The following is a 72,089-nucleotide window of genomic DNA, read 5'->3' as shown; positions in this document are numbered from 1 at the left end:
ACTTTCCAGTCCTTGCTTGAGGATATCTTCTTCGCAAAGCCTCTTCCTGTTTGCCCATTGAAACTGCAATCCCAGTTCTATGCCTGCTCACCTTCTAAACACTTCCCCGATTGCTGCTGCTTTTCATAATACCTCTTTTTTGTTGGATTATTCTCTTCCCTTTTTTTGTAGAATGTATGCTCTATAAGGCCAGGGGATTTCTGTCTTATCTTTTTCCTTCTCATATGCTGATCAGGTTTAACTAACACATCCTGATGTTGGTTACAGAGCTCAGTCAAGGGCTGGTGGTGGCTCTCTGATCTTAGAGTGTCAGTGATTCTCTCCTCTTTGAGTATATCTCCTTTCATCCCAGCATTCTAAATATCTATGATCCATGCATTCTCTCTCTCTCTCTCTCTCTCTCTCTCTCTCTCTCTCTCTCTCTCTCTCTGCTTTCAAAGACAGGTTTCTCTGTATAACAGCCCTAGCTGTCCTGAAACAAGCTATAGCTCTATAGACCAGGCTTGCCTGGTAGCCTAAAACTCACAGAGATCCACGTGTTTCTGCCTCTTGAGTACTGGGATTAAATCTGGGATTAAAGTCATGCACCACCACCGGCCAGCAGCTTTCCCTTTTTAACATATGTATGATGACTTCTTTTTTAATGATGTCATATAAGTTCACTGTCTGAATGCCAAGTATAGGGTTTTCCCTGATTTCCCAAGTGTAAACATATTAATAATATGACCCTCTTCTCCAAAATTAACAGATACTCAAAAACAATCTTGTAAATGAAGCAATGATAGGAACATACATGCTAACATGGAAGGGAGACATCTCCCGTGGCCTTAATGCCAGCCAGACAAAGAACTACAGATAAGTAAGGCATGCAAAGAGCAGGAGAGAGTCTTACCCAGGGACGAGAACCCCAAACTGGGCAGCCAACACTTGAGTGTGCAGCCTTGAAGTCATATACATACAAGTAATATGAAATGGAGCAGGGAGTATTTATATACTTAGGTGTGTGTGTGTGTGTGTATGCACGTGTGTGCATGCGTGCATGTGTGTGTGTGTGTGTGTGTGTGTGTGTGTGTGTGTAAGAACAACTAAAGAAATAGAGGCCATAAATCTGAGAGATAGAGAGTAAGGGGTTATATGGGAAGGGTTATAAAGAGAAAAGGGAAGGAAGAAATGATGAAATTGTATCTTAGTTTAAAAGTATACTTTTTACAAAAGAAGCAATGGTTGTGGAAATAAGTAGAAACCGATCAAATGGTAACAAGCAAAGGCTACATATTCAGAGCTTGTTAGAGCAAGGTAATTAACCACTAGGACTTCTGTTGGCAGGGACTCAAAGGCACTCTGAGAGCTGGAAAGTTTGTGAGAATAAAGACAGGCTTCAGGTGTGATTGGAGGGCTTGCCTGGGGCCGATGTAGGTGGGCTAATCAAAAGTGGCTCTCCCTTGTGATTTATTTGGACTGTATATTTGGCTTTCTCTGGCTAGTCCTCACAAGTATGGTCAACAACCAGAGAAACTGTGCTATTAATCAAATCCTGGCATTTTTAGCCAGTTGTGAAAATTATTTGAAAGATTTTGAATTGTTGGAATTCTAGCATGGCCGCTGGGATAGCTATTGCCTTGTGCGTGGCTTCTGAGACTGATTGCTGTACATTAGTGGTGAGCTTCCAGGACTGCTGGCTGCTGGCTGTGGATCAGGGCTCTGTCTTTATATATTGTTTGGTTACTATCCATTGTATATTTATCCTCCCAGGATTCATGACTTTGTGTCAACCTTACTTTGCTGCTGACCTTGAAGAATTGTTGGTCTAGGCTGTCGGACTTGACAAAGGGGGACTTTACATTGTTGGTCTTTTAAGGACTTGAGGTGAGAGGCCACACAGCACAGTGGATTCCATCAGAAGGAATTTAGGACATCAATATTGCCCAGTCGTTAAAAGTACTTGAATACAAGCTATGTTCGAGTTTGACCTATGACCACCACAATGTGTTTACCCACACATGTAACCACACATGAGTGCAAGTGCATGCACACACTTACTCGGGCGAAAGCTTTGGTATCTTACTGAATGCTAGAAACTCAGAATTACCTGATGGGTTGAGCTTCTCTAGAGGTCCAAATTCAAAAACAACAGCAACAACAACAAATCCAGTGTTAGTGGGGGAAGGAGTGAGGTGCTAAATAAAGGGAGAATTTCTTAGATAACGTCCCTCCCGGTATTCTTTGGAGAATTTACACTTTCCCCAGTATACTTTGAGCCATGCTGCTCTCCACTGGTCTATTTTCTGGTTTTGATTCAGGGGAAAAATTGTTTTCACAAGTGTCCCAAAGGCTCTGCAGCATGTGCTTTAACATTCAGGCTCATTGTGGGGGCACTGCAGGTGTTCCTGTCTGCCTTTGCTCCACATAGCTGCTCTTGAATGGGACTCAGCAGTACCTTTGGCATGACGTAGTTACAAATGAAAACACATCTGCCGCGAGTACCGGTGTTCCGTCCCCTGCAGTTGATCCTGCCTTATGTATCCTTCAGCTGAGAAATCATACTTCGTTAAGAATACAATCTCTTTCCCACTGAAATATTCATTACTTTTACAACTGATTTTCTGTTTTGTCAGAGCGGCTCCTGGTTTTCTCATGAATTCACTCAGTACTATGGACACAGAATGGGAGACAGAGAACATGACAGAGTTATTACCCAAACCCACTGGCTGGGAGGAGATGCCACCACAGCTTTTTTTCTCAGCTAATACAGCAAAGCTATCAAGTGATCACGATAGCTTCTTTTTCTTTTTCCTTTCCTATGTTTGCCTTCTGAAATGGTCTCCTAGGTCACCCTCACTTTTATGGGAAACAACCAGTTCTGAATGGAAGCTTTCTCTCCCGTTGACAAGCAGCCCCGCCTCTACCATCCTTCCAACAGGGCTGGCCACCTTTTGCAACCACCGGTTTTCTATTTTGTGGTCCCCGCTCAAGTGTTGAAGCAGTTCCCACTGTTTTCCCTCCTTGTGTGGGAAAAGAAAGGTGCCTGTCATCGGATACTCTTGAAATAGAAGTAGGATCTTCAGAAGATACCCAGGAGAGGCTGAGGGAACTCCAGTCTCCAGCTGCTCCTCCACTAATGGAAATCTATTTCACCATCCTTGGCCTGTCCAACAAAAAGCCCTGGGAGCCTGCATGTGCAGGGGGCGTGCTTTAGAGGAATGCAGTTCTTCATGCTTTCCTGGTCTGTGTAACTGATGATACAACTGTGCCATGAGTTATTTAGTCCCATGGACCCTGCAATGCTGAAACGCAGGCAGCGTACCACATCTGCAGGTGGCTCAGCGTAGCGTGGGGATGGAATTCTGGCACATTTCTCTCACCAGTCCCTTCATTCGGTGTCATTTTTGCTAACACCCAGGGGCAGGCTTGAGGACTTTTTGGTTAAGAGCCACTTTATTGGAAATTCATTCTCAGTCTATAAGGAAATGGCCTGGTACCTTCTAGTTTAATTGGTAGTAAAAACTATTTCATTTCGACTCTAACAGAATTTTTCATTCTTAATTTGGGAAAGGTAGAAAGAGCATTATTTCTGGTTTGGGCTGCTTCTGTGACCTCTATGATAATCCCTGCCCCTTCAGCTCTTTCTTTGTCTTCTTCCTGGAATAAAAAGGGATGTGACAGGATTGACAGCCAGGAGGTCAGCCCTGCTTCCAGACAATGGCACGATCTGGGCTGCCAAATTCCTAATGATCAAGGAGGCCTTGCTGAAGACCAATTTAAACAGGAAAATTCCTAAGCTTCACTGGACTATTTCAAAGTTCATGCAGCGTTAGCGCTAATCCTCTTAACGCATTGGGCCTTGTGGACTGGCATCGAACAATGAGTGCAGCATAAAGGCTTGTCCGGCTTTAGACTTTTATTTACATTGCTCTGCATGCTGGTGTGCAAGTCCCTACTCTCCCCTCTCCAGATGCCCCCCTCACCACCATCACATCCCACCCTCAGGTGTTTCAAACCGGTTGAAAGCCAAACTGTTTAGACTGGCATATTAAGAGCTTTTGCATAACACTGCGTTTCCCAAGCCGTGGAACACAAGCTGCCTGTGTGCTGGCCTAGGGATTCCTTTCCCCCACTCTCTTTCTGCAGAGGGTACCATCTTGGCTGTCACAAGGTAAGCGTTTCCAGTATGAATGTTTAATGAGGGTGAAGTCAGCGTGCAGCATGCTGTTTGTTTTGCTTTCTAATAAAGCCAAGCTCAGCAATACCCTTCCTAGGGCTGCGACTTCCTACAACACCTCTGCAGCATCTGTGATACTCACAGGACATGGCTTTCGACATCTCCCTTCTTCTGAGAAGTTAATTGCATAAAGCATGGAGAATTCAAGGTTGCAAAGAAATCAGGAGCTAAAAATAATCCCCAGGAGCTTCCATTCCTCCCCCCTCCACCACTGACTGTGTGTTCATAATGGAAACTGAGGGAGAAAAGTGTAAGCTCATGGACAGATCAGAATATATTACAGATTCCAAATAGATCTTGGAAAAAAATGCACCACACTAGGAAAAAATGCACCACTGATGGAACAATAATAATTGAGAGTGAAGAGTTAGAAACCAGGAAAACAAAGCTTTTGGAATCTGCAAATAGTATGGTGGGAAGGACTAAGCAGAGAAGAGCACAGGGCAGAGTCTGCTTGGTCTATAACTGACAATGCAGTCTTGACCTCTTTCTTGAGGGCTGAAATGACTTTCTTATAGCATGTCCAGTGTGACTAATGTCTGCTTTCAATACTCTTGAAGCCAGCTTGTCACAGGATTCTCCCAACTACCACGCCAAATGCATTGCTTACATTTTACACACTCTGTAAAATTACAATAGAGGATAATTAAAAATTCACTTAAAAACCTAAAGTACTCCATTTAACGTCATGGAACAGGGAAAGAGGAGGTTGCTGTGTGAGCCCAAAGAGCTGAACTCCACTTCTAGGACTCACAAAAGGGAAAAGGAGAGAATCCACTCCACAATTCTCTGCCTTTTGCAGGCACTGTGGCTTACATGCTTCCCATGCCCACCTCACACACGCATGTACACACACATATACACACACGAACATATGTGCACACATACATACACATGCGCACATGCACACATACACACATGTGCACACACATGCACACATACATACATACGCACATGTGCACACACATGCACACATACATACATGCACACATATGCACACAATGCACACATACATACATGCACACATGTGCACACACATACATACATACATGCGCACACACACTGAGTATAAAAAGAAAAATTACACAAAAAGCTTAGATAACTGTCAGTCCAAGCCTGTGCCATTTGTAAATGAAAGTCTGGTATGGCTAGTTTGAAAATTCTTCCCTTCTCCAATAAGCTCACCTTCTCAGGTGGCAAAAACCAATAGGTTTTGATGACTATGGAAAATTATTCGCAACTGTTATTTCTTTCTCGTTTCCCCTTCCGGTCTCACTAGGTACACTCACCATATATGCCACTCAGATTAATGCCAGGGAAATAGAGAAAGGGAGGCTGCATTTGTTTAGCTTTGGAAGGCAGAGTCTGGGAGAGATGGAAGTTGCAGTGCTAAGGTGTGTGTCTCACTGTGTTTCAAAACCTACTCATTTTAGACTAGAGGGACCATAGAAACAAGAATAAATAGAACTGCTGTCATTTTCAAACAAGTCTAATACCTTATCAGGAGAAGAAGAAAACCTCATGCATCTCTGGAAAGATTTTCAGTTTCATATCTAAGCTGGGAAAAACAGCTCAGTTGGTAAAGTGCTTGCTGTTCAAATGTGAGGACCAGATTCAAGCCCAGGATCCACATTAAAAATATCTGCCACACATTTGGAACTCCAGCATTGGGGAGGTAGAAACAGAAAGGTCCTCAGTGCTTACTGGTCAGCCAGTGGAGCTGAGGCGGTGAGTACCAGAGCAATGCTAGATGTGGTCTCAGAGAAAACAAATCAACAAAACCAGAAGCCAGGGACTGGAGAAGAGGCTCAGCCGTTAACAGTACCCAGTGCTCTGCAGAGGGCTGGAATTCAGTTCCTAGCACCCACGTGGTAGCTCACAGTCCAGGTTTGGGGAATCAAATGCCCTCCTCTGGATTTTATGGGTACCAAGTACAAACATGTAGGCAAAGCACTCATATACATAAAATGAATAGATAATTCTTAAAAATCAAAAGCCCAGGGAAGTAGACAGCTCCCAAGGAACAATACCCAAAGTTGAACTCTGGCGTCCATATGTGCCTGCCGATGCAAACATATGCATGTGGAAACACACACTCATACATACAGACACCGCCAGACAGATGTGAGAGAGACAGAGACAGAGAGAGAGAGAGAGAGAGAGAGAGAGAGAGAGAGAGAGAGAGACGAGAGAGAGAGAGAGAGAGAGAGGAGACTTGGTATGTGTGCTAAAACATAAAAGCAACAAGTCAAGATTTAAAATTCATTTTCCTAAACATTGAGAGATCATACCCGATGCCTACTGTGGTCACCATCATTCTAGAAGGGGCAGATGGGGTAATGAGGACTTCCCTAAGGAGGAATGTAGGGACAGTAGTATGTAGAAATCTAAGCACTGGAAGATCACCCTACTGTTCCCTGAGAAGATCCAGTGCAGAGGCCCCTGGGCTTGGGGTTGGATGAATTCCTTCACAGTTCCACCAGGCAGGATGCTGGTGGTGGGGCGAGACCATTCAGCTTCACTGGGTCTCAGTTATCACACCCGTAAAGCAAGCCAGCTAACACTACTTAAATGACTAAGTGGTAGAAACAGCGGTATGTGGTAGAAGCAAAGTATGGCCTCTCTTTATAATATTCTAATGACTTCTCAAATTCCTCATTTACAAAATAAACTCAACTGGTTATGAGGTCAGTCAGAGAAAAGGAGTCTTTCTATTGTCTTTGGTAGGATAATCCTACAAATGTTCTGTGGAGTACAATGTAGACTACAGTGTCTGACACTGCCTCTCTACTTCAAAACATTTTGAGAAGCTACTAGATGTTAATTTCTTTAGGAGACATTTCCTGACTCAATATAGCACTGGTTTTCAGGGATTTTAATGTATATGTCTGATAAGGATATACTTATCCTGGGACTATAAAAACTAAGAGCATTTGTTATAAAGTTAATTTGCTGGATCCAAATTAATTTTCAATATTTACAATTCCGAGGACAAAGGGAACATGCTTAACCTCCAGTGACCCAGTGTTTTCTCATTAACAAATTAGGGTAACAATAGTAGCAAATTTATTATTGTTAGCTACTAGTTTTGAAGTTCTTGGCAATAGTACATGGAAGTTAATAAGCACTCAATAAATTCTGTGCATTATTATTGTTGGCATGTTATCCATTTTAAGAATGACATCTTATAACCAGGATTTTCATAATTATCTAAACATTTTATGTATTTAATTAAGTCTTGTTTTCCTAGTTTCATCTCCAAAAATTATTTGCATGTATGCTTGTCCACGTGCAGTTAAGAAGCACATGCTTCATACTACAACTCTCTACTACACTTTCCTTTTAGGCATTTCATCATGTCCTGAGATTTACTCTGCACATATAAGTAGACTTACTTAATTTCTCTTTGAGTTCTATATATCTTTATGGGCAGGAAGCTTCTATTTTGTGTTATTTCTCCAATATCTATTTAGGATCATCAAATATTTGGCTCCCCCACCCAAGCCATGATGCGCATCTGTAATAAGGTTCTCTGGGAAGGTTTCTCATAGTAGTACCTTAGAGGCCTGGTGTGGGATCAACAGTGTTCAGCAGGTCACAATGGGTATCTCATCAGGTATGCTCTTGCAATTCTAGATTAAACTTTCAAGAGACATCTTTTTATGCAGTTTGGCTGTTTTCCACTTTTGGGACCTGTATCTGGCTTGCAGAAATCCCTGTGATCTTTGTCAGTTCTTTGCACTGAGATACAGGGTGATGTTATGAGCACCCTGTTAAGCCAAGGGTCTGCACTGGCTCCCTATTCACTGGCTTTGGAACCCTGCATTAGTTTTTTTTTTTCTGTTTCCTATCCAGAAGGTGAGTTAGTGACAGTGGCCCCCAGCACCACAGTGAACTGAGAGCAGCAAATGAGCCTTGCAATAAAGCACTCAGGATGGAGCCCAGCACTGATTGAGGGTGGGGGAATTCTAATTCTATTTCAGAAGAAAATCTGCTCAATGCTTTTACCTTTTCCTTCTTATTCCTCAACTTTACCTGTTTCTCTTTAAGATTTGTTGTTCTTGTTCTTTAGGTCTGATATCATGTCTTGGTACTGTTTTGTTTTGCTGTCAAGCACTTAGGAAGCTGCCTGCTTATAAAGGAGGTATTTGTTAAGTTTTATGGTATTAGGGAAGTATGTTCTAGACCAGGGGTAGAGTTCTTTATTAGCATGAGAAAGGCTCTGGATATAATCTCTAGCAACACCCACCCACCCACCCACCCACACATACACACACACACACACACACACAAACACATGTATGCATACATACACCCACATATTCAAACATGTACACACTCAAGTTCATAAATAGAACATGTTCCTGTCACATGACCTCAATTATTACGGTTACCACAGTCCTATTTCATTTCCTTACAGTACATGTGCTACCTTAGGCATAGGTTACAACCTATCCTTTAACTGTATCTGTTATTGTGCTCATAAAGGGACTCATTTATCATGTGGGGGATTCTCATAGTATGGCTTTAGAAACATAGCTTCTTATGCATTTTTCTTCAGTAGACTAAAATGTGCTTCATGTTTTGCAAATGTCTGCAAACTTAAAGTATAGTTTTTGTTTTCATTATGTAAGGCAGCTATTGAAGTTTAGGTGTCCCAATGGCATATGAAAATGCTGCTCATATGCTGGTAAAAATTCTCTGTGTAAGGCCCATAGGGAGGTGCTAAGAGCCTGGGAGGAAGAGCAGAAAGACATAAGATCAAACCTCCAAGCTCTGACTTAGAGGCCAGGTGCCCTCACTTGTTTGTACCTTACAATTTTGTTTTTTAAAAATATATTCAGATTATCTAAAAAAGTGACCTTGAGTTTCAAGACTCTCTGAGATCATAAGAAAAATGTCTTTCCAGCCATGTCATTTCCCTTAATCAGGCATGGAGATTCTATTTTGGTAATAGTCGATAAGGGTTATGTCATAAAAGAAAAGATGAAAGATTGACAGTATTTATTTATGCCATTTAGAAGAGCTGGGAAGCTGGAAGGAAGACTTAAAATGAACAAAAGAGAAATGACATTGAGTGTTAACACTATTAATGATGAATCAGAAATGGTGACCTTTAAAAATAACTCATATACTAACATGAGGGGTAAATTTAAAGGTGAATGTAGAAGGAAGTTCTATAAAGAGCCCTGCTACCTTTTCTTTAAATAATGCCTAATGGAAAAGATGTACAGTGAGACACATTTTCCTTGTTAGGGTGACAATGGGAATTTATAATCACTTTGTTAGTGCCTTTATTAGGTTGGATCTTGTGTATTTTCCAAAGGCTAGTACTTTAAAGGTTTGGTTCTCAGGGTGCCACTTGTCAGGAGGAGACAGAAACTTTAAGAACTAGGGTTTGGGCTGGAAAGATGCTCAGCAGTTAAGAACAAGCCTTACTTTTTCGGAAGACTCTGGTTGATTGCCAGCATCCACAATCACCTGTAACTCCAGTTCCAGATCTGATGCCTCTGGTTTCTGCTGACACTTGCACTCACATGCAAACACACTCCCCACCATACATAGACATACACGTAATTCAAAATAAAACAAGCTTCCAATAACAGCCAAAGGAGTGGGGGCTTGTGGGGGATCTTTAGGTCATTGGGAGCATGCTTACCATGGAAATCCTGGCAACTTATCCTCTTCTTCCCATTTGCTTCCTGGTGATAAGGGGAGCAATTTTCTCTACCGAGTGTCTCCACCGTGATATGCTGGGCTGTCTCAAAAGAGATGCAAAGCACTGTGGGCAAACTGTTGTGAACTGGAACCTCCAGATCTGTGAAAAATAAATACGGTCATAACTTTTATTAGTTTCTTTGTTAAGTTTCTGTCTGGTGGCACCGTCTAGTGGTGAGAATCGGGTGTTGAAATCTACCACTGTAAGTGTGTGAAGTTTTATGTGTGATTTGAGTTTTAGTAATGTTTCTTTTATGAATGTGAATGCTTTGTATTTGGGGCATAGATGTTCAGAATTGAGACTTCTCTTGATGGATTTCTCCTGGGAGGATTATGAAATGACCTTCTTTATCTCTTCACATTGTTTTTAGTTTAAAGTCTAATATTTTAGACATTATGATTGCTATACTTGCTTGTTTCTTGAGTCCATTTGATTTGAAAATTTTTTCCCAACCCTTAACTCTGAGGTAAGGTCTGTCTTTGAAGGTAAGGTGTGTTTCTTTTATGTAGCAGAAGGATGAATTCTGTCTTCATATCCATTCTGTTAGCCTGTGTCTTTTTTTAGGCAAGTTAAGACCATTAATATTAAGGGATATTAATGACCAATGATTGTTCATTCTTGTTTGTTTTGGATTTGTTGGTGGTGGTATTGTGTGTGGATTTTCACCCCTTTTTCTTTTGGCTGTTGGTAAAGTGAGATTACCTATTGCCTATATTTTTGTGGGGGTAGTTAACTTCCTTGGATTGTAGTTTTCCTTCCAAAATTTTCTGTAGGACAGGATTTGTGGATATGTATTGTTTAAATCTAGTTTTGTCATGGAATATCTTGTTTTCTCCATCTACAGTGACTGAAAGCTTTGCTTGTTACAGTAATCTAGGTTGGCATCTGTGGTCTCTTAGTGTTGGTAGACTATCTGTGTAGGAACTTCTGGCTTTCAGATTTTTCCATGGAGAAGTCAGCTGTAATTCTGATAGATTTACCTTTATATATTACTTGGCCTTTTTCCTTTGCTTCTCTTAATATTCCTTCTATATTCTGAATGTTTGGCATTTTGATTATTATGTGATGAGGGAACTTTGTTTTGTGGTTCACTGTATTTAGTGTTCTGTAAGTTTCTGTACTTTCATCAGCATGTCTTTCTTCAGATTGGAATAGTTTTCTTCTATGATTTTGTTGAATATGTTTTCTGCCCCTTTGAGGTGGTTTTCTTCACCTTCTTATATACCTATTATTCTCAGGTTTGTATTTTCATGGTGTCCCATATTTTCTGGATATTTTGTGTTAGGAATTAGTTGAACTTAAGATTTTCTTTGGTCAATGAATCTATTTCTCCTAGTGTATCTTCAACACCTGAGATTTTTCTCTTCCATCTATTGTATTCTGTTGGTTATGCTTGCATCTGTAGTTTCTGATTGTTCACTCAGAGTTCCATTTCCAGCATTCCTTCAATTTGTGTTTTCTTTATTGCCTCTATTTCAGTTTTCAGGTCTTGAACTGTTTGAATTGCTTTCTTCATCTACTTAGGTTTTTTTTTCTTAGCTTTCCTTAAGAGATTTGTTGATTTCTTGTATTTTTGGTTTGTTTTTTCTTCCATTTCTTTAAGAGATTTTCTCATATCCTCTGTAAGGACCTCTATCATTTTCATGAAGCTGTTTGTAAGGTCATTCTCTTTTGCTTCATCTGCATTGGGATATTCAGGTCTTGGTGGTGTAGAGTCCCTAGTCTTTGGTGGTATCATATTGTTTTTCTGTTGTTGAATGTGTTTTTATATTGTTTTCTTCACATCCCCTCTTCCAGTGGATGCAGGTGGGGTCTCTTCCTCTCCTGGTGGGTATGGGTCCAAGGTTCTCTTCCAGTGGGTGCAAGCAGGCCCAATATTGTGATGGGTCTCCTCTTCCTGTGCGTGGATGTGGGACTCCTGTGGGTGGAGGTAGGACTAGGATGCTAGCAGTCTCTGGAAGAGCTGGTCTACCCAGATGGGTTCCCCAGTGTATAGTCCCCAAGTCTCAGTAGGGTCCGGGTTTTCAAAAAAACAACCTTAATTTATCCAGTCACATTACAGGAACTGTTAAATGATAGGTATACCCAAGGCTGTGTAGGAGTTGACTGGATTCTTGTGGAAATGTTCTATTTGCTGGAAATTAACGAAGCAATAGTTTCATATGGCATGTATTCACCTTTTTTTGTGAGCCAGATGTTAAACTCATGGTCAACTAGTAACAGAACTATCCCACAAGATTGGAAAGATTTAGTTAAGAAAGTATTGGAGCCTGGTCTACAATTGCAGTGGAGGACCTGGTAGAAAGATGAGGTTAGGACCATTGAACAATGAAGTAGGGCTAGCGGTCTCTATATGATGTCCACACCTTGGTTTTATGCCATGCAGTAGGGTTGAATGCTTGGAACAGAACTGAAGAAGTTGGAAAGAGAAGGAGTCATTTAATAAAGTTATACAGGGCCCCAAAGCAACTTTCACTGATTTTGTTTTTAACAAAGATTGACTTCAGCTGTAAATAGAATGATACAAAATTCAGAAGCTAGACAAATAATAATTGGGTCTTTGGCTTTTGAAAATGCTAATTTACAATGCAAAAGAGTAATTGGGCTTTTAAAGGCAAGATCATCACCCACAGAGAAATAGATCCATGATACAGTCAATATTGACTGTCATAACCATGATAATGGTGGAATAGGAGAGGTGAGTTCCAGAGGCTTAAAAAAATCAAAATGTCAGGTGTTTTACAAATGGCAAAGGAGGTCACCTAAAAGGGACTGTGGATATGATATCTCTAGAAACGAAGTTTCTTCTCTTCTAAACAAAAGGCTTTTGCCTTCTGGTGTATACAGAAGATGAAGGAAAAGGTCAACATTGGACCAATGAATGCAGATCAACAAGACATGCAGGATAACCCTTTGTCTTAGGAAATGCCTTGGAGGGCCTCTTACAGGCTCCCATGTCAAATTTGGTTCGGCCTTTCTCGGTGGGGGGATTTCCTCCCCAGAGCAAGTAAACAACCTAATGCCCATTGTACAAATCCATACTTCTCTGGATGATAGAACTGCTTTAGAAGATAAAACAAAAATTTCAGGAGAAACCAGAACAAGAGAGACCTCTTAACTAGAAGAAATGAAGGTTAATCAAAGAAGGTGACCATTCAATCTAAACTAACTTATAAAATTAACAAATGTTCTTCATTTGATTAGATTTAACTTCTCCAAAGGGAACCTCCCCAAAGTTAGAGTTGGGGCAGAGTTTTGTTTTTGACTTTTTAGGAGAATGAAGGCATCCAGCTAATGAATATGAAGACCACTGGACACATGAGACATCTGAAAAAAGGACAAATCATCCAGAAAAATATGTCCCAAGAAAAAGAATAATTAGCCTATTGGTATGTCATATCTCCAACAGGGTAAAATTTTCATAAGTCTTCCTAAATGTTTGTTTCTGCTGTTCTCTACAGACACATAATGCAAATGGTCTTTTTGTAGTCCCAGTACAATTATACATTAAAGCTGGCTTTGAAGTTGGAGTGTGACTCTCTCCTTTTCTAACCTCAGAATCCTTGTTAAAGGAAAATTCAAAATCTCTTTTCATGTCAGAATAGCCACCTATTATGGAACAGAAGAAAACTAAATTTAAGGGACTATTCTATTCCCATTAATCTCAAAATTCCTTGACATTATTTTGACTCTTTAAACATTTTTCTTAAGATATAAATATCTTAAAATTTATAAGATTAATATTCATATTTTAAATTTTGTCATGATACCAATGGTCATGTAGAATACTAACTAATTCTAGACACAGGTTTCATCTAGCTTCTAGTACTTGATTTAGGGTTTGAGTCTCTAGTAATTAGAAATTAAATTTATTTTTTTCTGGATGTATATAACAAGTTATGGTCCTTTACCCTTTTGAAGATCTGCTATGTATGACATTTAAAATGTTTCCTTCAGTGAACCATGACCATGTCTAACAGAAACTTTTGAAGTCTCTAAAAGGAAAATGGGGCCCTACAACAATGATTCTACTGGGACTGTAATAAAACCAGTAAGCTGACAAACATCACTCAAATATTGGCTTTGGACTACAAACTTCTTAGGATAGTTTCAACATGGCTGGCTAAGATGAGCAAGCCTCACAGACCACTCTAGACAGGATTTGAGATAAGCCCTGCACTTTCCCATTACACATAAACGGAACAAAAAATGATATAGCTAGCTGTTCCAGGACTTCATAATTATTCCATTTTTCAGGGTTCCCTAAAGATACTGTCACCTCAACAAAAGGAAGTAATTTAAGAACACAATGTCCACATTCCCAAGAGGTAGGGAAGGTAGTTTCTGTCATTCAATGGGTTATGGATATTTGTCATCATTTAGGGTAGTTGTTTATAAGTTGTTATTGGTAATAGTCAGGGAAAAAGCTGAACAAAGTGTATTAGATTCAGAGTTCTTGTTCTGAAAAGAAAAAAAAAAGGTGGATATAGATATGATAGGACAAAAAGGTAAATTATTGAATCTACTTTTAAACCAAAAAAGCAACTACTAGTTTTAAAGATTTTACATTGATATGGATTTTTGTATATTGATACAAATTTAAGGTTTCTTTTTTTAAAGAACATACTGTATTTACGTTTTTTTGTTGTTCAAGATATTGGACCTACACAGCTCATCTAAGAATGTAATGAAATTTCTAGTCCTTGAAAGTCATTCTTGCAAACTATTTAAGATAACAAAGAAATGCAGGGTAATAGTTAGTCACCTATTACAAACAAAATTGTAGTCATGTTAGGTATATTTTCAAGGTTGAACAAAATATATTTTAGGTAGATAGGTGGTATTCAAACAGTTCAGAGATCTACAAAATATGGCATTTAGGATGTTTTACTAACATAAATTTTCTTTTTTTATGGCATTATGACATGTCTGTTCCTGGCAGCACTAATCTACACAGAGAAGATGATGGTCATTCAAGAAACTCTGTATGGAATTTACTTTCTTTGTGGCAAAAGTTACCTACTTGGCAAGAAACTGCCCTTGCCTCAAATTGAAATCACAGGACACAAAAGAAGGTGACTGTTCAACCTTACCAAGACAAGGGAGGACATTCCTTCAAATCCCTGCTTCATAGAAAATTCTGTTAGATATTCTAGACCCATAGGCCTAAGATGGATACCGCAATGTTACAGAGAAATGTTGGATGACTGTCCAGGAAGTCAGGTGTTTCTGGCATTTCTCATATTTTTTGGAACTTGCTTGCTTGTACTTCCTGCAAGGTAAATGTTATTTTCTTCTTGTTTTTCTGATAGAATTGAAGATTAGATAGTTTTATTTATAGTTTTCCTTGTTAATAAATTCAGAAGAGAAACTCACAAAAGATGCATAAGTGTATAAATTTGAAAGACATAAAAAGATAGTTTTGGGTTGGTTATGGAAGATAGGATAGAAAGTAAATTAGGTACAATATTTTGGACTATGTGATAGATATGGGATAGATACTGGAGTACTTTCTCTGAATTTTGTCAAATGCCAATGGACTAGACATTGTTAATGTAATTATTGCCTGTATATATTTGTAAATAGTTATTGTACGTACTGTATATAATTTTTCTATGTTAGTTAAAACCTTCACTATTTAGACAAAAAGGGGGGAATGTTGTGTGATATTTTGTTTGTGTTCTGACAAATAAAGCTTGCCTAGAGAACAGAAGTTGGAGGTCTGGAGGTTTGTACAGAAAGTAGACAGAAAGTGATAAGCCTGGGCAGAGAGAGGAAGTGATAAGGCCAGGTGGAGACAGGATATTGGCCCTTTTGGTCAGAGAATTCAGAGAGGTAAGAAATCTCTGGTGGCTACTTCTCCACTTCTCTGATTTTTTGTTTTATCCTGACATGTTTTTATTGATTGAGACTAATTAGGATCATGCTACAAGGAAGGCTTTTTGGTTAGGTGGGCAACCAAGGTTAAATAACTGGATCTTTCATTCTCTCCCTCTGACATTTAGGGAAGGTCAAGGGCTAAAGATTGAACTGATCACCAGTGATGGAATCAATTGTGTCTACAAAAGAAATCCAAGAGGGCAGGGTTCAGAGAGAATCTATATTGCCTATCAAATGGCAGTGCTTATTAGAGTGTGACAAGCCCAGAGGGTACTTGGAGTGCTGCTCCTTGACCTCAAACCATTTATCACATCTCTACCACCTTGCTGCACACCTGAGATAAAGAGTTTTGTGGTATGATTTTTGTAGCATTTCAGATTCTATCTCAGGTTTGAGGACAACCTTGGTTTAATGCCACAAAGTGGAGTTGACTGAATACTCATGGACTGAGTGGAGACACCTAGCACAGTCAGAAAATTTTGGTGCCATCCATGCCTTCTCTGTGTAGATTTCCTACAGGCCCTGGGATGGAAAGGAGGGTGATGAGGAGCTAATGATCAACCATCTGAAAGAAGTAAGAAAGAATTCCTTTATGACAAGTTTCAGTATCTACAGAGAAAGGGAGATTACAGTTTCTAAGACCCATTTTGAGAAAGAAAAATTCTACTAATACATAAATTATAATTATATATGGTCTATGTGATAATATTAATTCTAGAAAGGTATGCATACATATACATGTATACATATCCATACCCATTTTTCTTCCTTCCCTTGGCTTTAATGGTCATGAAAGTGAAACATGTTTGGGGATGAGGTAATAGTTATAATTTTGAGACAAGGTGCCGTGTATTTTAGACTGTCCTTCAATTCCCTATGCAGCTGAGGACAACCTTCAACTTGTGGATGTCCTGCTTTCACGTCTGAGTGTAGGATTCCTGAGTGTGCCTGTAATTGCCATATTGGAATGGGTTATAAGGCCTTGACTAATAAGAGCAAACACAGTGGCTACTAGAATCCATAGGGTGAAACAGGTGGACTGTGAATTCCAGTATAGACTGAGAAATACTTAAGACCCTATCTTAAAACAAAAACCAAACAAATCACAAAGAAAGGAAGGAAGGAGAGAAAGGATGTAAGTAGGACATTTTGGCTACAGAGAAAAATAAGAAAGCATATCCTACATAATGTGTGGAGAAAATGCCAAATTATAAATAATTCATTCAATATCATCACACCTTAACTGGTTTGATGTTCTTTGAAAAAAAGAATGAATTCAGTATGTTTACTTGGATACATTATTTGGGCACACATTCAATTGAGCACCATTATTCTTGCAAAAGAAAAATCAGCCTATCTATATGTTTTTTGTAGTTATTTAGCATCTGTATTTATGTTGCCCACACTAGCAGTTAATTCAGTTAATTTAGCCAAGCAGCAATTCATTCAAGAGAAGAACTGAGCTTTTGGAGGAGTAATATTGCAGAATGCTTGCCTCAAGTCCCAGCTGTTTGGCTGGACTTTCCACATTATATTTGTAGTATTGGCATGAATAGACATAGCTCTCCATGCCTGGAATGGCAATGGGGAAAAATGCTGCTAAAATGTGAACAGTAGCTGAGGATTATAGCAAAAAAGAGAATATTTTGTCAGTTGTGAATTTATCATGCTGTTTCTGAATCATTTGTATATCATTCATTTGCTTTCCATGAAAGTGTAGGTAGACCACAGTGTGACTCATGTTAGGGATATAAAAACTAAGGTTCAGGAAGTGGCCTGTTTCAGTCCATCCTAGGCAACATGTAATGGACTGACCCATAAACAAAGACTGTGCTTTTCAAAATTTTACTTCTAGGCTTCATCCATGGCATCCTGTTATCTCTATGTTGCAGAGAGGCAAATATTCCCATTAGCATGCACCCAGTGGGTGACCAAAGATGATTTGTTGAAGATAATAATTATGATGATGATCATCATTTGCAATGAGCAAATGGTGAATAGGCTTAGGCGACCAGATGCAAGGAAGTGTTTATGGTATCTTATTCTGAGCAATAGTGGTGCAAATGAAAAATTGGTGAGGCATCCGAAGAAAAGAGGTGTTGGAATGCAGACCCATCTCCAATTTAATAAAGCTGAGATTCTTTGTAAGACATGCAAATAAATAAAAGTGATTTCAAGCCAGTTCTTAGCAACAGCAAAGGCTCAAAACAAAACAAGGAAGTGATAGCCATTTTGACATAAAGCAACTTATAAAAATCCAAGTGGGAAATAGCCATTAAAATTAGTCAAGATATGCATATATACATAGTACCCAAGAGAAGAGGATGGAGACAAGATCCTCTGAATGGATGGGGAACAGGGCGAGGGGGGTATTGGGACCTGGGAAGAATAGAGGGGGTAAAGAGGAAGGGAGTTGGTCATGGGGGAACAGGAAGTTGAGGGGGTGGGGGTAGAATAGGGGGAAGAGGGAATCATAGGATCGAAGACAGATCAGGCACCAGAGTGACCTCGAGTGATCTAAAGGTATAACATCAATTGGCAAGCTAAGCAATAGTGGAAGGACCACCTCGAATGCCCATTCCTGATAATGAACTTGATGTCTATAACTATCCGGGAGCCTTCATCCTGGGACTGATGGAAGCAGAGGCAAACACACATCTAAGCACTGAACTGAACCCAAGGAACCCAGTGACAGAGAGAGAGGAATGATGAGCAAATTGGCAAAGAATGGGCTGGCAAAACCAGCAGAGACAGCTGATCTGAACAGGGGAGTGCTCTTGGACCCCAGACCGACAGTGGTGAGGCCAGAATGGGACTGATCTGGACCCCCCAAATGTGAGTGTCAGTGAGAAGGCCTGGACAACCTATGGGGCTCTGAGCTGTGGATCAGTGTCTATTCCTGGTATACAATCTGTCTTCATGTGCCTATAGCACAAAGAGAGATGCTCTCTCAGCCTGGACTCTTAGGGGAGTGCCTTGACCCTACCAAGAGTAAAATGATAGACTCTAGACATCCCCTATGTGGAAGTATGTGGCAATAGGGTGGGAGGGAGGGTGGAAGGGGAGTGCGGGAGGAGGGGAGGGAGAGGGAACTGGGATTGACATGTAAAACAAGCTATTTAAAATAAAAAAAAAACTAAAAAAAAATTAGTCATGTCTGATAACAACAGGCAGGTGCAAACTTCTTCACTCTGAGGCCAGAGGAAGCAAGTTAATGAAGAGACCAGCAATTTTTCTCTAACAGTAACATAAAAACAACTAGGCCTTGAGGCCATACCAGAGGAATATAGTACCCATGGCAAGTGATTCACTTTGCATTGAACAGAGGGAAGAACAGACAGAATTTTTTTTTGGTTTTTTATGAGACAGGGTTTCTCTGTATTGTTTTGGAGGCTATCGGTCCAGCCCGGCCTCGAACTCACAGAGATCCACCTGCCTCTGCCTTCTGAGTGCTGGGATTAAAGGCATGCGCCACCACTGCCCGGCCAGACACAAAATTTTTAATGCTGGATTGAAGACTTCAACTGTAGTTTCCCCCACATCATCCACAAAGTGGCATACAGCAAGGTGACTTTGGCTAGGGACTCTCCATTGAACACCATCTCTATTTTCTATTGTAGTTGACATTTTTTCTCTCCTGTTCTATTTTGAACCTAGAGTCACTCAGACTTGCAATTGACTTTCTAATTTTAGGGTAACACCATCCAGGTCAGAATCAGCACACCTCTGGCCAGAGCTTTCTATTCAATTCTGCTGCCCCATTAAATGCTTAATTGGTTGTATGGCTTTTGGTGAGGGACAGAGGTACTGGGTCTAACTTTCCTAATTTAGTAGTTATTGTCATTTGAAGGCTTAAAATGCTGCAGTTTTAAAACATGTTTGTTTCTCTAGGTAACAAATCACTCCACAAAATAAATTTACAAATCCCAGGAAGTCCAAAGATAACTGTGAGATCATTCACCGTTAAAATTGTTGCCATTTATTTAATACTCTGATTGATTGAATTTTCTGAAAATTTAATTACCTGACTTTAAACATGGATGAATCATGACCTCCTAAGTCTTTTAGATTGCATTTTCAAACTAAGAATACTGAGAAGGAAGCTAAAAAATAGAAAAGCTCAAATCAAATGACATTACCAGAAAGACAGGGTAATAAAGACATGGTCATTCAATCAAACTCTGGAGAACTGAGCATGTTTAATATTCATGACAAAGTGGGCTGGCTGTGTACTTGGACTCAGGCAGATCTGCGTTTGCATGGAGACAGGTGTGAGTCCAAGTTGCGCAATATGGGGAAGTAGTTTTCTGCACATGTCTTTACTTTTTCTGTTTAAATGAAAAAGTCAAGGGGAATGAGTGAGGATATAGACTAAAGCCTCTAGAAGATGATGGAAATAAAGTAATTATCAGTTTTAGTGCCAATGGTAGTTGATAACAATAGTTGTTAGTTGCATTTCCAGGGAGAAATTAACTCCATTAATGTGCAGAAGAGACAATACTCAAATCTCCAACCCCTTGACGAATTTAAAACAAGGGTAAGGTTGAAGAGATACAATCATAGGGCCTCTAATGACTGTGACAAGAGGCAGAATGTAGCCCTCATCAGAAGGATATTGTCAGGAAGAAGGTTTATGGTGGCAGAGCAGTGGTGCTTGCAATTTTAGAAATAGAGCTTACAAGCATTTTACACATCATGGTCTGTGGAGAGTTACTTTTCTGCTTCTCTGATAAAATAATATGAAAAAAATTGACTCAGGGAAGGAAGGGTTTATTTTGGCTTTTACTTTAAGAGAGAGAAGTAGTTCATGATGAGTTCTGAGGATGTAAACTAAGGTCATTGCTTTTGCCTGAAAAGTGCTCTGTCAACTAAGCCATTTCCCTACCTCCATTCAAGCTTTTTAGTAAAGTTGTTTTCATAAATGCTCATGGAGGAACTGAGTTATAGAACCCTGCATCACTTATACTTTTCCATTTCTATTCCAGGAACCTAAGTTTCTGAAAAAGACTGCAAACAATTGTTGCAAATAAATGTGTTCTAACCAGCTGTGTCATGGATAACTAGTGAGTGTTAAAATTAGAAGGAAGATGTGATGACAGAAAAATAATTAAGACCGTGTAAAATATGAGCCAAGCCACCCATACCAATCGATTACACTTAGTCATCATAGAAAAATGAGTTATTGATGTAACATTCATCAGCTGGTTATTTCAGGGATACATATGAATATTATGATCAGTACCCAAGGGCTGAACATGTGTCAAAACCCAGATTTCTGTTGAATTGATTATTGTCTCTTTAAGTTCCATTCTCCTATTAATATCAAATAAACATCTTTCACCAATTCGACAGATCACTCTGAAGGTGGCACACTTTGAATTCAGAATGTAGTATAGAGAGCAAAAGCCCCAATTTCTCCTGACAGGAGGATCTAGGGCTTAATGAAAGAGTAGAATCCTATTGCACCCACATGTCTAAAAGCAGGATAAATAATGAAGTATCAGGTGAATGAACTGTGTCTGTGTGTGCCTGCAAATCTTTGTATCTGATTCTGTGTTAAGTTTGTTCCTGTTTGTTTCATTTGTGGCACTGCATCATTCATTATCGTTTTCCCAGTGACAGCAGAAGGCAACAGGCTTGCATATTTAAGTAGGCAGGGAAATGATTTGTTGGACTTCTGTCATTAATCTCTACTAGGTTACTGAATCCATTTAAGATTCTAGACACTGCTATTGTATTCCTGTCAGGTCAAAATTACTCATGAATTGGCTAGACTGTTGGAATAAACATGAAGATTTAACCCAAGAAGTTCAAAAAAGTAGGCAAATTGTGAAAATTCATTGGAAATCATAATTCACCAAAACTAAAAAAAAAACAAATGAAAACTGGGTCTTATATGTCTATTAAAGAAATTGAATCCATTACTTATAACATTCTCATAATGAAAAAAACCTCCAGGCTCAGAGGACAAAGCACTTTATCTTTCCAATATTTACAGAATAATAACCACAAACTTACATAAATCTTCTAGAAAAAAACCTGTCATTCCTCATTTCATGATGTTAGCATGACTCAGATAACAACAAAATTCTATGATATTTTTCTTATGGTTATACATACAGTATGCTATAAAATTATTTAAATCTAAAATATCTAGAATTGTCAATCATGACTAAGTTGGCTGTGATAGTTTGAAAGAAAATTACCCCTAAAGGGAGTGGCGCTTATAGTAGGTATGGCTTTGCTGGAGGAAGTGTGTCACTGTGGGGTCTGGCTTTGTGATTTCATATGCAGGATACCAGGCTGTGATTCAGGCAGCTTCCTCTTGCCTCTGAGTCAATATGTAGGGCTCTCAGCTCCAGCACCACATCTGCCTGTATGCTGCCATGCTCTCTGTCATGATGATAATGGACCGAACCTCTGAAATTTTGAGTTAAATTAATTAATTGTCTCCTTAGGAGTTGTTGTGGTCATGGTATCTCTTCACAGCAATAAAATACTCTAAGACATTGGGTAACTCTATACGTATTTGAAAATCAATGACTGTAATTCACCATTCAAGAAAGAAAAATCATGTGATTAATTAAATGCAGAATAGCACTTTAATAAAATGCCATGGCTAAGGACATAGCTTGTAGTAGAGTTTTGCCAACCACATAAGGGACCCACTTCTGTTGTCTATCAATGGCAGTGGCAAAATACATCTCAAGGGAACCACCAGCAACCTGGGGAGTTATTGTCTTCTGAGCAACCATCAATCAGGGAAAGCCTGATCTTTGATCATGGTAAATAACTTCAGGACAAACCAGAGGAGTGTAAAGGTAGTGAGTTTATTAAGACAGAGTACATAGTGTAGATTGAAGTGAGGGCTGCAGACAGAGGGGAGGCAAAAGGAGAGAGAAGAGGAGAGAGAGAGAGAGAGAGAGAGAGAGAGAGAGAGAGAGAGAGAGAGAGAGAGAGAGAGAGAGAGTTAGCATAACCCAAGATATTCAAGGCATGTGTCTGGTCCTCTCAGGAGGAAGTTTAGTCACCAATGTATCTGTATTACTGTACATAATGCTACCCAAAGGATGTAATTATGCAATTGATACTAAGACTGTAAATTTCGTTTAAGTGTTAATGTTAAGGTTAAAAATTGTACAAAATTATGTGAAATGACTTTTTATCAATTTTATATGTAATACTCTATAGTAGATTTTTGAGATCTGTAATTTAGATGTGTAGATGAGATTATAACAGCAAAATGAGGTTACAAACATTCTGGCCACAAGCATGGTTTATTTGTGTTTTCTACATTCCGCAATTGAGATATCTTTGGGAAAATGTTTGTTGTATCTGTAGGCTATTGTGGCTTTATTAGTTGTGTTGAAGTTCCTGGGCTGTCATCCAGCAAACTGGGATCCAGATGAGGGGTTCATTTTCTTCCAATAATCTTTCATTTTCCCTTACCTCATTGTCAACTGTAACAAATAAACTTTGCACCTGCTTATGATTAAAATTAAAGTTGAAATCATTGGTAAAGAGTACCCACAAGAGTTGTACAACTGTCACCAAACAATAAGAGAATGTCAAATAGTTTCCTTCTGAGCTCAAGAACATCTCACACTTTCACTTCCTCATTGTGTAGGGTCTCCATAAGTACAATAAAAATTAATAAATAAAATGAAATAAGAATATATCACATAAAGTAGGAAAGACTTATAAATTACTGTTATTGATGCATAGAAGTCCCACTATTTATAGAATGATTGCTAGAATTAGTAAATGAACTTAGAAAGGTCATCATATATAAGATCAATAGTGTACCTACTTGAAAACAAAAACAGTTAAAACTCAAACAGAAAAATATTCTGTGTGCTACAATATCTAACATTTTAATTCTGAAAAATAAATTGATGTCATCTTTTTTACATGTTTCTACACCAAAAAACTATAAAGCATTACCTATGGAAGTTAATGATAATTCTAATAGGGTATAGAAAGACATTTCACTGAAGGTATTTTTCCTAATTTATTGTTAAATGTAATTTCAATTCATATTTCTGAATGGGCATTTTCTTGGGAAACTAAAAATCAAATCTGTATAAAAATTAGAAGGGCACCAAATAGCAAAAACAATCTTATAAAAGAATAAAGTTAGAATACTTACATTACTAAATATCACCACTACCTAGAAAGTTACCACAATGAAAAAACAGCAAAGGGTAAATTTGTTCAAAGGCAAATAGATAGACTGGTAGGAACAAAAATAGAATTTACAAATAAAAAATACATACACAGAAAGCTGATTTACAAGAAAGATGACACTATAATGTGTTGGGGAAGTCCTGTGCATTTGTCAATAAAGACTGTCTGGCCAATAGGAATCTAGATAGGTGGGGCTAGGAATCCAGGAGGATTCTGGGAAGGAAACACAAGAGAGTCGACATGTAACGCCATCGAGTAGGAGCCTGGGAACTATTCTCTGGTAAGAGACATACTTAGATTAACAATTATGGGGTAATTACTTAAGTCAGAGCTAGCTAGTAAGAAACAAACAAGGCCAACAGCTTCATAATTAATATAGCCTCGTATGTGTTTATTTGGGACTGATGCGGATCTGGAACCAGGCGGGCGGGAAAGCCCCTATCAAAAGAAAAAGCTTCTCTTAACAGAATGGTGTCAGAAGTGGGATTGAATTTCCATACAAAACAACAAAAGCTTTAAAGGAATTTTAGAAACAGAAGAACGGAGAGAAGCACAAATTTTGGTAGCAACATTTTTCTCAGGTGTGCTCTGTTTTGCTAGTGACAAGCCGAGATTCACGCGGCTCGCTTACTGGAGTCTTCCTGACTCGACATAAAAAGAAAAAAAAAAAAAGAAAAAAAACCCAACAAGGTTCTTTTAAGAGACTCTGCTAACGATTGAAAGGTGTGTACGTACAGCTGGAAGTGGCAATTTTTGCTGGAGGTCAGCATGGACTGAGGCGGTAAGCTGGAGTCATGCTTATGCCAGCCATCTTGAGAAAAAAAAACCTGACAGTTTAAAACAGCCTCGGTTTTACAGATAAGACACGTGGCCAAAAAAAAAGTAAAGATTTACTGTAAAGTCAGACTTAGATAAAGGAAAGCCTCTAAAGGTTTACAGTGTGTTTAAAAATATACGTGAGATTGAGAGAGAAAATAAAACGACAAAGTGGTAAATAAATAAAAAAGCCGACGTTGTGGTGGCACACGCCGGTAGGATTTCCTCCAGAGGCAGAGGCAGATGGATTTCCAAAGAGAAACCCTGTCTCAAAAAAAAATAAAAGTAAAATAAATAAAATAATGACAGATAAATAAATAAGCCACGTAAAGATAAAAAATACACAGAGAGTCTAGATACTGTACACTATTGTGTTTTTCAGTTTTTTCATTACTAAAAAAACAAATGCTAAAGTACACTTGGTTATAAATGCTACTAAATTAATCCAACTTATATCTTTTAAAAATGCCTTGACTTCAAAATTTAAATATAAAAATATGTTACTCAAAAAAAAGATTTTATTTATGTTTCTACAAAAAATAAAAAGCTAAAAATTCCTTCCAGGCTTCTATGGTTTGACAAACCAAGACCCCCAAAAGCAGTGGACTAGGTGTTCCAACTATTGAGACAGCTAAGATGATACAGCTTTACAGACCCCAAAAATACGGATTTATACAGGTTTCTGAGTTTTGTCATGATCCCCATGGTATAAACAACGCCCCCTTCCAGCAAAAAACAGTTTAAAATGAGCAACGTCCTAATTCCCATCTTGTTTATAAATCTTTATTTTCATTTAAATGGGATTGTTTATAATTAGTTAATGATCACAGCCAATCTACTTTTTAATGGTAAAAAGAAAAATTGTGGTATGGGTATTGTTTTTCATTTATTGATACAAATTCAAGGTCAATTTTGTGATGTTTATATTTCTCCTCTTGATTAAGTATTGTGCTTATACTGATCTTTTAAAATGTAATACATAATTGAATACAGACTATAGATAGTTACTTATAACAAAATTTATAGTTAGGTAAGTTAGATTTTCTAGATATACAGAAATATATTTGAGATAGATAAATAGTCTTCAAACCTCTCAAAGACCTTCAGAAAAATGGCATTTAAAATGGTTTAGGGTTTTTCTTGACAATGAGAAATGTCTGCTCCTGGAAGCACCAATTATGTCTGAGAAGAAGATGGGCATCGAAGAAACTTGTTATGGAGTTTGCTTTCAACATGGCAAGAAACTGCTCTTGCCTGTACTACTTGACTGTTGTATAAACTGGACATGCAGGACCCACAGGAAAGTGACTACTAAACTCAGTTTTACAGGGTTCCTGCTTCATGAAGAGTCTACGAGACTTTCTACAGGACAAAGAAAAATGACTGACAGACTGCCAATGCAGATGGACAGTTTGAAATTTCCTGCTTTGCTGAAAAGTGTTCCAGACACATTGTGGCCTATGGGCTAAAGATGGGTGCCCCAACGTTACAGAGGAACTTCAGGTGACTGCCCAGGCAGTAAGATATCTCTGTCAATCCTAGTGTTTATATATTATCCTTCTGTGGTCTTTGATGGAGTTGAAGACAGATAGTTATAATTATAGTTTTCCTTAGTTATGATAAAAGATAAGCTACATATAGGACTTTGGACTCACAAAAATGAGATAGATGATATTTTCTTTAAATCTTACTAAATGTTGATAGACAAAATATTGTAACTGTATTCTTACTTGATAACTGTTCTGCTGTATATAATTTGACTATGTTAAAGTTAAGACCTTTCTTTTGTTTAAACAGAAAAGAGGAGATGTTGGGGAAGTCCTGTGCATTTGTCAATAAAGACTGTCTGGCCAATAGGAATCTAGATAGGTGGGGCTAGGAATCCAGGAGGATTCTGGGAAGGAAACACAAGAGAGTCGACATGTAACGCCATCGAGTAGGAGCCTGGAACTATTCTCCGGTAAGAGACATACTTAGATTAACAATTATGGAGTAATTACTTAAGTCAGAGCTAGCTAGTAAGAAACAAACAAGGCCAACAGCTTCATAATTAATATAGCCTCGTGTGTGTTTATTTGGGACTGATGCGGATCTGGAACCAGGCGGGCGGGAAAGCCCCTATCAAAAGAAAAAGCTTCTCTTAACAATAATGTAGTAGGGGGAAGGTCTTTAAAACAAACAATTCCGATATTGTATATGACCAGTAGAACATACTGAATTCTAACTTGTACTATGTACTAAAGCAAGTTCTGTATGACTTACAGATATAGATGTAACGGGAAATATAAGGTTCCAAACACATTAGTCATGAAAGAGGAGAAACTCAAGCCACTACCATCGAGGCTGCTCCAAATATTGGGAGAAATTAGTTCTCTTGCATTACTGGAGCAAATTTAGGTCGCAGACAGAGACAACTTCTTAGTACGAACTACCCATACTCTCGTGTGGTCAAGCACTTGGAGACCCTAGGTTCATATCTAAACTACCACCACCACCAGTCCTCACCTAACATTTCATTCTTCTTTTCACTTAGATTTCTTTTTACATCTCCTTTCTTTTATTATTACTTTAGCAAGGGCTGAAACTAACAGTACAACCCTGAAGTTTTTAATAGTAATGTCTATAATGTTCTTATTAAAACTAATGTTTTTCACAGTTTCTGGTAACTACTTTTCATAAAATTAAAGAAACTTTCTTTTAGTCTCAATTTTAAAAGTATACTTAGAATGGATGTTAAGTTTTATCCAGTGCTTTTCAAGTGTTTGTTATTATTTTATACAGTGTATATATTATTTTATAAATATTACTTTTAGTCCTTACTATTAAAATATTTCACTCAGAGTTCTTTGAATATATTTATAATATTTTTATTGATAACTTGATAAAGTATACACATAAAAAACTTACACAAGAGCAGCAAGGGTGTTCAAGGGGTCCTTGCCCGACTTTCATAAAGTGTTAAAGCTGTCATTGTACTCTTTCCACTGTTCTCTGTGTCCTGCTGTTTTTATGGCCTGCTTGACAGCAAGTTCTCCCCTTTACTCTAACATTTTAGCACATTTGAAGAAGAGCTGACTGATCACAGTATAGCTACCAAAATCACACATTTAAACATCTTAGATGATCACAATTTAATCTGGGGTACGTATCCAAATTCTGTTCAATGTCCTAGTGGTACCCTTACAGCTGTTTTTCCGAGTGCAGGTCCATAACAAAACATTTCAGTTTGTTTTCATTTTTTTTCTATCAAGTTAAACTCTTTGTGTTTTGTTTGGTCTCAATATTGTTATACTTGGTAGAATACCCTGCAATTTGGATTTGTCTGCTATATTCATTTGGTTTTGAATCAGGTTATCATCTGAGGCAGGAAAATCTATGAAGTGATGCTGGAATCTTCTTACTTCTTACAAGGAGCTTGACACCTAATACTTTACTCATTTCTGATTTCTTTTCTTTCTTCCCTTTTTGAGATTAGTTGTCTATGTAGATCAAGTTGATTGGAAAATCGCTGTATAGTTCAGGTGAACTCAAACTTACAATTTTTCTGCCTCGGCCTCCTACGTACTGTAGAATTAAAGACATGCATCACCACGTTAGGCTTTATTCCTATGCTTTATTTGGAAATATCTTGTGTGAATGTGTATAAGTACTTGTATATGTGTGTAGTAGATATTGTCCCTTGCATCTGTGTTTATAACTTTCCATTCATCCTATTTGTTGATTTTTTTTTTATTTTGCTGTAAATGTTGAGCACAGTAGCTGTGTCTTGTATCTGTATCTGTGTTTATAGAATTTTTCTTTGTCCTATTCTCTCTCTCTCTCTCTCTCTCTCTCTCTCTCTCTCTCTCTCTCTCTCTCTCTCTCTCTCTCTGTCTCTCTCCCCCCACCCCGTGTGTGTGTGTGGTGCTCACATGCATGTGTGTATAGACAAGGAGGACAACTTTCCACAGTGGATTCTCTCCCTTCCACCTGGAGTTCTGGAGTTTTGACAGTCCTCCAGCTTACACAGCAAACACTTCTGTCTGTTGAGCCATTGCACCAGCTCTCTTATTTTCATTTATGGTCAAGATAATGTTATTTAAAATCAGCTAAGAAGCTTCTTCTATTTTGCTATTCTGTATATCAGATGGATACTAACAGTTTGAAGGACTTGTCTGTGAAAGTATTTAGTTTAGCTTTTAGAACTACATTTTGCAATCCTTTCTCTATGATCTTAAACAGATCACATTTTCACTGTTATTTAAAGATATTTTATGAATCAATTTTGAAAACACACCCTTTCATAGAGGAGGTAGGGTACTTTACGTTTTAAAATATGATAGAGGGGCTGGAGAGATGATTCAGTAGTTATGTGCATTGGCTGCTTTTCCAGAGAACAACAGTTTCGTTCCCAGCAGCCACTTTGAGTAGTTTACATTCAGTTTAGAACTACAGTTTCTGACCTCTGCTGGTACCTAAATACATCTACACACACACACATCCACATAATATCAAATACATTGTTATATATGTTTTCGTCATGTTTTAATATTTTAGATCTCTATATGGAAATATTAGTGCTTGAATAACTGCTGATATACATACTCTCATTGAGTAATTTTACTAAGTTCAACTTTCTGATTTTCAAAGATCCCAAGTTTCTTTTTAATGACCCATTCTATGTTCTTGTTTTCTATCTTTTTCTGTTATACAACATACAAACATAGTCAACCACAGTTACACTTGATTCTGCCTGGTGCTCATACATATTCTAAAAGGATGTCTTTTTGTCAATATACCTCCAATTGAAATAGTTTCAATGAACCTGTAACTAGTGCAAGATCTATTATTTTTTTAAATTTACCTTAAAATGGAATTGGCTGTAAAGCAATGCAAAACTGTTCAAACTGATTTTATTCATCCTGCCCAAACATCCTATCTTTAACCATACCTGCCCCATAACACCAGGCCAGCATTTTTACAGATGGAGGTCACTGATATTTGCTGCTTCTCTCTGCTGTTCAATAATTAAACAGAAGAGCAGCTTGCACAAACCCAACACTCTGTTGTACCCTGGGAATTTCCAGCTTTAGCTTGAATTTCAATTGTTTTACTCCTATGTACTGTTTGACATTCCAAAGATGCTCTGATATTTGAACATACTGATATGTGCTTCAATAGATCTAGACCTACAAATACTTTAACCACATCCATGGCTGTGGAGCCATTATTTTATGAGCTATTTGTATGTCATTTTGACCTTCTCATTGAATTTGAAGAGTGTTGTACAAATAAACTCTAAAATATAAAACATTCGACTTGAGAAACAACCTACCAACACTTTCTGCACACTCAGCTGTCACTAGAAGTAAAAAGCGTGAAGACTGAAATACTTTCTGAACAGCAATCTTTCAAAAGATCCTCATAGATATAAACGCACTACATATTTCTCCCCCTGGTGGCTTAAAAATGCCACAAGCTACTGACAAACCAAAAAAACAGAAACAAAAATCCTTCTTGATAGGCTGACATTTTACTTTCTTTAGGAAACAAAGGAGAAGATGTCCCCAAAACTGTCAGGAGCACTCCTGAAATTGAGCAGCAGGCAGACAACTACTTCTGCAAGATCTGGAGTCTCTGCTAACCCGACAGTTTCAAAATCCCAGACAAACACTGGTGTGCAGCTTTCAGTCATTCCATTGCTCTCCTCCTGACTTGTAGATCTTGGGGACAGAAGATTGTCCCACTACCAAGGAAGCTTGCTGAAAAGTGAAAGCCCTGATATTCTGGTAATTGAGCTTGCAGAGAGCATGCATGAAAATGCTCAATAGTAGACTTCACTGTATATAGGATATTTTGATTTCTCTTCTGTCTTGATTTTTGCATTATACCCAAGCCAATTTTAGGCAATCCAGTCCAATTTTGCAGAACTAGGTTAGGCATCTTGGAATGCCCATTTCACCTGCTCTTAACAGACACATTAGGGCTATATTGCAAAGGTGAGGGGGTGGGTTTTCATTGCCTGTTCTTTGTAGCTTTCCAGCACTCCTGAAGCTAATCTGCCTTCAGTAACAAGAGGAGTGTGCTGGCTGGTTTTATGTCAACTTGACACAAGCTAGAGTCATCAGACAGGAGGGTGTCTCAATTGAGAAAATGCCTCTATAAGCCTGTGGGGTATTTTCTTAAATAGTAATTAATGTGGGAGTGTCCAGTCTATTGTGCGTGGTACTACCTTGAGCTGGGCTGGTGGTCCTAGATTTTATAACAAAATTGGAAAGCCATGAGAATAAGCCGGCAAGCAACACTCCTCCATGGTCTCTGCATCAGGACCTGCCTCCAGATTCCTGCCCTTTTTGCGTTCCCATCCACACTTCCTTCAAGGATTGTGGTGCTTTGAATAATGGCACTATTAGGAAGTGTGGCCTTGAAAGAGGAAGTGTGTTATTGTGGAGGCAAGCTTTGAAGTCTCATATATGCTCAAAGTCACACCAAGTGTTTCAGTTCACTTCCTGTTGTCTGCTTATCAAGATGCAGAATTCTCAGCTCTTTCTCCAGCATCGTGTTTACCTGCATGCTTCAATGTCTCACCATGATAATAATGGACTAAACTCTGAAATTGTAAGCCACCCAACTAAATGTTTTCTTGAATAAGAGTTACCATGATTGTGGTATCTCTTCCCAGTAATAGAAACCCCAAACTAAGACAGTGATGAACAATGATATGGAATAGTAAGCCAAACTATCCCCAGCAATTGCTTTGGTTATGAGTTTCATCACATAAGACAGGGAGAAAAAGCCAACACCCTCCCTGCTATGAAAACTGCCATGAGTTCCAGACATTAACTGCCTGTTGGCTGGGGAGCCAGCTGCTCATCATGTTAGAGCATGTGACTCTTGCTGCCAAGTCCAGATGTACCACTAAGGTCAGTGCCTTAAGGACTGAGCACACGTATGCTGTGGTCCCTGCCAGTTACAGGCTCTCTGCTAACAAGCCTCTAGACATTCAGGATGAAATGTCATCACCTCAGCACAGCTATCATGGAAGATGAAACAAAACATCTAAAGACCTTTGATAACCTTTGAGTCTGGGAGATAAGTGAAGCAGCTGCGGTGCTGGTCTCTACTCTGTGAAGCTGATGCCAGTTCTTCAAGCAACAGTGACCCCTTATCCATCACTTTATCCCCAACACTCAGATATAAAAAGATAACCTGCAATGATAGGTTTCCTATGATTGAGCTTCCAGCAATTTTGACCTTAGTACTCACTGTCAACCAGTATTCAATAAATAATTACACAGTACCTAGGGTATGTAAGTTCCCCTACTTAAAAGTATGCTTGGATACAGATTAATGGTCTAATTCTCTACCTTCCTGGAGTGGTAGGCATGAGCCATTAAATTGTTTTAAGTCATACCTAAGGCAACCTTGGTATTGCTTATGCTATGCTAGACACCTAAGGAAACAATCAAAGAGAGGAAGGGATTTATTGGACTACAGTCCTAGGGCATGAAGCCTAGGGTGATCTGCCTTTGTTGCTTAAAGGCTTTCAGATGGTGAGTTTAAATAACAGGGACAGCATGGCAAGCAAATTCGATCACTTCATGATGGACAAGAGGAAGTGACCAGGGACAAGAGGAAGTGACCAATTCAAAAGTGATGTCTCTCCAGCTACATAATACCCCTTAAAGTTCCTCACTAACCCCATAGTATCAACATCTGAAAGCCACACTTTTGTAATAAAGGACACCGTATGGAGCAGTTCACTTTCTAATAGTTCCAGTGTTCAACTCCACTGTATCTACTGGATTATTTGAATTCAGTGTTCATCTTACATTGGTGTTTAGGTGATTTGTGGCATTGGGGGAGATCTCTTTCTTGACCTTAAGATCTAACTGCATTGATTTACTTGGAAATGCCTATAACCTGGTGAATGTGGCTCTTTTTGTTGAATTGGAAATACCAGAACTATTTCCTCTAGTTTTCTCATGTCATCATCATCTAGAATTTGTCTTCTCTCCAAGGTCTTGTCTTTGGAGAAGGTTCTGGGCATTCCATTACATTGATTGATTGTCTAGGATATGTCTGTCTAGATCACTAGGAACAGTTCTATTGTATCTCAATTTCTGGGTTGGTCATTTTCTCTACATCCTGAAATTAATGTGTTATGACTTCTGGCTAAGACACTTCATGTATACTTTGAATAGTTTCCTTCAAGACATGTACATTTACAAAATAAGAGAATAAATAGAAATTCAAAGACCATTCTGCCTTTTAGCTAGCGAGTGATTTTCCTGGAGTATGCTTGGATATAAAGGTGGTGATGAATAGGGGAGGGAAAACAAAGAAAAATAACAAAAGGACAGAAAAGGGGTTAAAATACTTCTAATATCTGGGTAAGTAATGAGAGCCATGATCTGTTCTGTTGCCATTTCTACCAATAGTGTCAGATGGGAAAGACTCCCCTAGCAAATGGGATGTTTTCTTTCTGGTCAGTTTGTTTGCTAGAACAAATACATCAGGTGCCAGCTCCTCTGAGAGTGGAAAAGAACAAGCTACTTACATCATTAGTTGTTTCTCTCTTTGCCAGGGGTGAGGATGAAACAGCAGAAAATGACATTATCCTGGCTATGGATACTGCTGAGTTTTCTTGTGTCCAGTATTTTGTAGGCACTATATAACATGTGATTATAAGCAGTGAATATGTTTGCAAAACATGCCAGGACTAATATACCCTAAGAAGTGTGTCATCCATCACAACAGTTACTCTGGCACCTATACCTCACCATTGCTGCCATGATTCAAAGTGTTACTGGAATTCCTCTTGCAGAATTTTCTTCAAATCTGGTTAATGAACCACGCAAGAAAATCAGCCCTATAAATTTATAGACACGCATAATTTTGACTGTTAAGAATGTCATCTTGCTTGATGGCTCTCACCCACTGCATCCATCAGTATTGACTTTGAAAAATTTTTATTTACTCAAATAAAATCTACCATCCATGTAGGGATATCTGCCTCAAATGAACACATTCAAAAGAATAATAGCTTTAAAAAGTCCTTTCAAAGGAATGTTTAGCATTATGCCTTGCAGATGGTTGACACCCAATAAATATTTGTGAAATTGCCTCTAGTGTACTGTATAGATTGTGCTGACATATCAGAGGAGAAGTTCCTAAAATTGAAAAGACAAAAATATTACATACCTAGACAGACTTGTAAGATAAATAGTAGGAAGGGAATGATAGCTAATCATTTGTTTAATGTTGAAAATAGGTAGTTTTAATTTGATGACATAGCAATGCCAACTCACTTTTCTCATCCTTAAAAGATGCATTTTATATACAAATCATAACCAGAATTATATTGTGCATCTGTTTACTTGTTTGTTTTCTTGAATGATGGATAGTATAGTGCAACATGACTTCATGTAAACTTTTTATTCCATTTTGTTGGTTGTTGTTACAAATTTCTTTTTGGTCAAACTATACCTGAGTCTAGGTTACATCCATGAAAGCAGCAGAATAACAGGTAAGCAGAAGGATAAAGAGACCAGGGCACTATCAATGCAGCAAATAAGCAAACTGATGTAGAGACTGGGGTCACTAGTACCAGGCAACTGCTTAACAGAACTGGGTGTGGTGGCTGGAATACAAATGGTCCCATAGACTCATGCATTTGAATGATTGGTCCATAAGAGTGACACTATTAGGAGGTATGTCTCATATGCTCAAGCCAGGCCTAGTGTTGCTGCTGCCTACAGATCTACATGTACAATTCTCGACTCCTTCTCCAGCAACCTTGTCTGCCTATTCACCACCATGCTTCCTGCCTTGATCATCAATTATTAACCCCTGAAACTGTAAACCAGTCACAAACAAAACATTTTCCTTTATAAGAGTTGCAGTGGTCACTCAGTAATAGTGATAGAAACACTGAGACACTAGGTATTGCTTTCTCATGCCATACGCAATGCCGGATGAAGTTATAAGAAAGGAGAATAGACTTTAACTGAAGGTTACAATGATAAGTGTGACTGGATTGTTACAGAAAAGAAAATGACAAGCTGTTTAGCACCCAAAAGGCACATTAATGATTTCGTGTGACAATATTTTGCTTCTGAATTTGTGTCATTTCCTCTGGCTTCCCAAGAACTCTAATAGATACACAATGACAGGTTAAAGCATAACCACTAATTTTGAAAACAGTGATTTAATAAGAAAAGATATTATATAGTAAAATAACTCAAATGGTAGGGGGTCTTAAATGATGCAGCCATGGTGAAAAACAGTATAGCAGTATAGCAGTTTCTTGAAAGACCAGCAACATAATTACAGTATGATGCAGCAACTCCACTCCTAGGTTTATACCCAAAAGAGATAAAACTGTGTTCACAAAATGTATACACAGATGTTGCAATGTTATCTAAAAGCTAGAGGAAGAAAATGTTGATGAGTGGGTAAGTGAAAAGGAGTGAATTTTAGTAAGTAAAAGTGGACTATCCATCAAAGAGTATATTACTTGGCAATGAAACGATGAAGAAGACAGACATGCTACAATGCTAATGATTGTAGAAAATTGTGAGGGTATCTGCAAACAGCAGAACCTGTAGAGTGACCATACGTGTGAGGCAAGAAGGAAATCTGGTTCAACACAACTCAATAGCCAGTGTTGTTTCAAATTTTTAGAGTCTGACACTGGGCAGTTTATTGTAGGTATATTTAAGTACAATATAATTTGAAATAAAGTTTCCTGGTGTAACACAATCCCCTCTACAAATGAAGACACAACTACATTGATACTCAACTCAGGGTACATTTCATTTCTTCCAAGAAGATGAGTTCTAGACATTGGCTACATGTATTGTCTTAAGAGCATAGGGGAGTGTCTAGAATAGTATCAGTCTTACATGCAATATAGAGGTCCTTTGGACTACTAGCCACCATGAGCCCCTAGCCATACATAGAACACAAAGGTCTTCTATACTCTTAAATATTGTTGGTTCTAGTTGTGGAATCTTGGGGCAGCCCCTTGCCAAAGAGATAATATAAAAGTCACTTAGTTTGTTAGCCACCTCTGGTACTACTTGTGGTAGCTTGCACTGGTCTGGCTCTACAGATAACATAGAGGTTAAGCACCTAGCCATTCTATTCCCAGCCTTCTGGGCAGAAAACAGGTTATGCACTCTTCCTTTGAAAAGACAACCTCTGTATTTAATATTCCTGGTTTCCCTAGTGCTGTTTGTGAGTGCAAAGAACTTTGTACTCCCAACAAAAATTAACATGCTAGAAATGTTGCATATGTGCCTGTAATTCAAGCACTTGGTAGCCAGAGTCAAGAGGATCCTAAGTTTGAAGCCAGTCTGCAATACAAAGTGTGAGAATTTGTCCCAGAAAGAGGAGGGAAGGAAGCGGGGAGAGAGCAAGGAAGCAAGGGGAAGAAATAAGTCACAATGAATCATATATTTTATAATTTCACTTAGATGAAAAATTTCAGAGTAAGCAAACCTGTAGGCACAGGAAGGAACCATATTGACACTTTCTGAGTTAAAGGAAGCTGGAGACTATGGGCTAACCAATAACTAGGGCTAGGTTTAGTTATTACGTAACAAAATGTTCTAAAATTGATAATGATCTTGTTTCCCATAAATCTTGGAATGCATCAAAAGTCACCAAACTGTACATTTTCAGGGGATGAGCTGGACTATCTTGAATTGCACCCCTAATAAATGACTCAGAAGTGGCTCAATTCTCTTGAAAACTCCAAGTCTCAGTGGAAGGAACTCTTTGGTGGGTTATCTTAATTCATCCACAGTCAAGATAGGAACAAGATCACCTTTCACAACACAGAAAAACTCGGTTTCTGCAGTAACTTAGAGAAAAGTGGGTCAAATCAGGTTAGAGATAGACAGATTTCAAATGTTTTTCCTTGTTCCTGTTTTGAAACTAACTCTTAGAGAAGCACCTTAACTTCATACTCTTGGGTTTCCCAGTATCTCAAAAGTTTAAGCTGTCAACTATTTCAGATGCTGAGTCTTTTTTGTAGCTATAAATTCTGGTGTATCAACAGTTTTTTTTAAAATGAAATCCATTATGATGTCATTCTGTCATTTGTGTGTGTGTGTGTGTGTGTCTGTGTGTATAGTGCATGTGTTGGCGTATGTGTGTATGTGTACATGAATGAATGTACATGTGGAGGTTAGAGATTGATGTTACCTGTCCTCCCAAAATACTCTGATTTCCTAGAGGTGAGATTACAGTCACAGTCACAAGTCAGGCGGTGTTACATGTGTGGTGTTGATCCAAATCTGTTCCTTGTGCTTGTGTGACAAACACTTTACGGATTGAGCCATCTCCCTAGACCAGGGTAAGTGAGTGTTTCTACTGAATTAACAATCCAACACACTGGGCTGCAACAGACCATTTCTCTAGCTCTAAAGTGTGATGATGCCAAATGAAATAGTTTTTTGCAAAAGAAAATATTTTTTGAGTTTCTTTATTCAGAAATAACTGCTTTTGTCCCTAAATTTATACTAGGCACAATCAATTTCTTCATGGCTCAGAAGCATCCAGGATCTTTCAGGGTATGCAGTCATTATTATGTATATCAATTTTCATTATAAACCATTGTGAAGGCATTCTGAGTATTGAAGTTTGCTGAAAATGGACCTAATCCCTGGTGATCAGTGAGTGTCTCTAGTTAGCTAGTACTTCATCAAGCCTTCGTGCACACACTTACTGCCATTGCCTTGAGTTTTTCCATTGATTTCTATTGACCGTTCTATCAGTTCCTACTGAGAGCTTTCTCTTTTACTCTTTGTTGCTATTTTCATCTCCACACTCAAATTTTTTTCTCCATTGCATAGTTATTCTTAGTATGTCTGCTACTATTTTAATCTGCTGAACATCCGAGGAAGGAGTAAAGTGAATTGGGGATGTGATATGCTGAAGTATGTATGCATTTCTGGGTCATTCAGATGGTAAAATAAATATTGTCCTTTAAGTGTTTTTTGCACACATGTTAACACACTGAATTTAAAGAAAAAGCAGGTAAGTAGCATCGGTTTATCTATAATAATCTGTAAATAAATTCTAGGCTGTTGTCTACCAAAATCATATACAATTTTGAGACCACAATGGCTCTAGATGCAAGTAGTGTGAGAGTTTTATTGTGTTATTTACTGATTTTCTCTTTTGCCTGTATGTAGCTACAGTCAATGTGGGTGCCTATTTAAGTGTGAGCACATGGGTGTGCATGTGTAAGTCTAGGTCAGAGTACTCCACTAGGTGTCCTTTCTGAGAAGCCAACTTTGATTTTGGAGTCAGGGTCTCTCATTGGTCTCAAACGTGGTCCAGCAGGCTACCCTGACTGATTAGAAACCTCCAAAAATCAGTCTGTCTCTGACTCTCAGCTCAAGTATGACAAGTGTCATACTTGGATTTTTTTAAATGTGGGTACTAGGCATCAGACTCAGGCCCTTAGTGTAGCAAGACAAGGACTATATGGACACAGCCATATTCCTAGTGCAAGTGTGTTATATAAAGGACACTGTAAACCTTTTCTTTTCCAGACATTTCCTCTACAAGTTTTCCAATGTGCCAGATGTCCTGATCATTAGTCACTTGCTTTTTTAACACATTATATTCAGAGTGGCACTATTTTATGAAATTCTGTCCTTTAAGGCATAAAGTACATTTACCTGAAATCAAACAAATACATTCTTTCTCAGGCTATTCATCTGATCTCTAATTAATGGTAGACATTAGGTTTCAGAGAAAGTAAAAGAACACATGTGAGATATGTTGGGGAGTATGGAGGAGTACAGAAAAGGCAGGGAATACATAAACTGTGAAATACAGGGTAAGTACAAGTGGTAATGGTAATTTTCCACAATATTGGTTTGTTGTTGGAGTTTTATGTAAGACATAGGCATGGAAGACAGGAGAGGAAATCTGGGGTAACATAATAATAGTCTCACACTGGGATTGATGAAGAACAAAAGGAAGAGGTGGATAAGCAGATAAGCAGAAAGGCTGATCACAAGACAAGACTTGAATGCATGTTAACACAAATGATTGAGAGAAGACTTGTTGAACTATGAAGAGACGGCACAATCTGCAAGGTCTCATGAGAGTCCATGCCATCCTGCACAGAATAATTCATGACTCATTGGTGACACTTGCCTAAATCAGTCAGGAGAGTGCTTCAGTAGTTACATTACCCCTGTGCCTGAATTGGCAGACTGGGAATGACTGTAAGGCACCAGCCTCCACTAATTACCCATGTAGAATAAGGTCAGTGCTACCCCCAACCTTGGACAGAGAAACTTCCCTTTGCAATAGCCAACCATAGCACAAGTTCTAATTGGTCTTAATAATAGAAACACAGAGTCAGATATTGATGGAAGATGGAAAGATCAGAGAAAGCAGAAGAGCCAGTCCCTAGAGCTCTTAACTCTCTACAAAATCCTCAGACTGAAAAGAGACTGTGTTCCTGTCTCCTTCCACCTCAGCCTAGCCATATCGCTTCCTGTCTGTCTGTACAGACCTCCAGACCTCTATGGTTAACTAGTGTTTAGCTATACCCTTTCATCTTCAGGCAAGCTCTATTTTTCAGAGTACAAACAAGGTACCACCACAGTCAACAGTTAGGACAAAGATTCCTACTTGGTCAAAATGTTGATTTCTCAGCCCTAAATGGACATCTACATTTCCAGCCTTTCAAGCCCTACCAAAGACCAAGTAACATTGTGGCAAGATAGGGTAGAAAGAATGTAAAGCTGGAAAATGGGTGGAGTGCTGTGATATGGAACCAGGGAAGGTGTTGGGGGTGCCTGGGGGAAGAAGGAGGAAGTTTGGAGTTGATATGATTAAGATCATCTTTTACATGAGAAAATAAAATATGTTGTTCTAAAAATAATGTCCTGTTTCCGCAAATGAGAAAGATGGCTCTAGTATTGCTCCAGAATTTGGAAGTCTAATTTGTGTATTAGCTTTTTTTTATTTTTCACATGAGAACTTTCTTCAAAGTCCTGAATTAGCCATGGAGACACAAGAGTATTATGATTCTTAGCAAACACAAACCGATACAGCACTGCAATACCTAACACCTCAGATGACCTTCCTACTGATGGAACGTTTCATAGCAAGGAACAAATAGCACAAAGCAAGGTATATTTGAGTGAATGCAACATTTCTGCCCAAAACATATTGCTGCCCACGTCAGTCACTGCAAACACCAAGTAGTGCCTTGTGGTGGTTAGACCGACACCCAGGAGACTTTTCCTAAATTTTTTTAGACAAAAGATGGATATCTGTACTCAGTTTATGTGAAGAGAGGCAGCTATCTGACCCATCTCCTGAATCTGGGTTCATGCAAGGGCAGTAGCAATTTCACTTTGCCAAGTGGAGGCTGCAGAACATTTGGTGACAGAAAGCCCTGAGTTAAGGGAGAAAGACAGAGAGCTTATCCTGCTTCTTGGCTGGCTTAGCTCAGCAAACTCTGCACTTGGTGGATCTTGGGAGCAGGACTGTGCAGTGCCAAAGATTAAAATCAAATTTTCGTATATAAAGGAAAAAAGACAAACTCTACTTAGAAGGACATGGAAAAATTTCAGAACTGGCCATTTACTACTGAAAATAACCTTATAGGCAGTTTACACATGTGGAACAGTACTTTGTCTACAGAACACATTTCACTACTTTGCATTAATATTCATAAATATTCCCAGCTCTGAAGAAAATCGTAACCAAAACTGAATTTGGAGGAAAGTCACTGATCTATTTCTTTTTGTGCTTAAGCACACAGTATGGCTGTTTCCCACTTCCATTGCTGCCATGTGACTGGTTCCCAAACTATGGGTTCTGTGAACCTCTTTCCCACCCAGCTGCCTTCCTCGAGAGATGCTCTTTCTAATTGGCTGGGGAAGGTATCATCTCCCAAAGCAGCCTTGGGAATTTCCCCTTGAACCAAGAGAGGCTGCAATTTGGGAGATATTTTGCAGATTATCACTTGACAGTGAGGCGCTTACTGACTATAAAGCATGAGCCTGTTGTTCAATCATTATATGTTTTAGAATTTGTTATAGCAACTTCTCAAAGAGTTTTTCAGAGGTACTGTAACTAATGAAAATATTTCTTGAAAACTTTCATATAGAAGGTTACCCAGAAATGTTGTGGAATATTTGTCTAAGTACATAAAGATGTTTTACTGTTTTACCTTGACTGCCCAAGGCACCTGACTGGTCTAATAAAAAGAGGAACAGCCAATAAGGAAAGAGGTTGAGTTTCTGGGTGGGGAAAGTAAGTAGGAGAAAGGATTTAAGCTCAAGGAAGAAAACAAAGGGGAATCACAAGGAGACACCAGGGGCTAACCAGACATGGAGGAAGCAGTAAAGCAGGGCACATAGAGTGAAAGAAAGGCAAAAGGCCCCCAGGTAAAAATGTAGATGAACAGAAATGGTTTAGATTAAGTTAAAAGAGCTAGTGGGCAAGCCTAAGCTAAGGCAGAGCTTTCGTAACTAATAATAAATCTCTGTGTCTTTACTTGGGAATTTGGTTGGCATTGCAAAGAAAATTCCAACTACACAGAAGCCTGTCAATGAGGATAAAAGTCAACTATTGAGTTTTGAGTTCTTTTAAATTCCCCCTCCTTGTCTTCTTTTTCATACCAGGTTCTAATGTAGCCCAGGCTTGATTCAAACTCATTGTGCCACAGGTCTATGCTTTATTTGTTAAGCTACTGCATTAAGGGTGATAATTTTGGGCAGGAAGGCTACAGTACCTCATTCAAGAACTATTCTGCCTATATCTTCAGTATGGCTTCTTAGTGTGGTTCCTTGATAAAGTGATTGGCCTGCTCCAACTAAAATATTAGTTTTTCTCTTTTTTTGTTTGCTTGTTTGTCTTTTCTTCTCTAACAATAATATATTAGTTATAAACACTTGTGACATTAATTGTGAACACATTCTAGGTTAATAGTTATCTGAGTCACAGTGGCTTGAACACTTGAAAACTTGTGACATTGAGCCAATGAACTTGTTCATTTTCTGGCATCTTGGGGAGGATTAACTTTATTTGTTAATATGGAGGTACATGAGAACAATGAAAAAAATCTTCTCCAAACCCTCCAGAAGAGCTTTTCCTGGTGTATGTGTGTGTGTGTGTGTGTGGGGGGTGTCTCTCTGCTTTAGATTTTACCAACTTAAATTCTTCTCCATGGCCATGACAGCCCTTTCCTAAATAATCTATGTGAAAGGAGGCAGGTGGATACATTGTAAGGCTTGGCAAATATAGCATAAGTCAATTTCTAGAAATACCAGATGTTTTGGTATTTTTTAAATAAAAAAGCAAGCAGCAAACCACAGAGAAAACACACAACCACATCTAATGACAGAAGAGAACAATAAAAATACCCAGCTCCCTCAAGAACTCACAATGAATGAGGAGATACAAAGGACTCTTTTTCCATGATGCTGCTTGTCTGTGCATAAGCTCTTCAGCACACACAGGGCTTATTTATGAATTTTACATTTTGCAAGTTCATTTCACTTTTTTCCATTTTTAAATTTTTGATTTCCTTTTACATTCCAACCACAATTCTCCTTCCCACTCCTCCCAGCCCCCTTTGGAAGTTCATTTTTCAAATGGAGGCATTATTATTGAATTGTGCACCTTGACTTTCATCAAAGGAGGTTCCCTTATATTCACAGTCAAGTAGATCCTAGATATTTAAAAATACCAAGATATTTATGAATCCTCTTCAGGACTTCTTCTGTATCTGACCTAAAATACCATGGCTTCCAAAAGTAGCACTGAGGTGCATCCACAGAAGTAATATTCATTCTACACAATTTCCTTAAAGATAATATCATACACAGCTAATAATAAGCTACAGGTTAGAATATATAAACCATTACAAAAGACACACCTGTGTGTCTGATGCATGGAAGGAAGCAGAAGTCTGCATGCTTGGGTGACTGCTCTGGTCTGCTTCTGTTTCCCGGAATAATGAGCCTCAGAACAGCTAAGTCTGGAAAGGACACTCACCTTCCATCCATCTATCTGGCTTCCACCTTTGCTTGTCTACTCTTTTCACAGGCAGGGTCAAGGGCAAGGTAGAATTTAATAATGCTTACATAATGGTTCTTCTCATTTAGAGACTCCAATTTATTCTCAGTTTAGTTGTGAATCTGTTAATTTCATTATGTTTTAAAGCACTTTGAAATGGTTGTTCATAATAATTTTTTGACAGATTGTAAGTTTCTAAGGGGAAAGGGACCCTCTGTTATAACATGCTGCTTAAAATTTTTTCTTGATGAGAATTTGACTATTCTTATGCTTATTTTATTGGTTCACGGAGACATGTCTTCTCTATTTAACAAGTATTGTACATCTATCTTTACCAAATTGAATGTATCAATTGGATTGTTGCAAAGCTTCCATTAATCATTCTTTTTTGTTTCTCTATTGATTGCTAAAACTCTGATTTTTGTTAAAATCTGGGGTATGCCACATGTGTCCACTGAGTCTCTTTAGTTTTTTTTTATTTTTGAGAGGTCACAGACTACTGTATTTCCTATAGATGTTTTTGAACTTAGAACTGTAGTTCAAATGTTGCTATTCTGACATTGGGACCACTTACTAGGCTGTGGGGGTAAAAGCCTATAACCTCTCGCCCTTGTAAATACTAGAAGAAAACTTAGTGACCTCCCCCAATATTCCTATATTGAGGACACCACATTATTGGGGGCTCACCCCTACAATTCCCCTTTTAGTATAAATAAAATATTTAAACTTGATACAAAACTCAAACATATGTAATATACATATATTTAGAAGGTAATAAGCAATTTACAATCTACTTATATCCTAAACTAAACATCCCATCCTATCTGAAAGAGATGCCCAAGTCTGAATACCTCCTTCCAATCCCAATCCTAAAATAATTGAACAGGTGTACTAATTTAAGAATCATCCAGAGAATCATTAAACCATCCTATGACTTTGGTGTTTCCAATACAGGAATCTGCCAAAGAAGAATGACATGTTTAGTTCTTACAGTCATAACCACTTATCACGCTATCTTTGTTCAGAGAATCAGCTTCAGGTAACTATTTTTAAATTTTTAAGATTGTTTTGTTTTATGTGCATGCATGTTTTGCCTACAAGTGTGTCTATGTACCAGTTGTATACTTGATGCCCACACACACCAGAAAAAAAGCATCAGATCCCCTAGGACTGGAGTTGTGAACAATTTTGAGCTGCCATGTGAGTACTAGGAATCAAACTCAAGGTTTCTGGAAGAGCAGCCAGTGCTCTCAATGGCTAAGCTTTCTCCCTGGATCTTGAAGGTAGTTCTTTAAGTCAAAGAGAAAAGTTTCTTACCTTCAATATACAAGAGACAAGAAAATGATGGTTCTGCATGGGTTTCTGACTTTTAAAAGCTCATCAGTGTTAGACTTAACATTCTCTTTCCTGTGTTTCTCTCTGACAAAAAGAAAGACTATTAGAAGGGAATGAACCTGTTCTAAGGACACACACCCAGACAGTCACATACAACTCTATACTCTACAGAACCTTCATGATTATGTCACACAGGGATGAAGACTTCTGCTCCTGATCATAATATTACTCTGGAATGTCATTTGGTAATGCGAGAAGTTCATAAACCATTAGGATAATGATTCCTAACATTACTTGTCAGTAAAATATGGAAATTATGTCTTGTTACCCAATTGCACTAATTTTATCTTACATTTATTTAGTCAGCAGCAAAGTCTTCCAGGAGTGATTGTTTCCCGCAGATTAATTTGGTTCTAGCATTCACTGAATGATACACAGCAACACTTTCCTAATACTTTACAGAATAAAATTAAGATACAAATCTCAGCTATGTCAACAGGTCTCAAAAGCGTGATCCAAGATGTTTACTGTCCTGAGATACTCAGGGGCTTTTATTGCCAGATTCAGCTAATCTGGGTCCCTTTCTAATAAACTGCCATGGGCTTTGGAGGAAATAGGTAAATACGGGTGAGGTTTTGAGGAGGAGGAGTCTATTCTCTGCTCCTGTCACTCTCTGTCATAGCTGCTATGACACAAGGAGCCTCTGCTCCCTTTTCTGATAGCCATGAGCTCCCCCTTGCCTTCCCTACCAGGATAGATGGAAATCCTCTGAAGCCATGAGCCAAAATTAAGCTCTTCTACCCTAAACTGGTTCTGCTGAGTGTTTTGGTCAAAATATCACTGAAGTAACTAATATGGTAGGATTTTTGTAAGCAGTCCTAGCTGGTGTATGATGGATTTATTAGTAGGAGGTGGGGATGGTGTATCAGAAAAGGGACAGAACAAATGAATCTTAGAGTCTTAGAGTGAATATGTGTATGCATGTGTTCATGGAGGCTACAGGGGGGCATTAGATTCCTTGGTGCATGATTTACAGATGATCATGAGTCACCTAATGTGGGTGCCATTCCAGGAACTGGATTTGGGTCCTCTGTGTGAGCATGGTTGATCCTGACCATCAACTTGACTACATCTGGAGTCAACTAAAATCTAAGCAGCCTTTGAGAGATTTTCTTGATTAGATCACCTGAGGTGGGAAGACCCACCCTAAATCTGGTCTACACTTTTTGGTGGCAGCCCACATAAAGGCACATGGAAGACAGAACTTTTCCCTTTCGCCTGCTTGCCTTCAGTCTCACCAGCAAAGTTCATTTTCCTGCTTATGTGGCTTTCCTTCACTGGCATTAGAACCTGCCTCTTCAAGAGTAACATAGAATGAAGATCAGCAGCTATCGAGAGGTCCTCTGGTGCTCCAGCACCAGATTGGAACTGTTGAACCATCCAGTCTCATGGACTGAATACTAGGTTCTCAGCCCTCTTTTTGGGAGTAACTCTACCACAGAATCTAAGCCACTCTAATAAATCATATATATATATATATATATATATTCATCCATTTATCAGTTCTGTTCCTTTAGAGAACTCTGAATGACACATGAAACTAGTGCTCTTAGCCACTGAGCCATCTCTAGCCCAGGATATATTTTTTAACTGCTTCTTCTATACACACAGTTTTATGAGAGGAAGAATATCACACTGTCTTTTCTCCACACTTTGTGCTTTGTCTTTGATAATAATGACAATGGTTACCCGATATCTTCTAACTTCCTATAGTTCTTATCTATCACTACCCTCCTATGTGCTGTATGTATGGCAGAAGAGCTAAAGAACAGGGATTTGTACTTCTGCTGATATTTGAGAATATTTGAGATGAGAGTCCCCGAGTAAGAACCTCAACCCCATTCACTCAGTCATTGAGAGAGAGAAATTTTATCCCCATTCACTCAGTCATTGAGACAGAGAAATTTTATTTTTATCTTGGCACAGAAAAAAGTTAGTGCACTATGGGAACTCTCACCCTGTAACGTGTAGTCTTCCTACCAGCTGTCTGGGTTCTGTAGGTGTCTCAGCCCCCAAGTAACACGCGAAAATTATGAAGCTGTTGGATGTTCGTTATGGTTTCTTAATGGCTAGTTCTGACTTAACTATTAACCCGCAACTGCTAATCTGAGTATTTTCATGTGGTTCTTTCTTCCCGAAGAAAGGATCCAGACCTCTTACTCCTCTGGTGTCCTACATCATGACTGACTGTGCCTCTGGTTCCCAGAATCCTCCTTGACTCCTAGTCCCACCTATCTTGCTTCCCTAGTGGCCTACAGTGCTTTATTTAATCAACTAATAAGACAACATTTACACAGAAGGACTTCCCCCATCATCACCCAAGTTACAAAACTTACAATTTTGCTGTTTTACTGTGCTCTGACCTCTATAGAGTCATGCAATAGAGGCATTTGCCCTTCTCCCAGGAGAAAAGATGTGGCTTTAAAAGTAGAAAGAAGGGATGGCAGACAATGGGAAAAATGTGTGTCATTTCTTCCCCTTCTCTTAGGGTCTTTTCTCAAACACACGGTATTAATGCTTGCTCAAGTGATGGGAGGAGGAATTTAAACTTTCCCAAGGGATAGTCCAGAGTTTTCCAAAGACTCTCTTCTTCTCTCCAAGGGAGGGAGCATAGTCAGAGAGACCATTTTTCTAATGCTAAGCAAGAGTGGTACCTTTAGGAGATAAGAATTATATAGGATTATGCAGAAGATTATAGGCCCAAAGAGGAGCAGTTACCCATATGAGGTAATCCTATACAGATGTTCTTAGAATTACGATGGGACTCTGTTCCTCAGGGAGAGAAAAAGACCCCAGTGCCTGTACTACTTTGACGGATCCTATGTGGGAATTCCCCTCCCCTTGACACTCATTACACATATTAAACTTAAGGTTCCTTTACCAAATGACAGGCAGGGTCATGGGGTCGGCAAAAAAAACTCCCTATAGGTACATAATGAAATATCTGGCAGGGTTTTTACTTACTCTAGTGAGGCCAATCGCTAGTATTTATTTATTACCTTCATGCTTGACTGGAGTAGATATTCTTAATATACAATTATAACTCTAAGTTGTCAGTTAAATATGACAAACATTTCTCAGTTGGAATTGTGCTGAAGCACAAGGTAATCCCAAATGGAAAAGGAAATCCTAATAAGACATCCAAAGATCATTCTCTCCAAGGCCTTCATACAACAGAGTGGAATTCCAAGGGGCTTTGCAGTTAATTGGAAAAGAATGCTGACACTTCCTATATAAATGATACTTAGGATTTAACATGTAAGGACAATCTAACAAGAAAAAGTTTCTAAGAACTGAAGTCATAGTCTATGGTAATTACTATTGACCTTCGAAGGATAACAGGGGGAAATGTCACATTAAGAAGTGAGCTGACTGAAGTCCCCACCCTGAGGCGTCTAGGCAAGGTCTATTGTATTCTGAGATGTTTGGGCCTCTGTAGGAAAATGGTTCTGACCAGCAAGGACTCTGTACACATATGAATTGTTATGTAGTGCTCAGAGATTTCTTTCTGCATTAAATCATTAATAGACTGACTAAGAAAAAGGATATACACAAAGACTGAGGGACACAGCTTGTGTTTCCTGCTGCACAGAGAAACACCTTTATTAGGGAAGTGGGGTGAGAGAACTAATTACACAGGCACATCTTCCAGGCTCCTGGAGCTACATAAACAAGGAACTCGCCATAATTGGAAGGAGCAGAAAGAAATGAATTCTGAGGCCAAAGTCAACAAACCAAAGCCTTCATTTGGAGCTCATATCCAGAACAGAGATAACGAGAGCAGAAACAATTTCTCTTCATAGCTGTACTTCACATGGTATAAACCCAATAAGAAAGAACAAGCAGAACTTCAAGACTCACTGATGCCTTCCCAAAAGCAAAACATTGCAAGTTGGGAAGTTTAGGAGAAAATATGTCTGGCCAACAGCCCCCCATGACTGCCATTGTCCCAAGAATTGTGTGACAGCTGGATGACGTTGTATGAAACAGTTCTAATGTTTGTAGAATCACTTTAGGAAGTTCCAGCTACTCATGGAAGTCTCTCTCTCTCTCTCTCTCTCTCTCTCTCTCTCTCTCTCTCTCTCTCTCTCTCTCTCTCTCTCTCTGTGTGTGTGTGTGTGCATGCTTCTTCAATAGGTCATTGTAGGTATTATGATGGTGAGAAGAAACTGCAAGCTGTAGGTGCATGAGAAACTCTAACAGACATTCTGAACTGCATTCAAGGCATACCTGCTCTAAGTGGAATTTCCTAAATGGATAAGTTGGGGGGATAGTCTGTGCAGCCCTGAGAAGGTAACAGACACATGTAGAGAGGGCATTGGCAGGAAAGTCGGGAAGGCTTCCTATGATCTTAGAACTAGGAGCCTGGGTCCAGTCATTGTTCCAATTAAGTGACACATGCCCTTCAGGAAGACAAGGAGCCATTCTTAGCCTTCATTTTAGCACTCATAAAATGATAAGTTTATCTTTCTGAATGCTTATGGAAATGTTAAGTGTATGTTACTCTTCACTACAGGTATTGCGCAATGAGTAAACAATATGCATGGCAATTGTCCATAGTGCTGTTGGTGTTCTTGCAGCAGGCTCAGCAAACACTTCTCTTGATGCTCACCTTCCCATTCTCCAAGATATGGCAGCTTATGCATCCATTTGCTCATGAAATATCCTGTACTGGATAGTTTCCTAATGGTCCCAGAATCCAGCTCATGGTCTGGCATCTGATTCAAGCTGTACAAGCAAAAAAAAACAAACAAACAAAAAGTATTATTGGTAGCTCTTAATCAAGTGACAAATGTCTCCAATGGTCAGGAAAGAAGAAAGAGCAGTGTCAAAAGAGATATCACAAATTCAAACACAAAGGTGGAGCATTTATAGTTTTAGAGGAAAATATCTCTTAGAAGTGGCATGCCTTAAAAAAAACAACTGTATGTTCACCAAAGGTATTTCTTCCTCCTTCCACTTGCCAGAATATATCCTACCCAAAACTGTTGAAAAATTAATGCAGACATTGTCTCTCAGTGACAATGGGTGGCAAATTTCTTCATAGAGTTGACAAAGGCTACCACAGATGACTGCCATATAGAATCCAAGCTAGCTTTTGTGTTTACCAGGAGATCCTGGGGAAACACAACTGGTAAAGAAGTTCCTTACATTTTTGTCCTTCCTTTTGTCCTGTGTTCTTTTATTTTTCCCTTTTGGGTTCATAATAGGTTTTCCTTCTAATTACTACTTCTTCAGATAATCAAAAGGGCTTCCTTGGCCTCTCTGATCTAGGATTCATTTGTGCCAGGCACTAAGGACTCTTTGTTTTGCAAGATTCCAATGTCCATTAGGGTTCAATGGAGCCTTTGCTGGCAGACAATAGTCTTGATCTGTGGCCTTTCTGCTTGGCTAACCACTCCATCAATGCAAACACCGAAAAGCATGGGAGAAGATTCATATTACCAAAATGGAAAAAAAAGAAGTAACAACAAAAGATTCAATGAAAAGGGTTGCACATTGCCGTCTCTGGAGACTGTGCCATGAGTCTATTGATAAATTTCCTTTCTGCAATCTTTCTACAGATAGAGAAAATGGCACTGCCTAAGTACCATGCTGATCACTGATGCTATTGTGAACCAAAGATGATCCTGATGCTGTCTGTCTAAGAAAGATGATCTTAAAGCCTGCTTTCTCTTGACTGACTTTAATGAGTTATCTAACAGCACTGCTTTCATTACATTCCTTTTGTTCTGCCACTGAGAAATGAGTTTAAACAACAATTATTCAGGAGCCATGGCATTTATCGATTGGATAAACATGAGCCTGAGATTTGGTTGTGCTCCTCTTAAACCTGCCAGCTCCCGTTTTTGCTTATCAGTCTGCCTGGTTTGCCTCTCTCAACCCCTGATGCATGGAAATGCTGTGCTTTGATCTGGGAGGGCTTCTTAAAGGCTGGAAGTAGTGGGGGCTATGGCAACTCAGATGGCTTAATTCTAAAATTATTCTCCAACTATCATAGACTTCCTTAATTGATAATAAATGAGAACATATGAGATTAGAATGTTTCTACTTTTCAGAGAAGGTCTACTGGTCCTGACAATTATTAAACTGATTCAATGAATATCCAATGAATTTTTTGGTTGAACATCCCAAGAAACATAGTATCTTGTAGTTTGAATATAGCAGTTTTCATATTTAATGAGATCAACAATAGGTTTGTAAATGTTGGAGTTTGGAGGGAATTACTCACTTTGGATAAGAGATAACAAACATTGTCACCAAATACACCTAAAATACCAGCTAAAATTTTTGCAGAGTGGTTCTTCCCACACTGAAAATTAGAATTATCTGAAATTTTAGAAAATTCTAAATTCAATAAACTTCTGGCCCCATGGTTTGAAGTCCTGTTTGGGACTTGGATAGAGCATGAGTGTGGAAATACTTTCTCACAACTCATTAGATTTTATTGTGTATCAGACATGATCTAGGCTACATATTAGGATCAACAGAATATTGTAATTATGCCAGTGTCAGAGACCCTCTAGGACCAAAAGAAAAAGATTACATTAACTACAAACTCTCCTAAAAATGGCACCTTGACATTTGAGAAAACAACAAAGGGAGTAATGTTTCTTTGACTTTCATCCACTCCACTGAAGTAGGTGGATAGAAAACCATCTTGCCTTCCTTACAAGCAGGTCATAAGATTCCCATGTTATGAGGGTCATGATTTATCTGGGCAAAGGAATGTTCTTATTGCTGAAGACATAGGAAACTGGAGAGTAATAATGAGCAAGTAGCTTTGTTTAGTTGCCCCTAATGCATTACCAATAAATCTTCCCCACTCTGGACAATCATGTGTCATCACAACTATTCACTTCTCACTCAAGCAGCATAAATATATCTATACCTATATGTCCATCCATCCATCCATCCATGTTTTTCTGTTTGCTTCCTTATTTTCCTTCCTCTTTCTCTTTCCTCCTTCACCACTTTCTCCTTCTCCCTCTTCAACCCTGCTTCTTCTCTCTTCCATTTCATTACTATAGCTACTAAGAATAGAAAATATTGAAGTCACTACTTCTTACCCAAGTGACAAGCATCAAGAAAACCTATATTTTTGCTGTAGTTAACTGGTCATGTTTGTTCCTTTCTTCATAAAGTGTTCCAGAATGATGTGACTTGCTTTATATGGCTGCTGTTCCATACTTGTCTAAGATGTTTAGATTGTCAACCCAAAGTGTCCACATTGTCTTGTAATATAGAATGTTTCTTAAGCCTGAAGTAGAAACACTCTCAGAAATGACAATTCTTTAGTGTGTTCAAATCTCACCAAAGACAGAGAAGACCAGAGAGAAGATGGCAGAAAGCAACTGGTATTTGAATTTCTCCCTGAAAATAACTGCTCTTTTCACTGGAACATTTATCTGCCATGTCATCTGTAGTGTTATGATTAGATGTTTAAAAGATTAGGAAGGTATTGGATATGGTGGTACATACCTTCAATCCCAGCACTTAGGAGATAGAGGCAGGTGGATCTCTGTGATTTCAAGGTTAGATTGAGAGTTTCAGGTTAGCCAGCCCTGCAAAGAAACTGCTTTATGAAAAGAAAAGGCCATGAAGGCATTTAAATGGTCTTCTCATTTGGGATATTGAATATGCTTAAGATTCTTTCCAATGTGACAAAATAATATTAATGCCCATCACCTTTCTAGAAATAAGAAGCCCTTACAAACTCAGGTGCCTTCTTGAAACAAACAGTAGGCTCTTCTGATATGTTTTGTGGTTAGGCAGGACAATATAAAGGGATGAGGGACACCAATGTTGACCTTTTGAATTAAGGATGAATGCCATTATTCAGAACAGTGGTTATCTACATTTCATTCAGGAGAGCACAAACAGCATAGCTACACATTTTATGGTTTCTTTGACTAGTTGTTGTAAGGATATTGCACTGGAATTTTCTTTACTATCAGGCTTTTTATGTTATCTTAATACCAGTTCCTGTTCCCTCCCATCCTCCCATACACCCCATTAACCCCCCCCATCCTATCCCCCATCCACTCCCCAGGGAGGGGGAAGCTTTGCATTAGGGATCATTAAAATCTGTCAAGTCATGTGTGCCAGGGCCTAGGCCCTCCCCTGTGTATCTAGGCTGAGAGAATATCCTTCCATGGGAAATGGGCTCCAGAAGTCCATTCATGCACTAGGGATATATCCTGATTCCACTGCCAGAGGCCCCATAGACGGCCCAGTACTCCTAACTGACACCCACGTTAAGGGGACCTGGGTTTGTCCTATGTTGATTTCCCAGCTGTCAGACTGGGGTCCATGAGTTCCCACTTTCTCATGTCAGATGTTTCTGTAGGCTTTATCAGCATGGTCTTGACTCCTTTGTTCATCACCCCTCCCTCTCTGAAACTGGATTCCAGGAATTCTACCCAGTGTTTAGCTGTGGATCTCTGCTTCTGCTTCTATCAGCTACTGGATGAAGGCTCTAGGATGGCATTTAAGGTAGTAATCAATCTCATTATAGGGAACAAGCATTTAAGGTAGCCTGTTCACTATTGCTTAGGATCCAAGTTGGGGTCATTATTTTAGATCTCTGTACAATTCCCAATCACAGATTTTCCTTAAATCTATAGCGGCTTCCTCAATTGATGTCTTTCTTTTCTTGTTCTCCTCTATTCCTCTCCCCACTCAATCTTCCTGATCCCTCCTCATGTTTTCCTCCCTCCTTCTCTTTCTCCTACTTCCCTCCCCTTCCCCATACCCCCCATTAGTTCAGGGGCTCTTGTGTCTTTCTGCTTCACTGGGCGACCAGGTATGTCTCTCTTATGGTCTTCCTTGTTTCCTAGCTTCTCTGGAGGTGTGGATAATAGGCTGGTAATCTATTTCACTATGTCTCGAATCCATATATGAGGGAGTAAATACCATATTGTGAATGCGTAACCTCACTTGAGATGGTTTCTTTTACTTCCATTTATTTGCCTGCAAATTTGATGATTTCATTGTTTTTTCCCACTGAGTAGCACTCCATTGTGTAAACGTACCGTATTTCCTATGCATCCTTCGGCTGAGGGGCATCTAGGTTGCTTCTAGGTTCTGGTTATTACAAATAATGCTACTATGAACATAGTTGAACATATGTCCTTGCTATATGAATGTGCATATTTTGGGTATATATATGCCTAAGAGTAGAACTGCTGGATCTTGAGGTAGACTGGTTTCCGATTTCCAGGGAAACCACCATATTGATTTCCAAAGTGGCTGTACAAGTTTGCACTCCCACCAAAATTGGAAAAGTGTTCCCCTTCCTCCACATCTTCTCCAGCATAAACTGTTATTGGTGTTTTTGATTTTAGCCATTCTGACAGGTGTAAGATGATATCTAAGAGTTGTTTTGATTTGCATTTCCCTGATGGCTAAGGATTTTGAGCACTTTCTTAAGTGTCTTTCAGCCATTTTAGATTCCTCTATTGAGAATTCTCTGTTTAGTTATGTACCCCATTTTATAGTTGAATTTTTTAGTGTTTTGGTGACTAATTTCTTGAGTTCTTTGTATATTTTGGAAATCAGCCCTCTGCCAGACGTGGGGTTGGTGAAGATATTTTCCCATTCTGTGGCTTGCCTTTTAGTCTTATTGACAGTGTCTTTTGCCTTACAGAAGCTTTTCAGTTTCAGGAGGTCTAATTTATTAATTGTCAATTTCAGTGTCTGTGCTACTGGCATTATGTTCAGGAAGTGGTCTCTTGTGCCAATTTCTTCAATGGTTCAGTGTGGCTGAATTTATGTTTAGGTCTTTGATCCATTTGGACTTAAGGTTTTAGTGTGGAGATAGGTATGGATCTATCTGCAATATTCTACATAGAAGCCACCAGTTATGCCAGCACCATTTGTTGAAGGTGCTAATTTTTTGCATTGCATAGTTTTAGCTTCTTTGTCAAAGATCAAATATTCATTGGTGTGTGGGTTAATATCAGAGTCTTCAATTCAATTCCATTTGTAAACCTGTCTATTTTGTGCCAATACCAAGCTGCTTTCATACTATAGATCTATAGTAGAGACTGAAGTCAGGGATTGTGATACCTCCTAAAGTTCCTTTATTTTAAAGGGTTGTTTTGGCTATGATGGGTCTCTTGTTTTTCCATATAAAGTTGAGAATTGTCCTTTCACAGTCTTTGAAGAGTTGTGCTGTTATATTGATAGGAATTGCATTGAATCTGTAGATTGCTTTTGGTAAGATTGCCATTTTTTCTTTGTTGATTCTACCTATCCAAGAGCATAGGTATCTTTCCATTTTCTGATATTTTCTTTAGAGATTAAAAGTTCTTGTCATACAGGCCTTTCACCTGTTTGGTTAGAGTTACCCCAAGATATTTTATGTTGTTGGTGGCTATTGTAATGGGTGATGTTTCATTTCTTTCTCACTTTCTTTATTGTCTATATCTAGTAGGGCTACTAATTTTTTGAGTTAATATTGTATCCTGCCACTTTTCTGAAGCTGTTTATCAGCTGTAGGAGTTTCCTGGTAGAATTCTTTGGGTCACTTTTGTAAACTATCATGTCATCTGCAAATAGTGAAAATTTGACTTCTTCCTCCCCAATTTGTATTCCCTTGATCTCCTTTTGCTATCATATTGCTCTAGCAAGAACTTCAAGTGCAATATTGAAGAGATAAGGGGACAGTGGCAACCTTGTTTTGCTCCTGGTTTTAGAAGAATGGCATTGAGTTTCTCTCCATTTAGTTTGATGGTGGCTGTCAGTTTGCTGTATATTGCTTTATTATGCTTATGTATGATCCAGTTATCCCTGATCTGTCCAATACATTTATCTGAAAGGTGTTGTATTTTGTCAAAGGCTTTTTCAGCATTTTGTGAGATGATCATGTGGCTTTTCCTTTTAGTTTGTTTATATGATGGATTACATTGATGGATTTTCATATTGAACCATCCTTGCATCCCTGGGATGAAGCCTACTTGATCATGGTGGATGATTTTTCTGATGTGTTCTTGGATTCTATTTGTCAGTATTTTGCTGAGTATTTTTTCACCAAAGTCCATGAGGGAAATTAGTTGGTAGTTCTCTATCTTAGTTGTGTCTTTATGTGTTTTGGTACCAAGGTAATTGTAGCCTCATAAAACGAGTTTGGCAATGATCCCTTTGCTTCTATTGTGTGGAACAATTTGAAGAGTACTGGTATTATCTCTTCTTTGAATTTCTGGTAGAATTCTACACTGAAACTATCTGACCATGGACTTTTTTGGTTGTAAGACTCTTGATGACTGATTCTATTTCATTAGGGGTTATAGGTCTGTTTAAATTGCTTATCTGTTCTTGATTTAATTTTGGTGAGTGATATCTGTCCAGAAAATCATCCATTTCTTTTCAATTTTCCAATTTTATGGAGTATAGGTTTTCAAATTATGACCTGATGATTCTCTGGATTTTCCCAGTGTCTGCTGTTATGTCCCCATTTTTGTTTCCAATTTTGTTAATTTGTATGTTCTCTCTGCCTTTTGGTTAGGTTGGATAAAATTTTGTCTATCTTGTTGATTTTCTCAAAGAAACAACTCTCTGTTTCACTGATTCTTTGTATTGTTTTCTTAGTTTCTACTTTATTGATTTCAGCTCTCAATTTGATTATTACCTGGCATCTACTACTCCTCTTTGAGTTATTTCTCAAAGCTTTCAGGTGTTCTGTTAATTCTCTGCTGTGACTATTCTCTAGTTTCTTGGGGAGGGCACTTAGTGCTTTGAACTTTTCTCTTAGCATTGCTTTCAGAGTGTCCCATTGGTTTGTGTATTTGTGCCTTCATTTTTATTGAATTCTGGGAAGTTTTTGATTTATTTATTTATTTATTCCTTTCTATTTGGCGTTCTGTAGTTTCGTGTACTTTCGTAGGCATATCTTTCTTCAGGTTGGGAAAGTTTTCTTCTATGATTTTGTTGAATATGTTTTCTGCACCTTTGAGCTGTGCTTCTTCACCTTCATCTGTTCCTGTTATTCTTATGTTTGTTTTTTTCACACTGCCCTGGATATTTTGTGCTAAGGATTTGTTGGATTTAAGATTTACTTCAATCAATGAATCTATTTCTTCTAGTTTATCTTCAGTGCCTGAGTTTCTGTCTTCTATCTCATGTATTCGGTTGGTTATGTTTGCATCTGTAGTTCCTTATCATTTGCCCAGATTTTCTATTTCCAACATTCCCTCAGTTTGTGTTTTCTTTATTATTTGTATTTCAGTTTTCATCTGTTGAATTGTTTCCTTCATCTGTTTGGTGTTTTTTTCTTGGCTTTCTTTGCATTTTAAAAGAGATTTGTTGATTTCTTGTATTTTTTGGTTTGTTTTATCTTCCATTTGTTTAAGGGATTTTCTCATATCCTCTTTGAGGGTCTCTATAATTTTCATGAAGTTGTTTTTAAGGTCATTCTCTTCTGTTTTATCTGTGTTGGGATGTTAAGGTCTTGCTGGCATAGAGTCCCTAGACTCTGGTGTTGTCATATAAGTCTTTCTGTTGTTGGATGTGTTCTTATACTGTTGTCTTCCCATCACTTATTCCAGTGGGTATACATAGGTTCTCTCCATCTCCAAGTGGGTATCGTTTCAAGGCTCTATCCTCTCCCCTCTCCCAGGTGGTGCATGGGCAAGACAAGAATGGTGACTGATATTGGATATTTTTTGTGTTGCCTCCAGGTCTCTCTTTCTCTCCTCTCTCTCTCTCTCTCTCTCTCCCTCTACCAGAGGGTGGAGGGGCAAGACAGGAATGGCAGCCAATGTTGCTGGCTGCTTTTTACTGCCTCTAGATCTCTCTGGGGGATTTGGTGGAAGGAAGAGTCTGGTGATCACAGATCAGGGAATTTGAAGAGGGACATATGGGCTAGAAGAGGCTTTGGTACTCATCTCTCTACTGGAGGGTAGAGGGGCAAGACAGGAATGACAGTCGATGATGCTGGCTGCTTTGTTCTGCCTCCAGGTTCCTCTGTGGGATTTGGTGTCAGGTAGGGTCTGGTGGTCATAGGGCAAGGGACTTAGAGAAGGAAAGTTAAAGTAATAGTTTGTAATACAGCATATTTAGTGTTGGCCACATCAATTGATCACAATGCTAGCCATCTCTTCAAGGATCCTAGTGCTATATGTAATAACCCAAACTGTTTTATTGTTTCATTAAGATGATCAAAACTGACCACTTAGAGCATCTCAACTCAGCTGCCATCAGGGCCAAGATCTAGCAATTTGGGTAGGTCAACTCCAATCCTTGCTCCATCTATGAGTCACTGGACCATGTGGAGGAGCAGGGGCTGCAAAACCCAATCTGTAAGTACATCATTTCCATCCAAGATGAAGCCCTGAAGTATAGCTATGATCAAGGAAATCTTGGTGATGGTCACTGCCACTTCCAGAAAGCCCTGTAGAGCCAGAGGCTGTGCTGACCACAACATGCTCAAAGCACACATAATACCTGGCACTATATCAAACCCAAGCTGCAAAACAGGTCAGAACATGAAAGTGTTGAAGTGCCCGTGTGCCTTCAAAAGGCTCCTTGAGTGGAATATTCATAGTCTGGGGGCCCTGACTGGGCCTGCATCTCACTTGATTAAAATTGTCCCCGAATAGACATGTTCTGATATCCATTTCTTGTGATCTTGTGAAAGATCAACCTGCTTGTCTGCTGCCATTCCGGCATCCAGGGTTAACACAAATGATGAGTGTATACTTATGAGTCTTTGAGTTTGTCAAGACATCTGATCAGTCTAGTGTGGTAGGCAGTGTTAATGAGTATCCAGAGAATGTCTCAGATGGCAATACTGAGGGCCTGTCTGGAGCCTTGTTCCAGATTTGGGTCATTCCACTCAGATAGCAATGGTGGCTCTGATTAACCCTAAGCATCCAAGAGGGTATTATGGGTAAGCCCGTGGCAGAACCTCATTTGTGTGGAACTAAGATCTTTATTGAAGGCTCATTGTAGGTTTCTGTATCTCAAGGATTGTTCATGGGTAATATATAGTGAACCAGATAATAGAATATGTATCCTTTGTTGTGAGTCTCCCAATTCTATAATAAGACTACTCAAAAATAACTATTTAAATGCCAACTACATGTTTTCAATTTTAGAAACAAAACTCAAGCTATATAAAGATCTTGAAGGGGTACATAGTATTCCACAAACCTTCACCTGAAGTTTTGAATAGTTATCCTATATTAATGTGGTATAAGAAATATAAACCATATTTTGTAGCTTTGACAACAAAGACAAAGGTAAATCTCACAATGGAACTCTGGACCCCTCAGGAGTTTGTGGAAATGGCTCAATAGAACTCGAGGTATAAAAAGCCTAGAAAAACAATCCAACTTATAGTCATTTTAATAAATTTCATAATTATCTTTCATGTACAAAAATCTTCTTCCTTGCTAACAAAACACATTGTGAGATCTCTTAACTGCTTTTCTTCTTTGACTTATTGATCTTCTAGATCTTGTGCTTTCATATTTAAAAACTAAGAAAGCACTAAATCAGATTCCCAGAAGTAATACTGTCATAGCTAATCCGTATCCTCCTACAGTTCATGTATTTGATCAAATCTAACTCCCACAGAGTTATTGTCTCATAGGAGTGAAAACATTAATGATTTTCTTTTCAAAGTAAGCTCACTTATTAATGAGTAAGGCTTGATGTGAGAAGTATTTTCTAGCTGGTATCCATCGTGTTTCTCTCTTGCTTTTTGCTAAAGTCATTTATAAATAATGTACAATACTGTTTCACAAGAGAGGGATGCTTAGAACAAAGACAGTGGGGGATGACTTGGAACTCAATGTGTAATTGCTAAAACAAAATAGATAATAGATATCGGGAAAACAATTTGCTGTTATACAACTAAATCTATGCTTGATAATAATACAGGAACAAATGAAACTCACTATTCAGAGGAAGGTGTGTGTGAATTGTCAAAGGACTTAATAGGTGGTATTAGGCATTTCACATGTATTATCTAAAATATTTGCTTTAGTTTCAGCCCATGTACGTTTCACTTTAAAGAACAAACAACTTAAATCAATAAATATTTATTAGCACCTACGATGTTTGGACAAGGGAGTAAGCTGAGTTAGGCGATATCAAAATGAGTTAGTCATACCCAATTTATTTAACAAAATTGACCGAATAGTTTACTTAATCACTGAAGTATCTGTCTAGACTGCAGACTATTAGCTTTTAAGAACAACTTAAGAAGGCATTCGATATTTGGATCAATATGATTAGACAAAAGGATTTGCCATTTTTATTAGTATTTTCTTAAGAATTGGTAAAAGGTTAACATGAAAAATTAGAAATTGGCTTTCATTCAAGAAAATATAATATATATGATTTTCAGAAAGTCAAATGGAAATTATATATATACATATATATGCAGACTAAAGTAATTTAGGATTCTTATTGAATTTAAAAGAAAAATTATAGATTTAGATATGTATGAAAATGGCATTTATTCCCCAAATGTCACTGTATTACTTTTATCCCTCTGAAAATATAATAACTGAATGAGATTGCCTATTGAAGAGCAAATAGAATCATATTATGAAGTGTCACAGAAAAGCATTGGATAAATATGCAAGCACCTCTGGGAAGCCAAAGAAACATGTGATTCAGTTAAATGATTAACCAGCTCAGCCGTGTTGTCTTTTTAATTATTGCTATCCATGCTCGTAAGTTCTAAAGTGGAATACAGCTCAAAATGGGTGACATCGCACCACCCAGAAGGAGCAGAGTAACAGTATTTTTCATTAAGTTCTTACCACATTATTTAAATAAGAAGAGAACAAACAATTTGCCTCTGAAGAATTGTGTTGCTCTTTAAGGGAATGGTCAATAGTGACACCTGCCATTCACCAAGGCAGGCACTTGGAAGTTTGTGAAGAGCACCACAGAATATTGGTAGGAATCTTAAACAAAACACCATTCCTATTTTTCAAAGTAAGCAGCTTCAGCCCAAGCAATTTAGAGATTTAACCTCCAATCCTGTGGCTAAGTCATAAAGGATGTTTAATTAGGAATTAGAATTGGCCTGTTGTTACAGTTTCTAAACTCTGTGGAAGATACTGTGATTAAGTAGTTAGGAAGGCTTTACTTTCCCTATAGTTCAAGGGGATGAACTATGGTGGGAAAGACATCAGAGCTGGTGACTCAGTGGTGGGTGGAGAATGTATGGCAATTTCTGTTACATGGTTTTGACCATAAAGCAGAAAGTTTGGTCAGAACCAGGCCAGATTATGACTCATAGACTCTGCCTCTATGGTCCTACAAAGGCTCTATAACTTTTCAATATAGCACCACAAGCTTGGAGCCAAGTGCTCAACAATATAAGACTGCAAACCCTAACAGAACCCCTCTCCAAAATATGTTAAATGTAGAAAGCAGAAGTATCTTTCTCCGTAAGACTAAAATAATGAATAACCACATGGAGATGAACAGGTATGTCCGGATTATCTGCTGCAGGTACCTGTGGAGAAAGTGACTCACTGTGTATCTATTTGGCTTTAAAGAAGGTATTGTGAGATTATCTGTATCTATAAGATGGTTCCAAAGAAAGCCTTATGATGCTTTTCATCTAGTTCAGCTCCAGGAGCCTTTGTGACCAGACTTGAATTCCATAGCTTACACACATCCAGAACTGAACTGATCTGTCAATGTCCAGACTGTATCGTAACATTGTTTTTATAATGTTAGTCTGTCATTCTATCTATCTATCTATCTATCTATCTATCTATCTATCTATCTATCTATCTATCTATCTACCACCTACCTACCTACCTATCTATCTATATCTATATCTATATACATATAGATATAGATATTCTGGTTAAAGAAGTTTCAGAGACATCAGGGGAACTTTGTAAGATGAGAAAATCACATATCTCAAGTTACAAAATCACAGAACAGGACTTGCAGATAATGTGCTACAGGATATACCTGGAAATGAACCACTCCAGGAAGACATTTCCTTCTTTGAAATCACTTGTGTATTTATTCCCTGATACATTGTCATTAATTCATCGCTATCACTTACTAGTATGGGATTGTGCTCTTACCCACTATAATGAGTTTCTGCGATGTCTACAATAAGATCATAGCTATGCTGTGGCCCCAAATAATTTTGATCATTTTAGGTATCACAAATAAGTATATCATATTTATAATTATATACATAATTATATTAGAATTAAATCATCATTAAAATGATGCATTCAAAGCTTTAGTGGTGTATACTGGAAAGGTAAAATCTGGCCTATTGGGAGTGTAAGTTATGAATCCCAGAGGCCTCCCTTGGACGGGCTCCATAAAAGGTTGAAATGCTTCTGGAAAAAGACCTTTTTAATGTGAAGTCATCATAGAAATAAAAGGTATATCTTCCAAGGTAGTTGAAGTCATGGAAGGCAGGATGACAGAATGAGCCTCAGTATAGCTATGATCTTGTAGACATCGCACAAACCCCTTAGTGTGGTAAGGGTACAATCACATACTGGAGTGCGACAGTCCTGAATTAATGACAGTATACCAGGGAATAACTCCCCGGAGATTTTCAAAGTAGAAATTCTCTTCCTGGAGTGGTTCATTTCCATGTATATCCTGTAGTGTATTATCTACCAGTCCTGTTCTGTGATTTTGTAATTTGAGATATGTGGTTTTCTTATCTTACAAAGTTCCCCCTAATGTCTCTGTGACTTCTCAAACCAGGATTTCTAAAAAGTTACTTCCATGCTTTTAAAATCAATGTCATGATTACAAAGAGCTCGCACAAACGCTTCACTATCTTTAAAAACAAAGTAAAATTTACAAAAGAAACTTGTCATTTTTTAATGAAACTAAATATCATAGCGATTTTCTTCTATTGAGTGGCTTTCTTGTGTGTTCCAAAGACATAGCCACTTAAGAGTAGATGTTTTTCCTTATACTTGTTTGTTTGTTTGAGACAGGATCTCACTACACACCTCTGGCTATCATGTGCAGAGGTCCATGGGACTGCACAGCAGGAACAACTAGTATTTAACACTGTTGACACAGTAGACATTGTTGGAGAGCCTTACTTGGAAAAACTTACTCACCAGAAATTATTGAGGACCCCCACTTGGCACAGCCATGGATTTATTGACTGTAAATAACTTGCTATCTTCTGTTCATAAATTTCTTGGGTACCACTGTTATCACTTCCTAATAAGAACATCTGTGGGGTTCTTTATTTTGGTGGTGTGTTTTGTACTTGTTGGGCACACATATAACTGTGGGTGGCCAGAAGATAATTTTATGCTTAATGTTATACTAATGAGCAGAAATAATAATTCTCAGTCACAAACACAGCCTCTCACACAGACAAGCTAACTTTAGGCTTGCAAAGTCAAAGCTGACTGGTTACCACTGGAGACAAATACAAAAACTTATTCTCCCAGGGGCTGTTTCATGATTCAAAACCAGAGTTCGAAGCAACTTTTAATCTGCACGTGCTCCTTACCTCTCAAGGTTCAGCTAACTAATTATTATTGTTAAGTTGTGATTTTCAATGTCATTTTCTGTCTGGGAACCCTCACCAAATTAGAGCTATGTACAGGGGTGATTGTGACATTCTTAGCCCAAGAGAATTTGCATGACTTAACTTGTGTTTTGAGTTTGGGTGGGGCACTGCAAGACAAACTATAATTGTCTAGAGTTTGGCTGTGAGCAAAGAGAGACAGGAGAAGAAGCAGAAGGCAGCAGAGCAGAGGGGGAAGGCAGAGAGGGACAGCAGAGGACAGGCGAAAGAGAGGGATGGCAGAGATTGAAGGCGCCGCGATGAGAGAGGAGGGGGGGTAACAGTGTAGGTGAAACAGATAGCAAAGATAGAGCTTTTAGAGAGAAGTTCTCAAGAAGCAGTAAAAAAGAAAGCTACTTTCAGATTGTGTGAGCCTGTTTTTTCCTAAAAGCCTTTTCAGGCAGATTTCCCCCCCAAACCCACTACAATGAGGTCTTCTTTTTATTACCCTGGAGCAGATTTTGGAAGCAGGTCTTCCATGGTCGACAACAGTCTTGTAAATCACTGTGTAGACCAGGCTGTCATTGAACTCACTGAGATTCTCCTGTCCCTCCTGAATACTGGAATTAAAAGCATGTGCCATCCCACCAAACTTTTTTTTTTGCCATCTTACATTTATCGCCACTGTACACATGTGAATCCTTACATTCAGGACTAGAGTTCTCTAAACATGGAGAGGGAGAGAAAAAGCTGTTACACATATTACTTATACCACCTAGACATAATCTTTTTTTCATAATCTTTTTTTTTTGGTTTTTCAAGACAGGGTTTCTCTGTATTGTTTTGGAGGCTGTCCTGCAACTTTCTTTGTAGGCCAGGCTGGCCTTGAACTCACAGAGATCTGCCTGCCTCTGCCTCCCAAGTGCTGGGATTAAAGGCGTGTGCCACCAACACCTGGCTTCCTAGACATGATCTTATTGGAGTCCCTGTTTATTGCTCTGTATGTACTTGCCTGCTGTTGTACTTTGAAGGGAACAGCCAAGTGTTGGAGAACAGGGAATGCCTTATTTGCTCCTTCATGTCCCAGTCCATGTGCTGAAAGAGTTCTGAATTTATTTGAAGGAACTCTGCTGGTCCAAGAAGTTTTCTGAACCCCTCTGCATGCTGAGGTGAAAAGAGAAGAAAACTTCTGTGGTTATCTCAGACCTCTCACAGAAAGATTGCTGACTATCACCATCACTATATTCTCTTCACACATACCTTCTGAAGTAACGTGACTTTTCAGTGGAGAATATTTACCTGAATGGATTGAGCACAGTAAAGTTGGAAGGCATTTACATCATGTTCAGTCATCTCTAGAGAATATGGAAGCCAGGCAGGCAGGCAGGCGAACAGGAGAGCAGCCAGGCAGCTGGTGCTGTTAGGTAACTATGGGACACTTGAAAGCCCACAGGTTAACATTACTTTGGAGCTGGCAGGAATCAAAGCATCATTAATTATTCTCTTCACTGTTGTTTTCCTTTGACAGTGTACCTCAAACCTCACAGGCAAACAGGGAGACAGGCTGGATAGAATGTTCTCAACCAAGGAGGAAGAACAAAGGAGAAGGTAGAATATGTGCAGTTTTCAATGCACCAAGGGACTTTATAGTCCTCTTAAATTTCAAAGCACTTGAAAGGATGGAGGTTAAAATAGAACTGCAATTGTCCCAAGGGCAAGGACAGCAAGCAGAATCATCAGGGCCTTCTATACTTGGCTCAGGGAAGTGGGGCCAAGTCTATTCATATACCTGAGAGGGAATTGTTTCTTAAGTGATATCTCTTCAGGAAGCCAAGCAAAATTTTCTCCAGTCATGTTTAAGGTAGAGCTTATTGCCATAGAATAAGCTTCTATGCATTTCCAGGAACATATAGAGAAAAGATGGACATGGCTGCTGATTAATAATGATTATTTTTTCTGATGGATTGATATACTTATGAATTCTTTACTGACAATATGTCGAAGATGCCAGGTCACTGTTGTAGGAACATAAAATGCAACTACAAAGTGCCTAGCCTCCAGGACATTATAGGGTTGGCAACTTGAAGTTCAGAGTATTTGGGAATATAAACAGCCCTTATAATAAGTCAAATACTGGTTTTAAAATACGGTACTTGAAACGAAGATCTGTAGCTAGGTGTTAAGGATAAACAGCATCTCATCACAGCTCCTGGAGACTTTGGAGAAATGCCTATCAAAAAGGAATTAACAAGCAAGGTGTATTTCCTCCAGTTCCAAAATTTAGAAATATTTTGTATTCTGAAGCAGGACATACAATATTAATATAACTTCCGGTTTTTATAACCCTATATTTGCAATAAAAGGTGGGGTAGAAATATGATGTTTATCTTTTTTTGACGTATGATCAATTAAAACAATATTATGTCCTGTTTGGAAGGCATTCAGTATAAACGAAAAAAGCAGTGAACAGTGCAAATGCCTGGCACACTCATGAGATGTAGCTCATGACAGTCTCACAATACATACCTTGTACATGAACTTTCTTTTTATTTTTGTGAATTGTAACTAATCAATGGTGTCCTGTTGAATTGTGCAGACATTTTTGTACTATACTTTTATCTATAGAAATAAATTAGAAGAAAATATTTTTATAAAATGACAAAGTTGATGGAAACAAACAATACAACAGAGATCTTTTTGGATTATACAGAAATGAAGGTCAAAACACAAGACAAAAGAAAGAATGACTGTTGTTAGTATGGTCAAGTTGGTGTTGTTGAGAAGATTAACAGGCACTAAGGAGAAGGCTATCTATATAGATAGTTGACAATCAGTGGAAAAACTGTTCTCTATATTAAACTCTGTCTATAAGGAATCTAGGAGTTCAAACCATCAATATTATAGCAAATGAACTAACAGTTCTAGAAATTGACCACACGTTAGTTGAGAAGATTCTTTGTGTTTGTTCTAAAATGACTTTGAGTATTTATCTGGGGATTTGTAGTAGGCTACTTGTATTTAGTTTGTATTTCTTAATAATATTTAAAACAACACCATACTGTGAAAAAGAAATAGTAGATATAATGAAAGAAAAATATTTGTAATTATCAGAGACCCAAAATGTACACATTATACAAACATACATAAAATGCTCACCTTATAGCAAGCAAGAAAAATTAAAAGAAAGAAAAAAATTCATACCTTGACACTCTATCTTTCTTGAAAGACAAAGAACATTTTTGTAGAAAAATGCTGGACAGAATTCCTGTGAAGGAACAACTTCAATTTTGTTTTTCAAGGGAAAATAGAGCCATTGTGTTTAAATGCAATGGAAGAAAAGTTGTACCAGGGCAGTTTGTATTCAACAAATTTATGTATGAAACCAAAAAAATAATTATTTTTAGTTAATTTTCCTTAGAAATTACTTTAAGATACACGGTAATCAATGAACAGAAGAATTCAATAAAAAACTAGATAAAGAAATTATTTTGTCATGGAAATTGTTTAAAATAACCTGCTTTTTAAAAAATAAAATACTAAACATACTAGATTACAATAATGAAAGCAAAGCTGGAATAAAGTTTATCATTAGTGGCTTGCCTGGAATGTGTAAACCCTGTATTCAAATATGACCGTGAAAACAAACATGACTAAATGAAAATTACAAGCAAGAATGGTATGGGAAATTGTAAGAAAGATAAAAATATTCTATACACTTAGATTTACATTTGCTCACTCAAAATTCATCTTGTTTCAGAGTGAAAAAACATAATTTTAAATAATGAAATAAATGCTATTTTAAACAAACTAACATACATATTTTTAAAAAGACAGATTATAATGCAATCTCTATAAACAAAAGTCACAGTTCACATAACAAAAATCATGATATTAATAAAACAAACAAACAAAACCGCCAAAAAGATAGATGTCAAGAAAATAAGATGCAAACAAAAGTTTCATAGTTAAATTTAGATGTATCATATCGTAGGTTTAAGGTCATTTAAACTGCTGTAACAAACATCAAGGAATTAATAGTATTAGTTATGTTATTTCAAAGAAACTAACCCTGTGAGATGTATAGAGATGGAGTATGTCTATAGGGACATCATTAGCCAATGATGTGTGTAAGATGGACAGAGATGGAGAGCGACTATGTATACTGGTTTATGTACAATGCACAGAGGAGTGTGTCTATAGGACTGTCCCATGATGATAGAGGCTCAGAAAGTCCATCAGACTGCCATCTGCAGGCTGGAATTCAGAATACCTGGTGGTGTAGTTTTAGATGAAGATTAAATGACTGGAACTCAGAAAAGACAACAATGTGTGACTCAGTCCAAACCAGAATGCCAAAGACGCTGGAGCACCTGCATACAGGGACAAAGCAAAGGGTGTTCCAGCTCCAAGAGTGAATTCACATTTGCTTTCGCTTTCTGTTTTACTCAGAAACTTCAGGGATTGGACAGTGTGTACGTACATGAGCAAGAGCTCATCCTTGCTGGGTCAAACAAGTCAAGGCTGAGCAACACCAGAAACACTCCCACAGGCATTCTCTGGAATACTGTTTCACCAGCTATCTGGGCAATTCTTGTTCCAGTTTGAGTGACACATAAACTCCAAATACGTGCTTGGATATGTGGTCCTTCATAAAAGAAAAAAAAATATACAGCTAAACATACAAAAAATTAACTACATAAAGTTGAGAAAATTCATTGGCAAGTACATAGAGAAAAATAAACAAATTGTGTTTAAAAGACTAATAACTTCTCTCCATTTAAGACATCTGATTCTGCCACATAGAGGGGCCAGAAGCAAGAGAGCACAATTTTTTTTGTCTTCAGTGATGTAGCCTATAGTGATTTACTCATGCCCCAGAAGACAGAACCATGCTCATGCCAACGAATGTGGATTGGTTAAATGCTGTAGCTCACCAAGAAAAACAAAAATACATGGAAAGGGCATGGGACATTTGTGGGAGAAAGTATGAGTATTGGTAGGAATGGGGAGAGGATAAGAGAGGGTAAGTTAACGAGTGTGACCAGAATATATTATATACATTTATGAGTTTGTCAATTGATAAATTAATAAAATATAAAGAAGAATATTTCAGACAATATTTACTTCTTGAGTCAACTTTTGCATCCAAATAATTTCCAGTGCATTACACTGAGTGGAAACAACCTAGACCTGCCTTGGGACAGTAGAAATATCAGTTAGTTCCCTCTGCCAATTTTTATCTTTAAGGTATACGTATTTTCAAATTATTATAAGGAATTTGCACACTGATATACACACATACCCACAATGTACTGGGCATCTCATACAGGGGATGTGGGGGAGGTTTACCCATAGTGAATTTCCTAGCATGCTGTTGCCTCCCATTCATTCCCATTAAAAGCTACTTCTCTTAATTTAAACAGTCAAAAGACACTTTGACAGCTTTGCAAGTGATTTCTCTATAGAGACACAAATGGCATGCATTTTCTTCTTCCTGCCTATTTCTGCTTTTTAATAAGAACAAATGATTAAAAGCAAAGCTGTCATCAACCAAGATACTACACACATAGAAACAACAAGAAGTGTTCATTATCTTTTATAGATAATACACAGGAAAAAGTACATTTTAAAACTGGGATTATTGCTATCATTATTTAGAGAACAGAAGGGACAGTTTTGCTAAGTGAATTTTAATTTTCAGTGAACCGTGTAGATCTGATGGACAGATGCAATTGACCATGAATTTCATCTTTGTAGACTGGACAAGGAGTCAGGGAAGAAATATAGTATAAACAATAATAAATTGTGAGCCTTTAGTCCCTGGGAAACAAAGCCCAGTGCCTACTTAATTTTTCAGAACGATGGGTGTAGTACATTGGGAAGTAAATCCTTATGTCTTTTAGGAAAGCCCTTCTTTGAGGAGGCAAGGCTCTGATTCATGGATGCAGCCATGTGGCTGCTCATTGAGAATCCTGCCTTTAGAGGATGCTGGTGTACTGCCTGCATGTTGATGGTGTAAAGACTGCAATTGCATTAAATCACCACACTCTGGGTCTTGTTTTTTCAGTAACCATGATGCAGAGTATTGAATATATCAACTCTGCGTTCTACCTGTTGTCACCCAGTGACATACTTAGCTGTGTAGAATGTGTACTTCCATTAGTTTTCTCTGCACAAATTGTTTCCAGTGTTATTGTTTGAATTTTCAAAATACTTTCTTATCCAAACTCCCTTTGTATTTTCCTTTTCTCACTCACTTAAAAATATTGCCTGGAAGTTTCTCAAAGACAAATTGTGATAGTTCAGATTCCTTCTTTTTAATAGCTGCATATTATTCCCTCTAGATATACCTGGATTATTATCAATTCTCCTTTGAATTATTTTATTTTCACTTGGGATTTTCTTTCTAGGAGATCTATTAAAAAGAAAGAAACTGACAACTCAAAAGGTATACCAATTACTAATTTTTATGAAGCATTGCTAGATTGATTTCTAAAAAGTATTACCACCTCATATTCTCATACTAGGAAAGTGCCATAACACCAAACCTTGTGCTTAGCTGTTTTTTATACCTCTTGCTTAGAGATGGGGCAAGAACTTGCCCAAATCAACAAATGTTATTGTCAGCCTTAATGAGACAACTGTTTACAATGAACAGCAGTGAATATAGAGACTCTGGCTGTTCAAGGCGCTGAGAATGAGTAAAGTTTGAGTGCTCAGCACCAAACAGGACGTCAACAGCGCTGTCTCTAAGTATTGGTGAGGTGATCATTGCAGAAGATGGGACAGGTAGAATGTCAGAGTCAAGAGGGTCAGTATGGTGCTTGCAGTCTTCCAAAGAGGGCACAGACCCACATGAGGCATGGACCCACACCTGCTGTAGCTGCCTGCAAGGGTTCTACTCAGTGCTGGGCCTATCAACAGCCAGTTATGAACAGTCATGAAAAACTAATGACTGTGAATTCATTGTTGGAGAGAGACAGTGATCATCTTGAAGTGTGAATTTAGTGAGGAGCCCACAGCTGCCCAATGGATAGTTTCAAAATCATGAGCAGAGGTCATCCTGGTCAACTGAATGGGTCTCAAAATGTAAAACAACCCCCCAATACATGAATATGGAAAAGAACTGGCAAGGAGGAGGTGGGTAATAGAGGTGGAGGTTAATCAGAGAAAGTGATGTTACTATAATCAGAATACTCTTTGTACATGGTATAGAGGGTGGTATAAATAGTCCGTGTAGTGCTGAGCTCTCAACACTGAGCTGTTACGTATATTAAGTATGTTAAATAAGCATGGATCTGAATTCACTACAGTTTATTGCAAAGGGTGGGGGAGTTAAATGAACCAAAATGCACTTTGCACATGTATGAAATTTTCAAAGAGCAAATTCAATAAGAGTTACAGGAAAAAAAAGAGAGAAATCAGGGAGTATGTGTCTCATTAAGTATTCCTGGCTGGCCTTAAACTCACATTGAAACCCGTATGGACCTTCAACTAGGGATCCTTCTGTTTCAGGCTTCCAAATAACTAGAAATACAGTACTGTGCTGTGAGCCCCAGTGTAAGAAATTATTTTCAAAAGAAAGCTAAACCATGATGGAACAGAGTTTGGGTGATGGTTCTGTCCACTGAGAGAACCAAGACAGATAAGCTGGTAGGAAAAACCATGTGATTGGATAGCAGTTATTTGAAACTTAGCTTTTGTTTGGAGATGGTAATTAGTATGTGCCTATGACATTAGTAAAAACAACTAATTGCCTAACAAAGATAACCTGTCATGGGTCAGTGCTTGTGTCATGAGAGAAGAATTCCAATTCATTTGACACTTGTGCATTTGAGGTCAAATGGTGGCATCATTTTCTGTGTGTGTGGCTGACAAGTGGGTCGCAACAGCGAAGCTGCTAACTGTGTTCTGCTGTGACAGTGACTGAAACATGAACAATGTGAGTAGTAAGGCTAGGAAAACGTTTCTTATTTAGAGATGAGGTACTTTTTCTGTTTGCTGAACTATTCTTTAAAAAAAATCTTGTAGTGAAGTCTAATACAGACATTATTGTGTTCATTATCTGTTTGCACAAGTTCAGCAAGAGTTCACTTCAATTTTATTTAGTTCTCTTTACCTCTCAATAGGAGCTTGTCTTGAGGCTTTTGGGAAATTGTTGGGAATTGTAAATTTAAAGATTTTAAAGGTGGACTTTACCAGTTTATTCTTTCTGTCTTTTCATTTTTTCTGACAGTCTCATCCTTCACACTTTAGTTAATTGCCGAAGTTTGTAGTGGATTATTCTGATAACAATGGCCACTCTTGGCATGCTTAGCCTCGACCGACCACTGACCTCTGAGTTCTCTTGTCGTATTTGAAGGTTAGAAACCTTTTTAGTTACTGGGTATTTTTTGTTCTCCTTTTCATTCAGCACTCAGGTCAGAGTGAACTCCTTGTATGTTTATAACATAGCAGGAAACAAGACTGTTTTCCCATCAGGAAGGTATTGTATTTCAAAAGGCATACTATATTCAATTTTGTGGAGAAGTTTTGCCCACATCAGCAGAAAGATTTTGTTGATAATCATTTTTTCTATAGCTGTAAGCATTTCTGCCTTGTGTTTTCAAAAAATTGTCCATATTCCTCATATTTGTTTTCTTTGAAAGTTGATTCTTAAGGAGGAGTCCCTCTTGGCTGTTACTCTCTTTGCAAACTCCATTGATTCCATTGCAAATGGTACTAGATTATGATAAAATAAGACATTTATGTGCAGTGTCAAAGATCTTTCTTGGATATTTATCTGGCTTGCAGCAGTGGGGAGTCACTGCTTATTAAAACACTGCAGTCCTTCTCACCTGGTTACTCAGTATCTTCCTATGAGCGTCTCAGACTCCACCCCTTTGGTCCAGACTTTCCCCTGGAGAAATCAAGAGAACTCTCAACTGGCCCCTGAGTGCCTCATATCCAGCAAAGCTGAACTTGGTCTGTCTTGTACTGTTGTTCATCATTGTTGCCAATGCTCAATTATTAACTGAAACACTCTGACTCATAACTGTGCATTTCTCTTTCATTTTGTAATTGTTTAATAACTTCATTAAAAAAGAAACTCAGAGGACTCCTCGATCCTTCTAGAGACAGTGCGTAGTAAGAAAAGAGATTTTAAGTTTATAATTACAATTATAACAATGAATGCAGTTGCCAAGATTTGAAAAAATACATTGTATATAATATAATATCTCATATATTTATTAGGAGGTACTGAGACAAATGCTCAAAGACATTTCTTAGAGTTACAGGGAACACTGGAAGGGACATAGGAAAGTAACAAGAAAACAGAAATCCCCTAGAGCACACACTGAGTA

The sequence above is a fragment of the Mesocricetus auratus genome, unplaced genomic scaffold (genome assembly GCF_017639785.1).
Source record: "Mesocricetus auratus isolate SY011 unplaced genomic scaffold, BCM_Maur_2.0 Super-Scaffold_100015, whole genome shotgun sequence".
Lineage (NCBI taxonomy): Eukaryota > Metazoa > Chordata > Mammalia > Rodentia > Cricetidae > Mesocricetus > Mesocricetus auratus.
Note: the sequence above shows the minus strand (reverse complement) of the source record.